Source organism: Gadus morhua, chromosome 5, assembly GCF_902167405.1.
Source record: "Gadus morhua chromosome 5, gadMor3.0, whole genome shotgun sequence".
In the NCBI taxonomy this organism is placed as follows: domain Eukaryota; kingdom Metazoa; phylum Chordata; class Actinopteri; order Gadiformes; family Gadidae; genus Gadus; species Gadus morhua.
In genome coordinates this window covers 6,775,203-6,845,951 of record NC_044052.1, presented here as the reverse complement: position 1 = coordinate 6,845,951, position 70,749 = coordinate 6,775,203, and the positions used below count along the sequence as shown (strand labels likewise).

The 70,749-nt window shown below is 43.8% G+C and overlaps 6 protein-coding genes and 2 long non-coding RNA genes across 9 annotated transcripts; 7 read left to right on the top strand and 1 right to left on the bottom strand.

Annotated features, from left to right (window-relative positions):
• The first annotated feature begins 700 nt into the window (after positions 1-700).
• LOC115544377 (uncharacterized) lies at positions 701-3,212 on the top strand. The gene is made up of 4 exons (XM_030357286.1): positions 701-1,106; positions 1,647-1,922; positions 2,573-2,679; positions 2,755-3,212. The coding sequence occupies exons 1-4, from the start codon at positions 919-921 to the stop codon at positions 3,165-3,167; spliced, it is 984 nt and encodes a 327-aa protein (XP_030213146.1). The 5' UTR covers positions 701-918; the 3' UTR covers positions 3,168-3,212.
• A 17,282-nt stretch (positions 3,213-20,494) lies between these two features.
• LOC115544379 (uncharacterized) lies at positions 20,495-20,818 on the top strand. Its single transcript, XR_003976846.1, has 2 exons — positions 20,495-20,598; positions 20,787-20,818. It is a non-coding gene; the product is annotated as an uncharacterized LOC115544379 (long non-coding RNA).
• A 6,430-nt stretch (positions 20,819-27,248) lies between these two features.
• LOC115544243 (molybdenum cofactor biosynthesis protein 1-like) lies at positions 27,249-29,618 on the top strand. 2 transcript variants are annotated; one of them, XM_030357107.1, is made up of 4 exons: positions 27,249-27,484; positions 28,444-28,564; positions 28,831-28,893; positions 29,545-29,618. In XM_030357107.1, exons 1-3 carry the CDS (start codon positions 27,422-27,424, stop codon positions 28,884-28,886), a joined length of 240 nt encoding a protein of 79 aa, XP_030212967.1. In that variant the 5' UTR covers positions 27,249-27,421; the 3' UTR covers positions 28,887-28,893; positions 29,545-29,618. The 2 variants fall into 2 exon arrangements, 1 of the variants encoding a protein (XP_030212967.1); XR_003976826.1 differs by having other exon boundaries at positions 27,251-27,484; positions 28,831-28,977.
• Positions 29,619-29,956: 338 nt separating this feature from the next.
• LOC115544244 (uncharacterized) lies at positions 29,957-32,094 on the top strand. Its single transcript, XR_003976827.1, has 2 exons — positions 29,957-30,053; positions 31,096-32,094. It is a non-coding gene; the product is annotated as an uncharacterized LOC115544244 (long non-coding RNA).
• Positions 32,095-32,224: 130 nt separating this feature from the next.
• LOC115544241 (uncharacterized) lies at positions 32,225-35,609 on the bottom strand. The gene is made up of 6 exons (XM_030357105.1): positions 35,224-35,609; positions 34,225-34,665; positions 33,585-33,740; positions 33,227-33,438; positions 32,723-33,036; positions 32,225-32,630 (listed from the first exon to the last, which is right to left on the bottom strand). Exons 1-6 carry the CDS (start codon positions 35,229-35,231, stop codon positions 32,412-32,414), a joined length of 1,350 nt encoding a protein of 449 aa, XP_030212965.1. The 5' UTR covers positions 35,232-35,609; the 3' UTR covers positions 32,225-32,411.
• A 13,561-nt stretch (positions 35,610-49,170) lies between these two features.
• Positions 49,171-52,151, top strand: LOC115544242 (G2/M phase-specific E3 ubiquitin-protein ligase-like). The gene is made up of 5 exons (XM_030357106.1): positions 49,171-49,575; positions 49,753-49,931; positions 50,151-50,323; positions 51,213-51,427; positions 51,758-52,151. The coding sequence occupies exons 1-5, from the start codon at positions 49,272-49,274 to the stop codon at positions 52,021-52,023; spliced, it is 1,137 nt and encodes a 378-aa protein (XP_030212966.1). The 5' UTR covers positions 49,171-49,271; the 3' UTR covers positions 52,024-52,151.
• A 612-nt stretch (positions 52,152-52,763) lies between these two features.
• LOC115544251 (molybdenum cofactor biosynthesis protein 1-like) lies at positions 52,764-54,787 on the top strand. Its single transcript, XM_030357114.1, has 2 exons — positions 52,764-52,776; positions 54,297-54,787. Exons 1-2 carry the CDS (start codon positions 52,764-52,766, stop codon positions 54,728-54,730), a joined length of 447 nt encoding a protein of 148 aa, XP_030212974.1. The 3' UTR covers positions 54,731-54,787.
• A 4,711-nt stretch (positions 54,788-59,498) lies between these two features.
• On the top strand, positions 59,499-62,280 carry LOC115543925 (uncharacterized). Its single transcript, XM_030356609.1, has 4 exons — positions 59,499-59,918; positions 60,275-60,550; positions 61,589-61,695; positions 61,771-62,280. Exons 1-4 carry the CDS (start codon positions 59,695-59,697, stop codon positions 62,010-62,012), a joined length of 849 nt encoding a protein of 282 aa, XP_030212469.1. The 5' UTR covers positions 59,499-59,694; the 3' UTR covers positions 62,013-62,280.
• The last annotated feature ends 8,469 nt before the right edge of the window (positions 62,281-70,749 follow it).

The window sequence follows — 70,749 nt, the reverse complement described above, 5'->3', positions numbered from 1 at the left end:
CCACTTAAGGCACATTTAAGTGTCTAAAATGGGGTCTATTCTGTACCCCAAGTCCACAGAAGATTCAAGATGCTTAATTTATCCCGAGGGAAATTACTGTGCAACAGTTACAATACAAAGGTGGGAAAGTAATACAGGGTTAGAGTCAAAAATCATGACTATGAAGGGATGCAGAATACTTATTGCACCCCTGTGGGGGACTATGTAAGGACGTAGACTTGCGTCATATGTTAGAGGGTGCATTCACCTGATGCACATGTTCAAGATGTTTAACAGTGTTCTAAGTGAGCTCGGCTGAGCTAAAGATGTATACGTGGTAATAAGAAAAATAGACCATGCCCAAGGGTTAAAGAGTTAATCGTCTCCCTCCTAACTATTTCTCTCCGAGTCCAACGTATGAGGAAGCTCCATCCTTAACGTCAACTGAACCTTTTTGGTTTGATAAAACAAGTTGTATCAAATGTATGTATATACGTTTCTTCAGTCAGTGGTCAACCAGTTGTTTTGGAAAATAGCCCTCTGAGCTTACCTCTGCTTCTTTTATCTCTTCTTCGACCGCCTTGATACCAAATATTTGCAGGAGGAAGGAACAGAGCGGGTTGCGATAACCCTCCAGTCGGCTCCCCCTCCTCTCTGCATTTACAACAGATGCAGAGGGGAGGGGGGAGCAGGCCTGCTCTGACGATGGCTGTACACAGTCAGTGACTGACTGCTCATATGAACACAGAGCACTCACACACAGAGCCTCTTACAGAGTGGACCTCGTCTTCTCCTGTGTTCTCTGTTATTAGTGCTGAGGAAATACACAAATACCAAAAGCGTATATCTTCAACGAAAGCTTCGGGTTTGTTTCTTTGGTTTTCTTTCATCAAGTGGTAAGCTCTTTGACGCAACGAAAGACCACCACCGACTGACGGGATGGCGTTTTGCAAGGTTATCACGGTCACCAGTTATCTTCTATTGGTATCCTACGGGATAGGGCTGGGTCAGAAGCATACAATACCTGAGTGCAAACGTTCACTTAAAGAACAGCAAGAAGCAGGAGATGTTGATTCATCTGATCTGGAACATTATCTCAAGCTGGCAACCTATGGAATGTATAAATCGTAAGTAATACTATGTAAGTAATACTATTGCATGAACATGCTTGAGGAAATTACCTACTGTAAATCTGAAAAATTTAAATTGTACCCAAAAGGATCAAGATTTAATTAACATAATGCCACAAAAAGTGGATCTTCTTATCCATCGTCAGAAATTATAATGATGGCAAAATCTAAAGTTTAATAACCTTGTCCGATATCATTTTATGGAAACTCCCCATTGATTCTCAATCACTTCTACACTGACTTTCCTCAGATGTGCCCGAGACCTTAATATCTTATTGTAACTTATTTTAGGTTGCTTGGTCGGGAATATCACTTAAGATAAGGGACATATTCCCGACCACGTGAACTAGCAGAACGATCTAATTAGGTCCTTTTGCTAGTTTACCTGGTTGTACAGATTAGGTTGGGAACTGCCACACTGCCACACATCTTGACACGTATCTATCAGGCAGATGTGGGACCCTGGCTGCAATCCACTAACCACAAGAAAACTGTGTCACAATATGTTTTGGTAAACAAGATGTTCTGTGCTTTCAGTGTAATCAAGAACAGGGCCTTCTCCAAGGGCAAAGGGAACCCTGGGCACAAGGGTTACGTTGAAGCGGACCACATCCCACCCCTGGACTCCCTGAATAGGGCTAAGAAAGAGCCTGATTTTCAGGAGCTGGAAAGGATAAATCCGGCCCTTTATGATATGGTGATGAGCCTGGAGAACGATCCGCGGGGGATGAAACTCTTCGCCATCCAGGTCACCAAACACCACCACGGGGCCGCTCTGTCCACCGGCATCAGTAGAGAGTCTCAGGCCGTCAGGTACTCTCTCCCTCCCTGCTTCCTTCCAATAGTTTAAGATCACCCACCGATCCTCTTCAGATCATCATCACCCATTCACAGGCAACACCCAAACCATAAAAAGATAAAACAATCAGGTTATTACACAGCTGTGTTACAAAAAACGTTTATGGCAATTAACAACGAGTCGAGAGGGTGCATATCCCAATGTAGCGCTACTGAGACAGAAGCAGTAAAAAACAAAACAGTATTTTTACATGGAATCGCACGTGTAGAAAAAGACCCCAAAAACAGAACCAAACAAAAGACTGCCCTGCCACTGTCCCTCCTACCAGGCTAAATGTTAAAGATGTTAGTTCCAGATGTTTGTGGCCCAACACATGCAGAAGCCACAAGGGCCGACTCCACAGTACACCCCCAACCAAGCCACACCCATTTCTGCATCCGACCATGACAGCACATTGTCATTGTGGTGTGCTTATAACCCCCTAGCTGCGGCTATTTCCCATTTCTCAATCATATTCAATGCAGAAGTAGTCAACATAGGTCATGCAGGGTCATGCATCTCTATTCACAACCATGGTTGCTGGGGTTTATTTCATCAAAAACCAGGCAGACTGTTGAGAGAATGTTTCCAATGCGCCCTGACCGTGCATGAATTCTGTCCACAGGGGTGTTCTCGCACGTAGAATTGCAAGAGGAGAAGCGGTGCCAATGTTGAAGCAAGCCATGATGATCGCCCACCCATTTGTTTCCCAGAGTATGAGAGACGAAGCAGGTTTGTAGTAACTACTTGGTGACTATCCAATGCTGTATATGTTTTGCCTAATTCATATGTGTGCATTTGTTGCAGAAATATCGAGACGTCCCCCTGAAAACAAATGCTCACTTTCAGAAGCTAGAACGACGAAAATCTACAAAAAGGGCTTTCTGGGATTGATCGATTTTAACTACAATGGACCAAAAGTCATCACTGAGGAAGAGAGGGATGAGCTGAAGGATTATGTCAGTCAACATTATGCCCTAGGTGGAAACTTTGACAAAGATTCCATAGAATACCAAGAGATCCTTGAAACTGTGAAAAGATTCACTCCCGAGACAAATTCACTACCGAGACAAAAAGGGATTAAAAAAATAACAAAAAGGGTTGGAAAACACACCATCAAAAAACAAAACAGGCATGTGTTTCCGCGTTTAGCAAGGGTTTCGCAAGTACGTCCACACCAGAAGCGACCAAAGCGTCAAAGACGCTTTGGTCGCTCATAAAGTTTCGCTGCGAATATTTCTGTTCGCTTTGTTCGCTCATGACGTACAATTCAATTTTGCAGACGCATTTAAAGGAGCCGTATGCTTTTAGTACAGACAGCCATATCAAAGAGTGAACTCCCATATGGAGTTAGAATCATGCCAAAACCCCGCACACACGCAAAACGTGTTTTGCTCACGCATAACGCCTCGTGCCCACTACCTCCGTCCGTTGACTGATCCCCATTGACTTTGAATGGGGACGGACGCGCAATGCAAAAAGTTGAAAAATGTTCAACTTTTTCGACAGCGACGGATCCGTCATCCAATCAGATCGCGTATGCAAATTTAAGCACTGTGACTCGACTCGGGCTCTGACGATACTGGAAAGCGGGAAAGCGGGTCATCTTGCCCGTTGACTGACGGTGCAGTGGGCACGAAGCGTAACGCTACATGCCCACTGCACCGTCAGTCAACGGACGTGGGAAGGCATGGCTGACGGATGGGGGGGTAGTCTTTGCAGAGGCATCCGTCAGCCAATCAAATCGCTTTGCCGGGTTCTTCCCGCTTATTCCTGCTTGTTGCGATGGAAGATGACCCGCTTTCCCGCTTTCCAGTATCGTCAGAGCCCGAGTCGCGTCACAGTGCTTAAATTTGCATGCGCGATCTGATTGGATGACGGATCCGTCGCTGCCGAAAAAGTTGAAAATTGTTCAACTTTTTCACGGAGCCGAAGGCTCCAACGGAACGGACGGATCCACAATGCATTGCACGTCCGTCCCCATTCAAAGTCAATGAGGATCAGTCAACGGACGGAGGTAGTGGGCACGAGGCGTAACGATTCACACGCACACAAAACGTGTTTTACTCACGCACAATGATTCACACACACGCTCAGTGTGGTTTGCAAATACAAAACATCATTCACAAACTAATGCATTTTGCTTCAGAAAAAAATACAGTATGTTTTACAGTGAAGTACAAAAAAAAATCCTTCAAGTAGGCCTACACAAAACAATTCTACAAGTACGGAACACTGAAAGCTGCGCGTGGATCGGAAGGCATTTGCGCACGGATCAGCAAGGCGGAAAATTAGTGCCAAAAGTCACGTGACAAACAAATGTCCTGTGATTCACACTACACAACAACAGGTGGCGCTGTTGAGTCAGTTTAAGGCCGCAAGGACGATCTTTTTTTCTCCCCAAAATTTTTATTTGATGCCGGCCAGTGGTAGATAAAAGTGCTAAACCGTACGGAAACCGTACGGAATCCGTGCGGTCTGGCAGGAACAGCGTCTCATTGAAGCCATTATAGAATCAAAAAAATAGTGCGTCTTTCTCGAATTTAGCTTTGGAACTTATCGGTTGTTGACCAGAAAAGATTGTTAGTTGCCATCAAAGTATATTGATAATTGCTTTTTACCAAACTGAAGATGTGTGTGTGACAATGACAAAGGTGGCCTACTTTAATCTAAAAATGTTAACATTTTTCACCATGAAGTCTAAAAGGAAGCTTGTATGGCCCTTTCCTTTATTGTATCTTTGTGCAATACATGTTCAATTATGTGTTAAATCTACGATGGCATTTCACCGCTTTCAACTACTTGGCAAGTTATAAGCTTTAGCTATATTTATTTAGTATGCTACACGTGAACCTCCTAAGATGGCGCAATTTGATTGGTTTGCTACCTTGGGATATTGGGCAATATCCCATAATTGAGATCTCAAACGTAAGATATTGTTTTCATCGCAAAATGTCTGTCTCGTCACGCTAATAAAAACAAATAAATCCTGGCAAAAAGTGTTATCTTGTTTATTTTTGGGCTATTCAGTATTTGCACTATTCACTTCTCCATCGGCGAATAATTGTTAAATATTCAGAGCGATATTTTACACCAGAATCTGTTCACGGTAGTATTAATAAATACTACCATGAACAGATTCTGGTGTCTGCTATGTTTCTAAATCAAGCCCTCCTGGTGATCAGCGTTGGGTTAATCAACTCTGAGTATGTTCACTCTGGGTTGAGGGCGTGCCTGTTGACTATGAAGAGCCATCATCAATGGATCTCTGATAACATGATCAAACATGGACCAAAAGCGTAGATCCACTTACTTTCCCCCCACGGAATTGGAAATTCTAATGAACGTGTATGCCGAGCAGTTACCCATTTTAAAAAAAAAAGCAATACCGCCGCGTCAGCGAGAGCGCGAGAGAGAGCTTGGCAGGAAATAGCTGAACAAGTCAATGCGTGAGTCAAATAAATTAGTAAAATAAAATAAAATAAGAGGAAAGTTTAATATCTTCCACTTATTCAATATGTAAATTGTGTGTGTGTGTGTGTGTGTGTGTGTGTGTGTGTGTGTGTGTGTGTGTGTGTGTGTGTGTGTGTGTCAATTTACGCAACCCCGAGTTGCCCCACGAGGACTTGGCAGCAAATGAAGTACAAAAATATAGTTTAAACAGGTAAACTAATGTTTAATTGAAATCAAATCAATTGTGCTCTTTTGCCTGCTCTACCTAATTTAACAGCTATGTTCAACATGTATTATATATTTGTATACTATATTTAAGCAGTAAATGTAAGTAGTAGGCCTACATTTCCCAGCCACCCCAACACTGCCAATATTTAATAGGGTTTAGATTAGAACGCTACACCTAGGCAAAATGCATTATAAATATATATGTGTCTTCAAAATAGCGCTTACTGAATATTAGGGTAACATTTTCCTCCATGTTAGCAAATCGAAAAAATGCAGAGGCCCGGCAGACTGGAGGGGGTCCACCACCTGGCTGCAGCCCTCACAGAGGCTGAGGAGATGGCCCTCAGCCAACAGAGTATGCGTCCTGTGGCTGAGGGCATCCCTGGGGGGAGCTCCTCTGATCCCCCCACCCCCCAGGATAGAAGTGCCTTTACAGTATAAGAGGTTGGTTATTCAAAATAATTAAATATGTACACGCAACCCAGCGCGTTGCAAATTAGATGGGGCAATATTCTGGCTCAAGTAATAATTGCACTGTCTAATCATCTTCTTCCAGTTACTGATGGCGTCATCGCCCTACTTGAACCAGATGCCCTCACCAACCTCCATGCAATTGTAACAATTCAAAAGATGCAAAAGGATGCTTTGGAGATCCACATTTTGGAACATAAGTTATAGGTGGGTGAGGTGCAAACTGGGATAGGCTACTGTTCCCTGCTCTAAAAACATACCCAATATAAATGACTTTTTTTTTTTTGTGCTTTCAGGAAATTTTGTTGAACAGTTTACTCAAAGGGTTTTACTTCAGTGAACAATGCAGACGATTATGCTGAGCATGTAGAGAAGAACAGCATCTGGTTAAAAGCAGTACCAGGGTCTTTTCTGCCTTGCATTCTTAAAATTTCTTGAGTTTCTTGACTTGCAGCAGTTATAGGTCCGTGGTTAGTCAGCTACTCTGATCATAGGAAAGCCACAACGTTGAAGTGACTGTAGTACAGAGCGGGTGGGATGCACGGGGCGGATCATTCTGCACATGCGTTAATTGCGACAAAAAATAAAAAAATAAACTTAAAGCATGCCCCCGGTGCGTTTGACAGTTAAAGGCCCACTATGCAACTTCGGGCATTTCTTGGCTGTTTTCTTGGTTTTGGCACGCACATTTCTCTACACAGCGCCCCCTAAAGCTTCGTAGTAGATATTTCACAACACTGTCGTAACAACTCGTTGACGTCCCTTCCCCATGCTCTTCTACGCGAGCCATGTGCATTTGTTTTCAAAGAAGCCGGCGAATGCGCGGAGCCATGTCCGAAATAGATGTTCATAAAGTGTAGGCAAGGTTATACATTTTTAAAATGGTGTATTTGCATTGCAATAAACATAAATCCATCATTTTTTATAGTTGACGGGGAGAATTTATACCCTAGGTTATAATTATTTTATCTTAGGTTGAACAGAACAATCAGTGTAAGAGGTTTGGCCAACATAATAATCGAAATAAACAAGAACCTGGATTCGGGGATTCAGTCTGTATCTGGGGGACGAGACATACGAACAGCAAAACACCCATGGAAACAAAGGTGTTTATATGGTTGCAACCAAGCAAGCTAGAAACAAACAGGGCTCACAACAAAACGGTCGAGAAAACAATTTTTACAGGGCTCAAAAAAATGGTTGAGCAAACACATGTGTACAGAGACTATCAGAATCAAGAATATTACGCAGACAAAGTTCACCCAAGGGTACTTTCAATTTCAAAAGCAACACGGCCGAGTCGGCGTCTGATTTGCAGTCTTCTTTTTCTTTCAGTTCACGCTATTCCTGAAAAGCTTGCCCAACGTTTACTCGTGTCTGGCCTCTCTGTCGGTCTGTCTCCCTTTTCTCTTCTTCTGTTCCTCCGACATTGGGTTTCTCTGTCTCTTTTTAGTCGGCTGATCTATGATGAATATAACAATCCATTAGTTACTTGTGTTTATATCGAGCCGGTTCCGTGTTTGTGGGTCTGTGCCGTAAAGCAATTCGTTACTGTAGTGACCATAGTAGTGACCCTTGCACAGATACGGCCGACATCTTTCTTTTTTCTGGGTGGAAATAGTAACATAGTTACGCCATTAAATGCGTTTATGGAAACATTTTTAGCGAGAAATGTGCATTTTACTTTCAGAATGTTCGCTCGGTGAATGTGAAGGATGTTTGGTTTGATAGTTATGACGAAGAGTGAACGCTCCGTTCACTTGCATGGACAGAGTCTCTGGCTGCTAAGCAACCTCAACGTCTTGGCGGACTATTTCTCTGTTGATCAACACAACGAATGCTGGAAACACACCAGACACACCATGTGAAGTTATTTAACCCGATTATCGTTATTTATGAGTCCTTAGCCCAAGTGAAGGAGTTCAAGTACCTCGGGGTCTTGTTCGCGAGTGAGGGTACTATGGAGCGTGAGATTGGCCGGAGAATCAGAGCATCGGGGGCGGTATTGCGTTCGCTTTACCGCACCGTTGTTACGAAAAGAGAGCTGAGCCGCAAGGCAAAGCTCTCGATCTACCGGTCGATCTTCGTTCCTATCCTCACCTATGGTCATGAGGGTTGGGTGATGACCGAAAGGACGAGATCGCGGGTAAAAGCGGCCGAGATGAGTTTTCTCAGAAGGGTGGCTGGCGTCTCGGGATAGGGTGAGAAGCTCAGTAATCCGTGAGGAACTCGGATTAGAGCCGCTGCTCCTTTACTTAGAAAGGAGTCAGCTGAGGTGGTTCGGGCATCTGGCAAGGATGCCTACTGGGCGCCTCCCTTTGGAGGTGTTTCAGGCACGTCCATTGGGGAGGAGACCTCGGGGAAGACCCAGGACTAGGTGGAGAGATTATATCTCAACACTGGCCTGGGAACGCCTCGGGATCCCCCCGTCAGAGCTGGTCAATGTGGCCCGGGAAAGGGAAGTCTGGAGCCCCCTGCTTGAGCTGCTCCCCCCGCGACCCGACCCCGGATAAATGGATGACGGTGAGATGAGATCGTTATTTATATCCGAGATTATTTAATCTAACCCGATCTAAACTCTATCATGCACCCAAACACGGCGGCGTTTGGGTTTCCTACCTCGGACAACAATTGCCTCGCAACTGGCTGTTTATATCTAGCCGGTGCCATGTTTGGGTGTGTGTCTGTGCCGTAAAGCATTTTCGAAACTACAATCTGACTACATTTTCGAGGATACTTCCGCTGCGTCACATCCGGATTGTGTCGGTCCGAACAGATCAAGTTGCATATGCGCTTTTTCACTGGAGAGGCGACATGGGTAAATGACACACCCACCAATCAACCCAGAAATGGATGCAGAACCATCAGTATAACTCTCAACCTGCATACTTAATGTAATTTTGGCTAAAAAAGTTGCATAGTGGGCCTTTAACATGGGGGCTGAGAAGGTGGTCTAAATAAATGCGCTGAAAAACGATAGCGCTCGTGAAGAAAATTATCAGGAAAATAAAGTATATCCAACCGGGGTCTTAATAATCGTTCCTCACGGAGATTCCTTCTGAGGATCGCAACCTCTACGTCCACAGGCTCTCGTAGAAAAGGACATGCCATTTCTAACACTTCCTTCTGTCGGAGAGCTGCCTTCAGCCAACAAACTCAGAGTAGGTCTAACCACCTCCCGAGCAGGTTAGGTCCACGGCGTATGTTGCCGCAGCAACTAACTCTCGGTTGCGCTGAACCTGCTACCTGAAACGGAAAACCCAGAGTTTCCACTAACTCAGAGCGAACAAACTCGGGGTTGCCTCAAAACCAGCTACCTGAAACAGGGCTCAGGACAGAGTTATCAGGGACACCAACTGGAGGCTGTTCCCTGTTGGACTGGCACTGGAAGCTACTGGTGAGGCTCCGACACAAAACACTGGATGGAGAGGAGCTTTCTCTATGGAATGTGGATACTATACAGTAGTCCATGTAGCTGAGCTGTGTGGCTAATTATCCATTTTCTTCATCAGCATGGTTCACAGTCACACTATGATTGGCCACACTTGTAATCAGTAAGCACCAGTCTGATCTTGTTAAAAATGGGGCTAAAAAATATTTTTTAACGTATTTGTCTTGCCCTCTTATCGGGGAATTTCAATTTGAGATATTAAAAATGATGGTTATGACATTTTTATCATTCAAAATGTAGGGTTTGCATCTTTGCAATTTACATTACAGGTACATCTTTTAATAGGAGTAGATACTCAGAGATTCAGTAATGCAATACTTCACGTTCTTCTTCAGCAGCTGTCAGGAGTCAAAAGGGGATGACGCGTCACTTGAAAAGTATTGATTGATCAGTGGCACAGTTGATCAATAAAGAGGGAGTTCCTAACACATGTCGACACATGCTGATTCTGTAAAGGGGATATAACCAACTAGATTATGTCAATTTTATATCTTGTCCTACATCATTTTATGGTAAATCCCCATTGACTCTCAATCACTTCTACACTGCCTTTCCTCAGATGTGCCCCAGACCTCAATATCTTATTGTAACATATAATAGTACAGAACTCAAGGACGTAATTTTAGGTTGTTTGATCGGGCATACGTCAATTCAGACAAGGGACATATTCCCGACCACATGAACTAGCAGAACGACCTAATTAGGTCGTACAATCAGGTACAACCAGTACAACCAGGCTGGTTGTACAGATTAGGTTGGAAACTGCCACACTTGAATCTTGACACATATCTAATCAGGCAGATGTGGGACCCTGCAATCCACAATGCGCCAGAAGGAAATTGTCACAATATGTTTTGGTAAACCAGATGTTCAGTGCTTTCAGTGTCAGAGACCACAGGGACTTCTCCAAGGGTAAAGATGGGGACAAGGGTTACGTTGAAGCGGACCACATCCCACCGCCTGGACTCCCTGAGGAGGGCTGCACAAGAGCCAAAATGTCATGAACTGGAGGCAATAAATGGTGCCCTTTTTGATATGGTGGATAGCCTGAAGCAAGATCTGCAGGGGAAGAATATCTCCACCCTACAGCTCGCTACGCACCACCACAGGGCCGCTCTGTCCACCGGCAACAGTAGAGAGTCTCAGGCCGTCAGGTACTCTCTCCCTCCCTGCTTCCTTCCAATAGTTTAAGATCACCCACCGATCCTCTTCAGATCATCATCACCCATTCACAGGCAACACCCAAACCTTAAAAAGATAAAACAATCAGGTTATTACACAGCTGTGTTACAAAAAACGTTTGTGGCAATTAACAGGGAGCATATATCCCAATGTAGCGCTAATGAGACAGAGGCAGTAAAAAACTAAACAGTATTTTTACATGGAATCACACGTGTAGAAAAAGACCCCAAAAACAGAACCAAACAAAAGACTGCCCTGCCACTGTCCCTCATACCAGGCTTAATGTTAAAGCTGTTAGTTCCAGATGTTTGTGGCCCAACACATGCAGAAGCCACAAGGGCCGACTCCACAGCACACCCCCAACCAAGCCACACCCATTTCTGCACCTGACCATGACAGCACATTGTGTGGTGTGCTTATAATCCCCTAGCTGCGGCTATTTCCTATTTCTCAATCATATTCAAAGCAGAATAGTCAACATAGGTCATGCAGGGTTTCTTTCATCAATAACCTTTGAACTGTTGAGAGAATGTTTCCAATGCGCCCTCACCCTGCACGTATTCTGTCCACAGGGCTGTTCTTGCAAATAACATTGCCTTAGGTAAAGTGGTGAAAATGTTGAAGCAAGCCATGATGATCGCCCACCCATTTCATTTGTTTCCCAGATTATGAGAAACAAAGCAGGTTTGTATTATCTACTTGATGACTATCTAATGCTGCAACTGTTTTGCCTAATGCATATGTGTGCATTTGTTACAGGAATACGGAGAAGTCCCCCAAAAGAAAGAAGCAAACTTTCATGGGATAGAAGAACGATGAAATACTACAGTTGCGGCTTTCTGGGATTGATCAAGTTAATGTGTGAAAGAGGGGTCATTCCTAGCAAAGAGATGCTTGAGCTGAAGGATTATGTCTTAAACCGTGGCTACTTTGACATTCAATCCATTGAATACTTAGAGATCCTTGATGCCGTGAAAATGAACCCCCCTGTTGTTGGCTAGAATAGATTGTTAGGTGGTGCCATGAAAGTATAATGATACTTGATTAGGTTCTTAACAAACTGAAGATTTGTGTGTGTCAAAGGTAGCCTTCTTTAATCTAAAAATAAAAATATTTTAAGCATAAAGTCTAAAAGGGAGCTTGCATGGCCTTTTCCTGTATTGTTTCGTTGGGAAATCTTTCAAGTTACATTATGTATTCAATCTGCGATGGCATTTCACCGCTTTCAACCTCTTAGCATATTATTGCATTAAGCTATATTCATATATTCAGAGTAATATTCTACATTACAGCTATGGTAAGGCCTAAATAAATACTACCATCAACAGATTCTGGTGTCTGTTGTGTTTCTAAATCAAGCCCTCCTGGTGTAGACCAGGACAGAGTTATCAGGGACACCAACTGGAGGCTGTTCCCAGTTGGACTGGCACTGGAAGCTACTGGTGAGGCTCCGACACAAAACACTTGATGGAGAGGAGCTTTCTCTATGGAATGTGGATACTATACAGTAGTCCATGTAGCTGAGCTTTGTGTGGCTAACTATCCATTTTCTTCATCAGCATGATTCACAGTCACACTATGATTGGCCACACCTGTAATCAGTAAGCACCAGTCTGATCTTGTTAAAAATGGGGCTAAAAAATATTTTTTAACGTATTTGTCTTGCCCTCTTATCTGGGAATTTCAATTTGAGAGATAAAAAATGATGGTTGTGACATTTTTATAATTCAAAATTTAGGGTTTGCATCTTTGCAATTTACATTACAGATACATATAGAGTAGATAGGGATTCAGTAATGCAATACTTGCTGCATCAGCAAACTGCTGATGCTGTTAAGGGGATATAACCAACTAGATTATGTAATTCTTCTACATACTGTTCCAACTCATCCAATGTAGCCTAACCAAGAGTGTGACACTGATGCAGTAAGGTCAATACCATTAGTTACAACATTTGTAAACACTAGTTTGCAAATGTACTTTTTAAACATCTCATTTGCTAGAATTTGACAACGCTAGCGAGCAAGGGTCAATCAGAAAGATCAAAATAGGGCTTTCTAGAATGGAACCTTTTTTGGAACCTGTTAAGAGCAATTTATAAATATGTCCTCAGTTGTTATGTATAGATAGATTGTGTCTATTCTGAACCCAAGTCCACAAAAGGGATACAGTATTTGCAACACTGTGGAACACTATAGGACGCAGACTTGCGTCATATGTAAATGAAGGTGCGTTCACCTGATGCACATGTTCAACATTTTTAACAGTGTTCTAAGTGAGCTCAGCTGAGCTAAAGATGTTTACGTGGTAATGAGAAGAATAAACCATGCCCAAGGGTTTGAGTTAATCGTCTCCCTCCCAACTATTTCTCTTCCAGTGCAACGTATGAGGAAGCTGCCATCCTTAACGTCAGCAGAACATTTTTTGTTTGATAAAAAAGTTGTATCAAATTTGTATCTATACGTTTCTTCACTCAGTGAACAACCAGTTGTTTTTGCTTCTTTTATCTCTTCCTGGACCACCTGGATACCAAATATTTGCAGGAGGAAGGAACAGAGCGGGTTGCGATAATGCTCCCCCCTCCCCTCTGCATTTACAACAAATTCAGAGGGGAGGGGGGAGCAGGCCTGCTCTGATGATGGCTGTACACAGTCAGTGACTGACTGCTCATATGAACACAGAGCACTCACATGCAGACACTCTTATAGAGTGGACCTCGTCTTCTTCTGTGTTCTCTGTTATTTGTGTTGAGGAAATACACAAATACCAAAAGCGTATATTTTCAACGAAAGCTTCGGGATTGTTTCTTTTGTTTTCTATCATCAAGTAGTAAGCTCTTTGACACAACAAAGGACCACCACCGACTGACGGGATGGCGTTTTGCAAGGTTATCACGGTCACTACTACTACGATCGTTCAAAGAAGTATGTCCTCTCCTTCTCAAGAACGAGTGCCCGCATGGTATCTCCGGCAAACAGTGCCAGTCCTACCACCCTCCCTGGTGCTCCAGCTACCAGAGCAACGGCCCCGGGGGGAAACGGGCTGTAACAAAGACAAGAGTAAATGCCGGTACTTCCACCCGAAACTCTGTCAAAACGCCCTTGCAACTGGTGTTTGCGTCAGCAAGGTTTGCAAAGAAGTTCACATCAAGGGGACTATTACAAGTGAAGAAACCCTTAAGAAATCCAAGAACTCCCAGAAGAAGCCCGCCCACAACAACAGCAAACTAACACACCAACAACAACAGGCTGGAGGGGACTCGCAATCCAGGAAACCATCCACCCCTATCTCCAGAAACAGCAACCCTCGTGCTGACAACAGTGCGCCTAGAAGCCGAGCTGATAGTGCATCTATGGATGTTCCTCCAGGCAGTGGATCCAACCGCCAACGATCACTCAGCTTCTCCAAGTCTGAAAAAGACAGCCTGTCCTCCTAGAAAATACGACCGCATAGGTCGTTTGTACCGCCCCAAATTACGACCCACTGGAGCGTATCAAAATCTAGCGCCTTTAGCGGTCATGCAAATAATGACATTCTGAAGTCTCGGGCCCGATCGTGGACGCTCGTGGTTGCTCGGGACGCGCCTAGCTAAAGGCGGCTGCATGCTTCAGCGTTGGTGTTACGTTGTCGCGCAAAATTTGCTCAAAGCAATTCATGCTCCCTTTTAGGTTGCGCGTGTTGCCAAGCAATTTACCGCCAGAACAGTAGGTGGAGTAATATGTGGAGTAACGTTTTTCGTTGAAGACGACCTCGAGAATGACGTCTTTGTCTGTGGGAGTCGTTGGTTTGTTTATGTGCCAGATCGTGTTCTCCCCATACACAGTGAATGATGGCAACAGACAGAGGAACAGGGGTGATGAAGTTGTTGATCATTGGGGTTGTATAAATGTGCATATCTCTCTACATTTTAAAACGACATAATGTGTTGGCAGCAAAGTTAACTTCACTTCACGTTAATGCTTTTGTATATGAGCCTGCCGGGTCGTCCTTTTAAAAATTCTGGCTTTTAAAAATGGCCATTCAGAATGCATTGGTTTACATTTCGTTCTTTGGAGCAGTTATTTTTATTTATTTATTTATTTTCAGTTTTTGTGGAGGTGCTTCAAAGATGCTAATTTTTCTGCAATAATCCAAAATCCAATGGAAAAACCCGTTGGCTTTTTGTCAAGGGAAACCCAGGTCGACGCTCACTTCCGGGTTGGCCAACATACGTCATCCCTCCACCACTCTATACTGCAAAAACACATGTTCAAGTTGAATGATAATGCATGAATCTATTCATGCTATTCATGACAATTATTATTATTCAATGAAAACAGGAAATGTGATATTCCAGACAGGAAGTAGTAACCAGACCAGCAGACCAATCACAGCCTTGAAGGCTGCGCGGCTCGCGTAAAAGCTTACGTAAAAAATGACGCAAGTCTAGAAAATCGCCCGACGCACGCAAGACGTGAGAAGTCGCGCAAGGGGTGCGCAAGTGCCTCTTGCGCTTGCGCTTACGCTTACGTAACTGAGCATAAATCGGCCTTTAAGGCCGATTTTTTTTGTGGGATGGAGGTGTACATTTGTGGCTCAAGGTGTGTAGACACAGCTGGCCTGTGGCCACGTTTTTGAAGTCTGGGGTCAAAAGGTCAAAAGGAGCCGGCAAAGTACAAAGTCAGAGACCTCAAAGTACAGCTTACTTAAATGTTGTCGACCTGCAGTCACCTATTGCATCACTTCCTTTAGGGCTTCTGCCTCCTAATTGATCATTGTAGTATAATTGAATGCCCTCTTTCATATATATGATACCTCCACCACTGGGACGTGGCAACAATTCTCCAAATCCATATGGGGAGGGGGGGGGGTGATGCTTGTGGACAGTAGGGTTGTACACTAGACATAAATAGGAAGCAAACTCAGGAGAAGGAATGACCTCTCACAAATATATATTTAATAAATTGTTTCAAATAACCCTGCCTCGTTAAATCATTGAGCTTGGTGTTTTGCTTTAAAAAAATAGGTTATAGAAGAAGTCTAAACTGCAGAAAATAAAAACATCCAAGCTGCCTTTTAAGGATACCTTGGAATATCTGTCTATTTTTTAACCATCGGACCCTAGTGTGCGACAAAAACAACACAATGGACGGCAGCTCCTTTGCCGCGTGGTTTTTAGAGCCATGTAAGGATTAGAGGGGCTGGTCGATAGCAACCACCATAGCAACCATGACGGTCAAGTGACTGGATGCAACCCCGTTGAAAAAATAGAATACCACCCTACACACTGAGGAGAATAATGATATTTAAATTATTATGACCATGAAGTCTTTATTTGCATGGGTTTACATTTCGTTCTGTGTAGCATGGAAAAATCGGAGAAACACTCCCATTCAGAATGCATTGGTTTACATTTCGTTCTTTGGAGCACAGTTATTTTTATTTATTTATTTATTTTCAGTTTTTGTGGAGGTGCTTCAAAGATGCAAATTTTTCTGCAATAATCCAAAATCCAATGGAAAAACCCGTTGGCTTTTTGTCAAGGGAAACCCAGGTCGACGCTCACTTCCGGGTTGGCCAACATACGTCATCCCTCCACCACTCTATACTGTAAAAACACATGTTCAAGTTGAATGATAATGCATGAATCTATTCATGCTATTCATGACAATTATTTTGGCCATGGTGGATCCAGATCTGTTCCGGAGCATTTCTGCACCTCGGGCAACAGCGCAGGGTTGCCAGGTCCTACCTGCAAAAAACGTCCTGCCCACATACCGTTCAAAATCCACCCAAAATGTCCTAGAAGCAGCCCAAGTTGTTGTTTTAGCAGCAAAATGCATTGTGTGTGTGTGTGTGTGTGTGTGTGTGTGTGTGTGTGTGTGTGTGTGTGTGTGTGTGTGTGTGTGTGTGTGTGTGTGTGTGTGTGTGTGTGTTAGCGTGCGTGCGTGCGTGTGTGCGTGTGTGTGTGTGTGTGTGTGTGTGTATGTGTGCTTAGCACGCTATTTATGTTGAAATGCGACGTAATCCAGTGTTCACGAAAACGTACACTGTCAACGTATGCTTTTGGCGACTGGGTTGGCTCTCAGATAAACGTGTTTATCAAACAAGATAATATTGTTGCGTCACAGGGTTACAGGGTTACAATGTTATTCATGTTACATTGTCATTGTACAAAGTCTGACAGAATTTACACCTTCATCTAAAGCGTCACAGGGTTTGGGAGGAAGGGGCGGGCCTTCTGAGAGGGGGTTCCGGGGGTTTCCTTCCGGGCGGGAGTTTTGGTTGTTGTAGTTTTCCGGTGGAGCTGTGCCTGCCTGTCCGATTGTGGAATCCAATAAACCTGCTATCAAGCTTACTTCGCTCAATACCTCGCCTGTGGTTATTACAATATCATTAAAAGTTACATAAAGTAACGGTTTAATAACACAAACGCAGGAAACACGTGAGCTGCTAGTTTAGCGAAAGCAGCGTCCCTAGCAACCTGACGTCGTTGAAACATGCGAGCGAGCCGATTAAATCTTCCTAATAACTATAAAACTAAAGATCAGACACAATCACTGACTGAAGATTATGCAAGTAAAAAAGTATATTTCTCGCTAGAAATGTTATTAGAAACACGTTTAACGGTGAATCGATCCTACAATATTGCATTTCCCATTCAGATAATAAAGATGAATAAAGATCATACACATTCACTGACTGAAGATTATGCAAGGAAAATGTACATTTCTCGCTAGAAATGTCATTAGAAACACGTTTAATGGTGTATCTGTCCTAAAATATTGCATTTCCCATTCAGATAATAACGATTAATATGGCTACGTAACAAAGTGTATGGGCGTTGTCCTTATACCGGGTTGTATCCTTATAGCCTACTCATCAAATTAATAGATTTAGCAAAAAATCGGAGTTATTTTTTCCAACCGTTGATTTGAGTTTTGATCTTAAATCATTTACACCTGAATAAAATGGCTAAAACCCTAAATGCACAGAGCAAAAACATATATGTGGCATACATACCTCCCGCGACCTGTAGAGGCGCTCGTTTTTGATACGCTCCAGTGGGTCGTAATCCGTGACAGTACAAACGACCTATACGGTCGTAAGATTTTGCGGACTTGTTGGAAAAAGAGCAAGATAAAGAGGATTTTCTGAAGCATCTTTCTCAGATGAAATCCGATTTCTCCAGGGAGCTCTCCTCGATGATGCAGTCTTCTCTACAGAGCCTCCAACTCTTCCACCAACAGCTTGCAGCTTCCCAACATCACCCCTCTCCCCAGATGTTCCCTCAGCTACAATTCCAGCACAGGCAGTACTGTCCTCCAACTCAACAACTGCCTCATCCTCAAATGTGAAGAAACCTCCTCCGATCACCAACACCTTCCTCCTCAACATCCAGGGAATGGACCCTGGAATTCGTAACCAGCGTTGGAAGATCAAAGCCCTTCAGGAGTCGATCGACTCCAACCCCATCCACACTCCGTTCTTCATACTGACGGAAACCCACCTCAAGTCCTACCATCTGGATGCAGAAGTGCACATCTCTGGCTACTCTTGCTACCGGGCAGATAGAGTAAACCGTGTGAGAGGTGGGGCTGCCATCTACCTACACAATTCGATCACGGTTGAGAAAAGTAGGGTTTTCTCCAACTCCTATTGTGAAATTGCTTGCGTTTACAGTAAGGAACTCGACATGATCATCGCTGGGATTTATCGTCCACCCCTGTCACCTTTCGACAAATTCGATGAATGTCTGGTTATCCTCCATCGCTTCATTGATGAAGTGGGATCTACCCCTGAACTCCACATAGCGGGTGATTTCAACCTCCCTTTTGTCAACTGGAGAACTTCCTCGGTTGATCCCGGGTGCAGCATCCTGCTGTCAGACAGGCAGACTGCACTCTCCCTCATCGCCTTCATGGAAGAACACTTCCTACTTCAGTTGATAGACGAGCCAACTCGCAACAGCAACATACTGGACCTTGTTTTCTCCAACAACTGTGATTCTGTCCACGGCACAACCGTAGCGAAGACAGAACTGTCCGATCACGACTTCGTCAACTGTGTCCTCCTCCATCCTGACCTCCTCCCTCCATCGCAGACTCCTGAACGACCCGTCTTCACTCCCTCATGCCCCCTGGACGACATTAACTTCAATTCGGCAGACTGGGGAGCCACCAATTCCGAATTCCAGAGCATGGACTGGTCTAACGTCACTGATACAAGAAACGACCAGGACACCGCCTGGAAACTCTTTGAAGACACAGTAGCTAACATCTGCTGCAAACATGCCCCCTCCCATACGCGGGGTATGGAAGCTTCTGCGAAATCCTCCATCCCAAGACCTAGAAGGGAACTCCTCCGTAAAAAAAACCGCCTAAATGGCCACATCAACGCCATAAAGTATTGTTCTAGAACTCCAAGGAACAACACTAAGCTCGAGCAGCTCAACAAAGACTGCGCAACCATCAAACTTCTTCTGAAGGATAACATCAAGAGCAAAATAAAAAAGAACCCTAAAGCCTTCTTTACCTTTGCTAAGAAATCGGCTAAGTTCAGATCTTCTGTTGGTCCCCTCGTTGATGGCGACAACAAGCTTGAATCCGATCCAGCCCGAATGGGCCACATCCTCCAACAACAGTACAAACAAGCTTTTAGCAACCCAAACAATGTGGAAGCTAACAACATCAAGCTACATCAGCAGACGGCCGAGTCTTTGACAGACATTACTCTAACTCAAGATGATGTTCTGGAGGCAATCAAAGATATCGGGATCCACTCAGCCCCGGGTCCGGACAAGTTCCCTGCTGTACTTCTCCACGAGTGCAAAGACGCACTATCCCTCCCCATCCTCCACCTCTGGAGACGATCCCTCGACACTGCAGATGTTGCAGGCGTGTTCCGGACACAGAGTATTGTGCCTATATTCAAAAAAGGTAGTAAGGCTATAGCAGCAAACTATAGACCGGTCTCTCTTACCTCACACCTGATCAAACTTTTTGAGCGCATCGCCCGCAAAAAGATGGTCAGCTTCATTGAGACGAACAACCTCATTAACCCTAATCAGCACGGGTTCCAGAAGGGTAAGAACTGCCTCACGCAACTACTCTACCACATAGAAGATATCATGTGCGATCTTTGCGCTGATAAAAATGCAGACGTGATGTACCTCGACTTCAGCAAGGCTTTTGACAAAGTGGACCACAAAATCCTGCTGAAAAAGCTGAAATCTTTCGGTATCCAGGGTAAGCTCTACAACTGGATTGCTAGCTTCCTGACGGGCAGGAAACAGTACGTCACAGTTGACGAAGTCATGACATCCATCATTGACGTCGTCAGCGGAGTTCCTCAGGGTACAGTTCTTGGTCCCTTACTATTCCTCATATACATCAACGATATATTTGGCGCTGTCAAACACAGTAAAATCTAAGTGTTTGCAGACGACTCAAAGCTCCACAAAGATATATCCTCTCATGTCGACAGACTTCTTCTCCAAGAGGACCTCCTTTCAGTTGTCGAGTGGGCCGATATCAACAACATGGAACTAAATCAAGAAAAGTTCCAGCTTCTCCATCACGGCAAAATCGTTGACCTGAAACTGCCGTATACCCTACCATCAGGCCAGCCACTCCAAGGGTCTGACGACGTCAAAGACCTGGGTGTCTACGTCGATACCAACCTCACTTGGCGAACTCACATCGCCACGAAAGCAACTAAGGCCAACAGCATGGCTGGCTGGATCTTGCGGACCTTTATCACCAGGGATGTTAGCACGATGATGCTCCTCTACAAAAACTCGGTTGTCTCGCATAGAAGAGTACGTCAAGGGAGGCAGAAACCTTGGGAGCTGGACTGTGTGGGTGGCCTTGGAAACATACCTACAGGTGAGAGATTTAAAAATAGTTAACAATTGTTATTTTACACAAAACTCAAGCTTTTGATTAGTTTATTTCATATCCATTTCCAAAAAAATAACAGATCGCTGGCTTCACCGGGCATCCAAATTAGGACTGACTCACCCCTACATATGGTCTTCCCACACCCTATATGTCACTTGCTCTCACTACCTCAGCTCCAGGAGGCGTTCGGCTGGGCAGCCTTTAAGAAAGTGTTCGCCGCCTACCACGACATGAGCGATGTGCCCGGGGACAACAAGGGCAAGATGAACCTGTACACCAAGACCTTCTCCGTGGCCGTGGAGCACAACCTGTGTGCCTTCTTCAAGGCCTGGGGCTGGCCCATAGAGGGTGCCACTGAGGAGGAGCTGTCCAGGCTGCCTCCGTGGACCAACCACCCCATGGCTCGCTATCAGTGAACCTTCCTATTGCTCCTGAAGAGACCCTCCTCAAGGGTAGAAAGCTCTGTGGCGGGTCTCAAAGGACTCATTTCCTTTTTAAATGCTATTGCACTAGTGGTGGTTGGTTGGATTGCACTATTTATATTTTACACTGATTTATTGAGCTAAGCTGTACAGGGCTCCAGAGTGCGCCTAATTTGGGCGCACATGCGCCTAGAATTCGGGGTAGTGCGACCAAATATTTTATTTGGGCGCACCGGTGCGACTGAAAATGTATCTGGTATAATTATTATTATTAATTTTTTTACAGAGCAGTCTATTCATAATATTGTAATAACCACGGAAGAGGCAGTGAATGAAGTATTGATTAGACAGCGATTTATTAGACACCTAATAAACCGTTGGGACACGCAAGAACGGTAACAATAGCAACGCCGGTAAACAAACCCGCGAAGCCCAATCCAGGGGCCTGTACTACGAAGCTCGATTAGAGGGTTAGCGAGGTATGTTGAGCTGAAAGCCTGGGTTAGCTGTACCATGAAAGTCGATCTCTTTAAGCGTCGCTGTATCACCATGGTGACTTACGCTCGCAACCAAACCTGGTCGGGAGCAGCTTTTCAGCGAGTCTACCCGGAGATCGGCTGCTTATATCGGCGTGCGCAGCTTCCTAGCCCCTCCTCCGATAATGGCGTCACCATTTGTGGGTGTTCCCATGGACCTCGGCGCAGTTATCGTACAGGCGTCTCTCCGGAGACAGAGGGTTTTTCGGGACAGAACCGATCCCTTGGCATTGTCTGATGATATTCTTTATGAGAGATACAGATTCGGCATTTATTGAAGGCATTTATTTAATGGTCAAGATATTATTAATCAATGGCGTAATTATCGACGGTGCAACCAGTGCAGCTGCCCGGGTTGGCACGGTCCAACCCCCCCACCCCCCCCCCCCCTCTACAACTCAAAACTTGGGTGCACCATAAATACGTGCTGGTGCACCCAAATTAAAAATTTAGGCGCACCAGTGCACCCAAGGAAAAAGTTCGTCTGGAGCCCTGCTGTAGATGTTTTACTCATAATGTACTTAGGCTCAGGTGTATCCAAAAAAATCTAATTTTGTTATTTTTCATTGGCGAAATACAGTGGCCATTGTGTCTTTGGAAATATGTTATTAGCAATTTTAAAACCATTTGTTATTTCCTTAACTTTTCTTTCCAATGAATATACATCAAATATTGTAATGATAAAAGGTAATAACATTTGTTGAACATGTGTTATGATTGTGCTCTCACACCTCTTATAGTCTTAGACGTTATAATACAAAACAATTTACATTAAAAAAAACATTAAATTGAGAAAAGCATGTTGTATAAAACCTGGGCTGGGGGTATGAGCAGTCGAGGAGCTAGTAGAAAGGACAAGCTGGACAGCTATAGCAGAGGGATACATTTGGATCAGGGATTGAAATTAACACCCGCCACACGCCATTTGCGGGTGGATTTGTATGGTGGCGGGCATACCTGCCTACATTTGACTAGCAAAAATCGGGAGATTTCGGCGGCGGGGGGCGGGGCCGGTGGTGGGGAGCATGGATGACAGAGGTGGTTACAAATGTTGGTTTTAAGGGATGTTGTGCATATAAGTAGCTATTTATAGACAACATATTCATCATGTAGTCTTCAGTATATAAATAAATACACAATAACTGTATTCATTAACAAAAAACGTATTTTTTATGTATCATTATGTATGTATTCACAATGAATTCATTGACAATCACTTATTTATTAACTAACTATTACAATAACTTATCAATTCATGACACAACAAAATCATTCTCATGTTTTTTTTTTAGCTCTGCGCTCTTGAGAAGTGACCATAGACGTGATCTGATTGGCTACAGCCTGTGCTGTCGTATTTGCTGCAAATGCATTTGATTGGCTGACGCTTGCGTTGCCTCTCATTTGATACATGATCTGGCAACTTTAGAACATTCGACACACATTTTGATTTGATTATAAATAAAATAAGTTTGGACATTGTGAAATACGGGAGTTAACCGGGAGAAATGACAAAACGGGAGGGCGGCGGGAGATGGATCAGAAAACGGGAGAAACCCGGGAAAAACGGGAGAGTTGGCAGCTATGGTGGCGGGTGAATTGTGTCACTTCACCCGCCACTGTGTCGGGTAGACTTTCCAATCAGGTCCGATCAAATTTGCATATTTAATACATTCGTTATAGAGTGGCGAAGTCACGCCCCTTCCGGTAGAGCTCACGGGACCTATGAGATCGAAAAATATGAATGGGTGGCAATTGAGAGAAAATAATTATTTCTGGTCCCGGTCTTTATATGCCCTGGATTACACATATGTTGTTTGTGGATTTAAATGATTATTTTTCATGCAAAGAGTTCAACCGTTTATTGTGCAATTGTTCAGATAAAGGCTGTAGAGAAAACACAACGAGAAAGACTACACGGCTCGTATGTGACGTCACGCTCCCTGCGACTGGCGTGGAGAAGACCGACAATCTTCCCATCGGCATAACTGAAACTCTGCACGTGCCCCGACTTATGATGGTTTTCACCTCTTTCGATGCTTTTATCCTCCCCTTGGAAACAGCGGTGAAGTGGGGCAGAGAGATCGCCATCTCTGTGCCGAGTTCCAAGTGCGGGTGTTGTGACGTATATCATATGCGTCGAGAGCAGCGAAGAGCTGTAGTTCACAAAGCGGCCTCACATAAAACCTAAAATTATCAATCTTCTTCACGAAATGTTTTAGTTTTCTTTGCATGAAACATTATCATTCAAATCCACAAACAACATATGTGTAATCCAGGGCATATAAAGACTGGGACCAGAAAATAATTATTTTCTCTCCATTGACACCCATTCATATTTTTCGATCTCATAGGTCCCATGAGCTCTACGGGAAGGGGCGTGACTTCGCCACTCTATACGGCGCTGCACAGTTCCACAACCATTACCGTCAACATCCGGCCCCCTTCTTCTTCTACGCCTCTTTTGCTGAATTGCGACTGTCAGAATCCGGGATAATGTATCGGTAACAGGGCTCTCAAGTCTCACGCATTCGGCGTGAGACACACAAAATTCAACCCATGCACACGCCACACTTCGCATTTCTCAAGCAGAGAAATTACCAATTTGGGCCGCTATTTAACAGTGTTACAGGTAGGGATCAAATCGGTTTCCCATACGTAGGGTAACCAGACGTCCTCTTTTGCCCGGACATGCCCTCTTTTTGAGACACTTTTAAAAAATGTGTTGCAGAATTTCAAAATCGTCCGGGATTTTATTAAAGCCTCATACATGTTGAATTGAATTTGCGTTGCGTTTCTCTGGGTCGTTCACAAACTAGTTAGGCTACTCAGTTCTGTTCGCTTTGCATTGGTGGAAGTGAGTAGGGGGAGTGGTTAGGTAGAGCCTTCGGATTGGACGGCTTGACTTACACAGTTACCGTCGTGTTTTGTATTTATTATTTTACCATTATTGTTTTATAGGGACAAACATTAACAAATGTCTCCTACAGGGGATTGATAAAGTTATATCTATTGAACAGAAAGAAACACTTGGTCATACTTTACACACTTTACCACAGCATTGGCCTGCTGAATGCCACAGATATATTTTCAGCATTGGACTGAATGCCACATAAATATAGTTTGTACGTTTGCAACGTTTAAAAGTTCAGAGTATAAAGTTCAAGTATATGCCTCTACTTGTATTGCTTAAGCCAATACAACACTGCCTTTTGAGGCAGTGTTTTTTTCTGAATATTAGTGTTAAGGGCCAATTATGCTTACTATCATACGTTAGTTACCATGTCTGTGGACACATTTGTATGCAGTCACATTATAAAAAAACAAATGATCCTTCCGACTTATGATGGTGATGCCATGCATAAAAAAGATGAATGGCTGGTAGATTTTTAAATCTACCTGCCACAGTGGCTGGTGGGCAAAAAAATTAATTTCCATCTCTGATTTGGATGTGCCTCAAAATCCCTGAGCAGTCATATTTAATTTCCTGATGCTCTTCTGACATCTTTGGTGGCTTATCCTTTGGTAACAGATGAATTGTACGCCCTAAGACCATGCTTTTAGCTAAGCAAACTTCAGAACTCCCCGTCCACATCTCTGGGAGCCTTTCAATGAAAGATCGCATCTGTCCCCCATTCAGTTAAACTGCCTTGAGGGAAAAGGGTTTTGTTACAAAGCATCCAGTGAGAAATTGATGTTCAATGAGTCATCTAGCTTCCATCGTCCTGTTATCCAAAGAGTACAAGGCATTGACATTTGAATCAGGGTCTTTAGCTTGTAGCCCATCACTTCGCCATAGACAAGGGGTTCCAAACCTTTTAGTTCCAAGGACCGGCATATCTATCATTTTTTTCTGGAGGATCGGTAGTCAATTTGAATGCCATGTGTATTCACAAATATTAGTAAAACCCTAATTTTAAGATGCATCCTTTTTTTAAACAAAGGATGTGGCTGTTTTTCAGGATGGTTTATTCATCTTGAAAGTCATATTCACAACAATTTAAGCAACAGCAATGAAATGCTTGAGTCTCAGGGTCCAACAATGCAATATATAAAATAATAAAAGAGACAATATATAAAAGAGAAACACAAGAAAAGTCACCTGAGATTATTATCTCAAAAGTAGTGCAAAGACACAGTGCATTTACAGTGCTTAATTTAGATGGTTTAGTTGCATATTGATACATTTTATGTCTATTAGTCCATGAGCCAGGGCCCCAAATTTGGGTGGAAAAAAAAGTTTGGCGAGCATTTTGTGCCGAAGAGAAATGTAATACACCAAAGGGCATGCTTCAAAGGCCAAAGTTCAAAGGCCTGGTGAGCCTGTGGAAGCTTTTATCAGAAGCCTGTTTGAGTTAGCGCAGTACTGTGAGTTCGGAGGGACCAAAAACGAGCAAATCAGGGATAAGATTGTGATTGGCATCTCCGACCTAGAAGGTTCAGAGAAGTTACAGTTGGAGCCGGAACTGTCGCTTGAGAAAGCAATTCAAATAATTCGTCAAAGTGAACAAATAAAACAGCAAAACGTAAGCTTGCGTGCTTACAGTGACTGTGCAGTGGATGCTATGTGCCAGGGAAGATGGCAATCCAATGGAATAAATGGCGCCAAGGATAGAACGCAGTGGCAGAGAAGGGACGACAGGGGTGAGTCAAGGCAGTTTGCCTGTTCACGTTGCAACGGTCGGCATGGGAACGCACGCCGCTGCCCAACTAAAAAGGGCACTAAAAGGCCATCTCTCAAAGTAAATCACTAAAAGAAGTCAACGTCACGTCTGACTGTATGGAGAAGTATGGTGAAGATGCATCTCCGTTGGTGCTGTAACGGAGGCGACACCAGACATCATTGAGCAGCCTGACTCCGAAAATGAGTGGTTTGTGTAGTTGCATGTAAATGGCAGTCCTGTTGAGTTCAATGTAGACACTAGTGCAGACATCACAGTAATGTCATAGACCGCTTTAAATAGGCTAGCGCGGTTCATGACTGGGCCAAAACCACTCGTTACCAGCCCAGGAGGTGAAGTGCGATGTGTGGGCAGATTCCTTGCCACAAGTCCATACAAGGGAAAGCGTTACGAGTACTGGGTGACTGTTATAAAGGGGCCGTACTCTCATAATCTACTGGGCCTGGTGGTGAGAGTCAATGCCGTCGCAACAGATCTGCTAGAGGGTGTCTTTGGGGACGTCGGCCTGTTCAAGTGTGACCCTTAAAGCTCTGTTTGAGTCTGAGAACTGAAGTCAAATATCTGGGAGTTACATTTGGTTTCATCAACTGTAGCAAAGGGGGGGAGACACACACACAACCTTTTTCAATTTTTATCTAAGATGAAAGCTTTTGAACCTAAGTGAAAGTAATAAAGTTTCAATGAGATCACTGCAACCAGGGCGAATGTGTTAAAACGCCACAGGTCCGGGGTTCAGGCTTTTTCCGGCGTTCTGCGAAGTTCCTCCGGTCCGAAATTACTTATGTTAGTATTCCTGCTTGATACACATACATTAGAAAATAATAACAGCTCAGAACACTGCACAATAAAGCATCCAAATTGAAACTCATGCACAATAAAACATCTTAATATTCATCAAAATGCTCAAGCACAATAAAACGTCTACATTTAAACGTATTCGCAGTAGTAGGCTACTTGCACAGCATAGTACTCATTATTGTAAGTACTTTCATCATTCCGTAGTTGTGTTGTCTATAGGTCACAGGTCATTGACCGTCCCAAACCTGCCAGGTCATTCATGCAATCACGCAGACCCTCGCATTAGTCTTGAGTCTGTCCCCCCCTCTCTCCACTCACACGTCAGGGGTATAAAGTGCCAGGCTTCGCGGGCAAGGTGGGCTTCATCTCCTCCATGTCGTACCACTTCTGTGGCTCCTGCAACCGCTTGCGGCTCACCGCAGACGGCAACCTCAAGGTGAGACCTCAGCCCTTGACCGGTGTCAGCGCCCGTGTGCACGTGTGTGGCCAAGCGTGTGCACGTGTGTAGGCGCGCGTGTGCACGTGTGTGGGCGCGCGTGTGCACGTGTTGTGGTAACCCGGCTGAAGGAACAAGAGTCTTGGATGCTCAAACTGCCAACAAGGTACGTTTATTAAGTCCAAACAACGGAAAAAAGGGGAATCACCCGTCAATGCAAACTATATATACTAAGAGTCTGGGCTCCGGGAGCCACTGGGGATGCTGTGGTCGTGTCTCACGCGCTGTCCCGGTATCCAGGTGAGGAGTTCCTTCCGTGGTCTCCTGTGGTCTTCTCTAGACCGGGTCCCGGGGCAAAGGTCCGTCCGGGTAGGGAATCTCGCTCCGCTCTCTGCTCCCATATGGGTCACATACCTCCTCTGTTTAGACTGAATCTCAGCTTCTCTTTATAGCCCTCACCTGCGTCTGATTGGCCTGGTACACAGGTGTCTCCCGTTGGCGTTGAGTGGAACCTTTCCAATGCGTACCTTGGCGCCCTCTGGGGGAAAAGGGTGGTAGACCGCTCGTATTACCTGCCCTCTGGGCTTCCAGGCCCGCCGTGTCGGGGCCGGGTTGCCACAGTGTGTGTAACGATACACAGTCACAACTCAAAACTCATCTGTTCAAACTCGCACACAACGTCTAACTGATCACTGTTTTGATTGTTTGTTTTGTCTTTTTTTTTTTTTTTTTTTTTTTTTTTTATGTTTATTTATTTTTTCCACAATGTCTTGTTTTTTTAAACGATTTATGATGACTATATGCTCTGTAAGGTGACCTTGGGTGTCTTGAAAGGCGCCTCTAAATTAAATGTATTATTATTATGATTACAGTAAGATTTTGTGCGTTGCTTTTGGTGTGGTTTTTGCCCAGGAAGCGTCCTGCTCACTCCTCTCTCACTCTAATATGTTGTGCACCAGGTTTGCCTGTTTGGCAACTCTGAGGTGTCCCTCAGGGATGAGCTGCGCTCGGGGGCGACGGAGACGCAGCTGCTGGACATCATCGGTGCGGCGGTGGGACGGAAGAAGAAACAGCATGCAGGTCTGACTAATATATCACAACACTGTGCAGCATGTTAAAGATATCACAGAGATGGTACACTGTGTGGGACTTAACCCTCATCCTATTGTGTTTCACGTGTTCCAGGGCAAAGGGGATTGGTTGGTTATATTCACGGTACAACGATTCCATGAATATAATCAATTAATCCCCTTTACATCGCCTGAATAAATCTTATTATTATTATTGTTATCTAATATGACAGGAGTTCTTGAAAATAAGACCTACTCTCCTCTGTTTCCCTTCAGGCATGTTGAACCTCTCTAAGATGAAGAATAGGCCCATGATCCTGATCGGTGGGTGACGTTGCTGTACGTACAAACACCCATGGACACATAGAGACAGCAGCCTAAGCACACCGGCGTATGATCTAGGCCACTGTTTCTCAACCTGTGGTATGTGTACCACTGGTGGTTTCACAAAGGTTTTGCAGGCGGCACATGGGATTTTATAAATGAAACCATAATAGACATAACACTATCAATAATTTAAAATAAAAATATTATAAATATTGTTCATAAAATTTAGCATTATGGCTTCTAATGATTTAAAAAATAGTCTTGCTGTGTGTGTTCCTTGAAATGTTATAATATATCATATATATATATATATGATATAACGTTCAAATTATAATGTTTCCCATTTCTGTTTTGTGTTGATTTGTGTTAAATAAACACACAGAGCTCAAGCAGCCTTGCTCTCCTTTTCTTCCGACTGTCTCCCACTGGCTCTCCTACTGCCTTCTTGCAGTATTAGTTGTGTATAAAGGGGGCGCTGGTACTCTTTGCTCCGCCACTGCATCTGTATTTATCAATTATTTGACCGCTTGCATGTACGGTGCTCTGCACCAGGGCTTGATGACAATTCAGTGGTTCACCTGACGCCAAAGGTTGGGAACCACTGATCTAGGCCACTCCACTGCCTGGGAGTTGACAGTGATGAACTGTGCCATGTATTCACAGGGTCGGCTACCCAGAGGTCTCTCTTTCTGCGCAAAGTCCCCCCGGCCGTGAAGAGAGCTTCCCTTCGCCCATCGCACGTCCCCTCCGGACGGCCGCGCCGCGATGGTGGACGTGGGGGGGAAGGCGCCCACGCGCCGCACGGCGAGTGGATAGTGCCAGGATTCCCTGGAGTATGGCGAGTGGATAGTGCCAAACCTTAGGATTCCCTGGAAGTATGGCGAGTGGATAGTGCCAAACCTAAGGATTCCCTGGAAAAGGCGAAGGAGCAGCCTACCCTACGTCGCCGTGGGAACGTGTGAAATTTTGAATGGGATTGATTGGGACTGCAGACGAGAGACCAGCAGCGACGTCACGGCGACGGCATGGAAGATCCGCCCACCGGCGGCGGTGTCACGGCGACGTACAGAAGGAAATTCAGACAAAATGTACGTCTACTCTCGACGTGTGGATAAGTTCGTCGCCACTCAGACGCCTGCTACCCTACGTCGCCGTGGGAACGCCTGAACTTGGTATGTGCCCACAAAGCGCTTCAGTGTGATTTTATGACGTAGTTTACGATTAACTAGTGTTTTATACAACCAGCACATTTATATCACTTGGAACAGCAATGTATAATGTAGGACAGATAAACTGTTGTTTAAATGTAGGCCATTTTGATGGTGCCTGTTTTGATACGGTTATTCACTCTCAAAGTAGACCTATTACTGTTTTAGTTGAGATAATGAATTGCTCATTTGTTTGGGTAAAGCGCTTCCGTGTGATTTTATGACTTAGTTTAGGATTTACTAGTGTTTTATACAACCAGCACATTTATATCACTTGGAACAGCAATGTATAATGTTGTAGGACGGATAAAGTGTTGTTTAAATGTAGGCTATTTTGATGGTGCCTGTTTTGATACGGTTATTCACTCTCAAAGTAGACCTATTATTGTTTTAGTTGAGATAATGAATTGCTAATTTGTTTGGGTAATTTACTGTAATTAAAATGGGTAGGTCTACAGACTTGGCATTAAACACCACTGAAAGTGTTATCTTTTACTACAGTATATCTGTTAAGAGTCACATTTATACTTAATATTTATATTAATGTAATTAGATAAATGAATTTGATTTGAAGGTTTATTTTGGTTATTGGTTATTGGGTTTATTTAATCAGAGTCATACAGAAGAAATTGTGTAGATTATTCATTGATTGAGATAACAATGCTAAGAATATCTGATGTGGTGTAAAATAAAGGAGATGACAATGGCAGCCAACATAACCAGCGTTAAATCTCCTCTCTTGCCTGTTTTCATATTTCCTTGTACACACAGGAGACTATAGATCTACCAACACAACAATTTATTATCCGTACAATACCAAGAATAAACAGATTTTCACGAGTATATGATTACAATCATGAATACAATTTGAATTAAGCTCACATTCACAAACAAATATATTCTAAATGAATACTCTGAGCAAGCATGACAATACTGCAAGGCAAGCCATTACATCATGTCTTGTACTACACTAATGCTACTCAATACCTTTGCAAATACTTTGCAGGAGGGAGAAGCCCAGCACAGTGACCTGACTGCAATCGTGTGTTTGAGGCACTTTTCATCCAACTCTACGAGCAGTACTGTGGATCAAGGCGCGTATGTGGAGTCAGGCACCATTGTTTGAGCCATACCCCCACATCCGGCAAGTCATTATTATTAATATCATGGTGATGGAGAAAAGCACCACCCGGCTCCAAGTGATAAATACTGCGACAATCACAAGATGTTGAGTTTATAAACACTTTACCCAGCCAGTAATAACCTAGTATCTGTGCCATTTCCTGTGTAGCCATGTTGTCATCTGATATTATGCTTTGTTATACAAAAAAGGTAATACTTTTAGGCACTGCACAGGGAGAACTGTCGCGAGCCCATAGAGGCTCCATCTTCTGTTCTGAGGCCTGCTCCTGAGCTTCCTCTCCAGTCAACCAAACCAGCTCTTCAACCACTTGCCCACACCTCCACTTCTCCTGCCTGCCTCCCAGATTCTGGTTCCTGTGGTTCCGGTTCTAAACCTGCAGAAGCGTCTCTGATGTCCCTTACACCACCCAGCGCTACCACAAAAATGAAAGACAGGAGGCAAGGAGAAGACTGGCAAAATAGAGAGGAATTACTCTAGGGGCCAGAGTGTATAAGTGCATAATTAATTCTGAATGTTGAGCATATTCATGTGAGAAGTGTATTTTAGACAAGTACACCCCTACAGAAACTTACATAATTGTATTGTCTAGTCATTATTTTTGCCATTAATTGTTTAAGTCATTTTTTCTTGTTGTTTGATTTCATTGTGCAGTATACATTGTGCTCCACTTATTTTTACACAGGCATAGTATTGATTTGTGTAGTACCACAGGGTGGATTTGACCTTTCTGTCCTCTGAAACCTTAACACTTTGTAGTTCAGTACTGACATGAATGTTTATCAAAAAAGTGTCGTTATTAATGTGTCGTCTTTGTCCGTGTATATTTGCAGAAATGTAAGTAAAGAGAAACTCTTCAAAGCACTCTGACTTTCATTATTCAAGTGTGATACATTCACAGTGTTTCGGTGGCATATATGAACGACACGAGGGCTGAGAATATTAATGTAATTATTTTCTAGTTTCTATTATTTAAAAATGAAGAACTTGAACAGTTATTTGATGTCATTTATTTTTCACAAATACCAAACAATAATAAGACAATGCATTTATAAAACTGGAAATATAAAAAAGGCTTCTTTTTTTTTTGCAAATGCATAAATGAGCCAACCCCAAATTGGATGCATCAACCCAAACTGTCACATAAATAGTTTGCTCACTTATGGCACAAAATAGCAGAACTAGTCCGGTAAGTGAAGCTGTGCAACAAGTGACAAAGCTTGCCAGTAAAGGTCCATGCCGAAGACGTCACTGGTCATGTATGGATCAATCGTACCCCTTAAATGCTCCTCAATTGTCTGCTGCAGGTCTGAATGGACTGGTAAAACCTGAACCACAGCCACTGGGTCAGGTTCTGCAACAGGTCCTTCCCAGTCAATGCCCCAGTTTGTAGCATCAGCCTGTGGAAATATGGACCACATGTTGTAAGAATCGTAATATTGGATATGTTTGTTTTTTATGATCAGGTGTTTTACAATGAAATCAGTGTTACCAGATGAAGATCCTGTTGTGGCTCCAAAAGCAAGCCAGCCACCCATAGTTGTTGTGGGGACCTGTTTCCCTCTGTTGAAAGGGGATGCCTGTCCCACATCCTGATGAACTCCCTCAGATGCCAGTTCAGTCTTGGTAGGAAGATGTAGTGGAGACAGATGATGTGGCTATCTTCATCGGGATTCAACAATCCAACCTCTTCCAGGTACCTGAAGGTGTGGTAGTAGTTTGACACCACCATGACCCACACATCACGCCACAGCCTTTCAATCCTCTGATTGTGGACACTCTTCCCTGTGATGTGGCTACGTCTGTCTGATTTATATCAGTTGGACGGATGGGCAAGAAAGAGAAAAATACTTTTTGGGGTTTGTTTTGTCACGGTAAAGTTTCATCATTTGTTTGTCCCTGCATTATTGATTAAACAGCTTTATATAAATGTTTCAACGAAATCAACCAGTATGTAGTATACAAAGTATACAACCAGTATGAAATAAATTCCTACCAGGGCCCCGTTCTGGATGTTCAAGCATGAACCTGGCCACCTCAACATTTTCTCCTCCCTTGTCACTTCGTACGCGTTGTGGCAAACCATGTTCAGCGACAGCAGTCAGAAAACACTGGAGTACAGTGGAAGCCCTGTTGTTGGTATTGGCACTGAGAAACATAATCCGCCGGCTGTATCCATCAATACCTCCATGTATTACAATTTTCCACCTGTGAAGAGTTACGAAAACACTTATCTGATGTGGGAATATGGGTAATACAATGTTGGCACTACATTCTTGCAAAACCACAATAATAAATTAATAATAAATAAATTAATAAATAATATTTGTAAAATGCCTCATTAAAGGTCATACCGTATCAGTTTATGATTCCCATCAATGTGCCACAGGGAGAGAGGACCCGGAACGCTGTATGGAACCCTTGGAACCGTGTTTAACTGAAGCCCACGGAGAAAATTACCAACCGGATCAACAGCTTTCAGACCCTGACGAACCCTGTGCTGTGTGACTCTTGAGGAGGACAGATACTTGTTTACATAGCAGTTTACGAAGTGTACTTTATTATATAATTTGCAAATCAATAACAGTCAAGAGATGACCAATGCCTCTTCTATTGGTTGCAGGGGGAACTAACTCTCAATGTAGTGTAAATGAATCAAATGTATTACAACACACCTGCTGCTGCTGTAAGTAGGCTATAGCATTAATGCTATTCATTATGCTACATCCATGGCAGCAATGCATTTCACGAAACACTATTGCTTGATAAAAAATTTTTTTGGCCGATGACGATTATTCTGAGATAAACTAAAATCGGCCGGCATATTAATGGATCGGGCTCTACAAGGTAGTAGCCTATTGTGTTTACCTTCCAATCAATTGTCCTGTAATAGTCTCTTTTTCAATGAGGTTGCATCAATTATTTGATTTGTGAGCACATTTACATAAGCATGTCGGATGAATGTTGAATGAGTTCAACAATACGTGTCCTCACCTTATTCCCAGAGAATTCAGATGTCCAGTCACAGTCCTTATACCTGCATTTGGGCAATTTGAGATGAACTGGAATATAACTCTGCAGAGTTCTTCATCTGTAATGTTTGAATATGTCTGTCTCACAGACAGACCATATTCAGTCATCCTCCTTCGAATGGTCCGCTTGCTTACTCCAAGCTGTTTCGCAATGTCTCCAACTTTGAAGTGGCTCTCCAGGAGATAAAGCAGCTGCTCCCTTGACATGGCTTGCATACGTGCTCCATCGAGCTCATGAATGGCCATGGATAAAAGCTGACAGACCCGTTGCTCATCGGGCAAATCCCCTTCGGCTGCTTCAATTGTCAGCACATGGCTAATGTTTTCGAGAAATAGGAGAAGGTGATCGGTCCCAACTTCAGTCCTCAGGATTTCATCTATAGCATCTGCGATGTGGGCCAGGCTGAAAAAATAAATCATGACATTAGCCAGCATTACTTTATTATTTTTATTCTTTCTACTGATTTGCAAGAGTTGAAAATGTCTGTGCATCCCATTCCATAGAAATGTAAAGGACGCCATGTTTCAATCCGGTGTCCTTTTAATAGGTCCATGTACCAATGCAACCGTGCGCCAATGAGCAGCTTTTCAATGGATATCTTTGGGACATTTCCCCGGTGTCCTTATAATAGGCTACGCCTATGATATGAACCCACCCTTACAATAATAGGCTAAATAGCCTATAATAGATAGATGCTAACTAGCTGCAGTAGCCTACCAAAGCCAGCAGTTGTAGCACCTCCAGTTCTAGGACACACTGAATTGAATAGGCCAACCAAGTGCAAACAAGACAGTAGATCATCCATCCATCCAGTTTTAAGATACGTCTTCCACCTACTAGGGTGACATCAGCAGCTGATGTCATATTTGCCAACCCTCCCGATTTTCCCGGGACACTCCCGATATTGCCGGGAGACTACCGTTTTCGTCCCGCGGCTAACAAACTCGGTCTGAAACTCACCCGGCCATTTTGTCGATGCCTTCCAATGCTTCCAAGTCTGTTCCAAGTAGGCTAGTCACACCGCCACGCAACGTAGGCAACAGCAAATTTAGTTGTTTATTTTAAAGGGCCTTTATTACTGCATAATAAAGGCCCGTCAAACACACTGTTTTAGAAGCATTCGCTTCATGTGCTCCGTGGAAGTAAGGGTATTCCCATTTGTGCAGTCGTTATTACGGGGTCATCCCTATGTTCCCCGCCGGGTCCTATGTTCCCCGGGTTCTATGTTAGGACCCTTTTTTTAAAAAAAATAGGTCCTATGTTCGCCGTTTTTCCCAAGAAGGGTCCTATTTTTCCCTGTAGCCATACATACCGGGGAGCATAGGACCCTTTTCGGAAAAGCAGGGAACATAGGACCCTTTTCTGGGAAAAATGGGTCCTATTTTCCCCGCAATCTATCAATCTTTAAAAATATTTAAATTTTGACGCGATATTCGCGTGATGACAGCCAATCGGCGTTCAACAGCGTGGCCACTGAGTGACATGTGTAACGTAACAGCCAATCAGCGTTCAACCGGCCAACTCAGTGCAGTAATAATAATAATAATAATAATAATAATACATTTAATTTAGAGGCGCCTTTCAAGACACCCAAGGTCACCTTACAGAGCATATAGTCATCATAAATCGTTTAAAAAACAAGACATTCTGGAAATAAATAAACATAAAAAATAAAAAATAAATAAAACAAAAACAAGACAAAACAAATCAGTTAGATATCCGGGGTGAACTGCAGCATGGAAGAGAAAGTGATTGTTGCCGTTTACGACTCCCGTAGCTCTTTATATGATACAGTGGAGGACTCAGCCTGTTTGAAGGGCAGGGGCGAAAAAATAAAAAGGGCACATTCTGGACAACAAGGGGCCCCACCAGCGGACACAGTGGCTTTTCTAACTTGATGGTATTTGGTTCCCCCAATGGAGCCTTAAAGACAGCGCTGCCTGGAAGGTCCTATCCCCTAACCTTAGCAAGCGCTGCCTTGAAGGTCCCATTCGGGGCACTTGTTACATCTCCATGTAGCACTTAAAAGAATAGTTGGGCTCATAATTTAAACGGGAGGTCTGGGGGATCTCAGAAAAAAAATAGCTTCAAAGACACTGTTTTCCCTTATTCTAGCGACTTTATAAACACCAAAATTAGTTGTTCACATCATTGTGCACTTTCCATTTTGGCCAAAGAAAGGAGGATGCCTTACTGATTTCATCTTTACTAACATTTAAATTTGACCGGAGAAAATTCAATGTGCCGCTACCATACAGTCTTTGACCGCTGAAAGCCAGCTACGGAAACATTTAAGGAAGTTTTCCTTCAGGTTGAGGTGATAGCTGACCATTATCGTCTCTCTTGCATGAAAAAACCTACACTTGAATGATCTTGAACGCTCAAAAAATGTATATACATTTTGAACGGATTATGCAAACTGAAAATATTGCGTTTTTCTAACTTGGCATCTAATTGCGCTTTTCCACTATGGGTACTGACTCTTATCCGCTTTTTGCTCCGTTATCCAGTGGAGATTTAAGTACCACTCGATGTAGCTGTTTGTCATGGCGACGCCACATGAAAGCAACGCCTCGCATTCCCCGTTCGTCAGCTACCAAAGAGAGGAACGTCTGCACCTCAATGGATAACCACAAAATGTTTTTTTCGGTTTGCCATATTCTTGCTCCAGAGGGCACATCATCATCAGGGGCAACCTAGGGCACTCCTTAATTTTTGGTCACGTGTAAAGGGCAGCCAATAAGGCACTTTCTCTAATTTTCACCACCATAGAGGGCACTTTAGCACACTTTTTCAAACATGGGGGCACCATACTGGCAGAAGGGCACTAGAAGGGCATCGGACGGCAGAAGAGCACTATCAGGGCACAAGAAGGGCACTATTTTTATTTTTTATTTATTTATTTATTTATTTATTTATTTATTTATTTATTTATTTATTTATTTATTTTAACTTAAATGTATTATTTGTTCTATCTATCTTGTAAAACAAATCTTGGCATTCAGTCTGTGGAAACAAAGGAAGAATTTCACTGCACAACTGAGAACGTCTCATTTATGCATATGACAATAAACACTTTGAATTGAATTGAATTGAATAAGGACCAGACGAGTAGAAGGGCACTATCAGGGCACTAGAAAGGCACTAGAAGGGCATTGGTAGGGCACTGGAAGGGCAATAGAAAGACCAGACGGCTGAAGGGTACTATTAGGGTACTAGAAAGGCACTAGAAGGGGACTAGAAGGACCAGACAGGCAGAAGGGCATTATCAGGGTTCTAGAAGGGAACTATCAGGGTTCTAGAAGGGCACTATCAGGGTTCTAGAAGGGCACTATCAGGTTACTAGAAGGGCACTATCAGGGTACTAGAAAGGCACCAGATGGGCAGAGGGGCACTTGAAGGACCAGAGGGGCAGAAGGGGACTAACAGGGCACTAGAAGGACACCAGATGGGCAGAAGGGCACTATCAGGGTACTAAAGGGGGCACTAAAAGGGCACCAGACGGGCAGAAGGGGACTATAAGGGCACTCATTAAGGCGGATGTGGTGGAAAAACAGTTTTTGAGATAGGAAGGTCCTACCGCCCTGAAATTTGAATACCTTATTCTAGGGCCTAACTGGGACCCCCGCACCGAAACTTGGCCCGGTCGGACCCCGAGAGCAGGAAGGGGGGGCCCTTCCTTCCCGAAACTTGGCCCAGTCGGACCCCGAGTGCAGGAAGGGGGGGCCTGGACTTTCATAATCTTCGCTCGGTGAATGTAAAGGATGTTTGGTCGGATGTTATGACAAAGAATCATAATGTGAATGGGAATATTCTATAAATGTCTTTATATCACCTTTCGTCTCAACACTTCTGCTGCAGCCGCTTAAAGTCTCACTCCGAGAACCTTAAAATATGAATCAATCCATTAGAAGTATGAAAATATCTTCCCGGAGGCGTAACGGGGCAAACAAGGTGTCCTTTGACATCTACGTTTCGAGGCGATTGCAACAGTGCCACCTATGATCATATTTGAATACGTTTCGGGGTAGTAATTAGCTGTCGATTTTGGAGGCCTTTATCAATAATGACCATTTATAGATTTGCTTCCCGATGGAGATTTTTGACAAATTACATGTTATTTAGCATCTACACGTTGAGCTGACTCCAATGAGATCAAGCTCGCCCTCTTGCCACACCGAGATCATGTCCTAGAGACCTAGACCATAGGTGTACCATGTAAAATACATGTTACAATTTGCCCACAGAGTGTCATGCTTGGTGTCATTGGACTCAGCTCAATGTGTAGATGCTAAATAACATGTCATTTGTCACAAATTTATATCGGGAAGCAAATCAATAGCTGCTCCTTATTGATTAAGGCCTCCAATTTCGACAGCTAATTACTACCATTAAACATGTTCGAATATGCTCATGTGTGGCACCGTTGCAATCGCCTGGAAGCGTAGATGTTGAAGGACACCTTGTTCATCCTCTTACACCACCGGGAAGATATTTACATGCTTCTGATTGACTAATGAATTGATTCAGCTATTCCCCCAGAAGTCTGGGGTCAAAAGGTCAAAAGGAGACGGCACCACCCCGCTTATGAGACAAAAGTTAATGTGTATTTCTCTGATAACTTTTAGTCATTATTAAAGAGAGGCCTGATGCAAACAACGTTTTCACCGGAGAAAGAGGTTAAAGCTTAGAAATAAACACTAGGGGTTCACAGGTGGGACTGTCAAGCTAGCCCATATTTAGAAGAAATAGAACGCATAATATGCCTTCTATTTCTAGATCGACATAATCAACATAATCACTGTCTCATCCCCGTCAGACGCCATAGTGCTAGTGCTAGTATGCGTCTACCTCATGTGCAGTGGTGTATAAAGTACTCAAAAGCCATACTTAAGTAAAAGTACAGATACCTTACTGGAAAATTACTTAAGTAAAAGTAAAAGTCACCTTTTAGAATAGTACTTAAGTAAAAGTATTAAAGTATCTGATCTTTACTGTACTTAAGTATCAAAAGTACTTTTCTGATATTAAATGTACTTAAGTACTGAAAGTAAAAGTACAAGTAACCGCTGTTAATAAAAAAGCAAAGGGTCAGAATTTTGAGAATAAGTAAGGAATAATCACCGAGAGGCCGGGCAATAAACAGTTTGATATGCCCGGCTCGTGGACGGCTTACCGCCCGAGACGAAGTCGAGGGCGGTAACCTTCCGCGAGCCGGGCATATCAAACTGTTTATTGCCCTGCCTTGAGGTGATTATTCCGTTTATTCTACTTCGCGCCGGCCAACATAATAAAACAATTCAAATACTTTAATAATTAGCCTTTTTGTTATTCGTATTGCATGCTTATTAAATGTATGCTCTGCTTAAGTTCATCTCCCTCGAAAAGTAGTTCCCTTTAGAACTTCGGTGAATAACGTTAGCTCAACTGTAGGTAACGCGTTTCTATAGCAACCAAACAAGGCTGGATCTGATCTCACTAGTTTAACAACGTTGTTACATTCGTATCAAGTCAGCTTTAATGACGATCGATCAAACATGCACTCCTTGGTTTATTTTTACAACGGACCTCATGTTTGAAATGTATGTGATAGAAAACGATACAAGCGGCGTATTGATCTACTGTGCTCAGTCAGCAGCAAGTAGAGTGTGAAGTGTATAAGATAGTGTTGTAATACTGCGTGTACAAACCAGCCTGATACAAATAGTAGAATTTTGATAGCCCTTGCCCTCGTCCTAGCCATGCATTTGTGTGTTGACAGTCGTAGGAGTTTTGATCGACGTAGCAACAGTAACTAAGCAAGGGGGCTTTGCGAACGTGCGCTGGGACAGCTGATTCGCCAAACAGGCTCGCAGTCTGTGTTCTACCACAGTCCCCGACGTTATTCTCATATCTCTCATGATTCTTTTTTTTTTTTCTAAAGATGAGTTGATTTTGTAACGAGTAACGAAGGTTTCAAGCGAAATGTAGCGGAGTAAAAGTATCCGTTTTCTTCGCAAAATGTAGCGAAGTAAAAGTAAAAGTACAGAGAAATATAAGTAGTAAAGTAAAGTACAAATATCCAAAAAAACTACTTAAGTACAGTAACGAAGTATTTCTACTTCGCTACTATACAACACTGCTCATGTGACATCATCGCCGAATTGCGTAAAAAATAACCGTTACTAACCAAAAACGACAAAAACTGGACTTTAACACCATTTTGGAGACATTTCTAACTTTATATACATATTTTGAGTGCTTTATGTACCCATTAATTGAAACTTCCGGTTAACCTGCACCATGGGCTTTAAGATGTGTAGACACAGCTGGCCTGTGGCCAAGTTTTTGAAGTCTGGGGTCAAAAGGTCCAAAGGAGCCGGCACCACGCTGCTTATGAGACAACAAAAAGTGAATGTTCATTTCTCTCCTAAATTGTTGTCATTATTAAAGAGACGCCTGATTCTCAGATATGCATGTTGGATGGCTAGGGTATAGGTCTGGGAAGAACTTCAGGCCAAAATCTTGCAAGCGAGCCGCTGGGTGCAGGTGCAACGAGATGGAGCACTTGCTGAGTCATTTCCTGTAGGGCTGGAGCCACAGGTTGAAGCGTATGCGTCCTTTGAGACCCCCTTTGATGTATAATAGACCTCAAGGTTCAGCTTACTTAAATGTTGTCGACCCAGTCACCTATTGCATCACTTCCTTTAGGGCTTCGGCCTCCTAATTGATCATTGTAGTATAATTGAATGCCGTCTTTCATATATATGATACCTCCACCACTGGGACGTGGCAACAATTCTCCAAATCCATATGGGGAGGGGGGGGTGATGCTTGTGGACAGTAGGGTTGTACACTAGACATAAATAGGAAGCAAACTCAGGAGAAGGAATGACCTCTCACAAATATTTATTGAATAAATTGTTTCAAATAACCCTGCCTCGTTTAATCAATGAGCTTGGTGTTTTGCTTTAGAAAATAGGTTATAGAAGAAGACTAAACTGCAGAAAAAAAAACCATCCAAGCTGCCTTTTAAGGATACCTTGGAATATCTGTCTCTTTTTTAACCATCGGACCCTAGTTTACGACAAAAAACACACAATTGAGGGCAGCTCCTTTGCTGCGTGATTTTTAGAGCCATGTAAAGATTAGAGGGGGCGATCGATAGCAACCACCATAGCAACCATAACGGTCAAGTGACTGGATGCAGCCCCGTTGAAAAAAATAGAATACCACCCTACACACTGAGGAGAATAATGATATTTAAATTATTATGACCATGAAGTCTTTTTTTGCATGGGTTTACATTTTGTTCTGTGTAGCATGGAAAAATCGGAGAAACACTCCCATTCAGAATGCATTGGTTTACATTTCGTTCTTTGGAGCACGGTCATTTTTATTTATTTTCAGTTTTTGAGGAGGTGCTTCAAAGATGCAAATTTTTCTGCAATAATCCAAAATCCAATGGAAAAACCCGTTGGCTTTTTGTCAAGGGAACCCAGGGCGACGCTCACTTCCGGGTTGGCCAACATACGTCATCCCTCCACCACTCTATACTGTAATAACACATGTTCAAGTTGAATGATGATGAATGAATTTATTCTTTATTCTGCCTTAGTATTTATTTATTTATTTAGCAGCGAAATGCATTGTGTGTGTGTGTGTGTGTGTGTGTGTGTGTGTGTGTGTGTGTGTGTGTGTGTGTGTGTGTGTGTGTGTGTGTGTGTGTGTGTGTGTGTGTGTGTGTGTATAAAACGCTATTTTATGTTGAAATGCGACGTAATCCAGTGTTCACGAAAACGTACACCGTCAACGTATGCTTTTGGCAACTGGGTTGGCTCTCTCAGATATACGTGTTTCTAACAAGATGATATCATTAAAAGTTACATAAAGTAACGGTTTAATAACACAAACGCAGGAAACACGTGAGCTGATAGTTTAGCGAAAGCAGCGTCCCTAACAACCTGACGTCGTTGAAACATGCGAGCCGATAAAATCTTCCTAATAACTATAAAACTAAAGATCAGACACAATCACTGACTGAAGATTATGCAAGTAAAAAGTAGATTTCTCGCTAGAAATGTTATTGGAAACACGTTTAACGGTGAATCGGTCCTAAAATATTGCATTTCCCATTCAGATAATAAAGATTAATAAAGATCATACACATTCACTGACTGAAGATTATTCAAGGAAAAAGTATATTTCTCGCTAGAAATGTCATTAGAAACACGTTTAATGGTGAATCTGTCCTAAAATATTGCATTTCCCATTCAGTTAATGCTGGGTTTTGCGTATGCACGCGAAAAGGTCATTTGGCGTATGTACTGTACGCATTTTGAAAGTGTCAAACCGTGCGATCTGTACGCATATTGGTGAGACTGGGTTGACTGATGTCTTTTTGAATATTTATTTTCTTTTAAACTCTCTCTGAAAAACAGTAAACTTTAATAAACAGAAAAAACGCTGTGACAACGTTAGCGCCATAAACCTAATACAGAGTCCATCTTCTTCTGAAACCCATGAGTCCGTGACTGGTTTTATATCTCTGATGGCGCGTTTTCCCATAATTCCCTGGGATAGATATTTAAACAAACTTAACACAAAGCAATGACACAATATCTATTTTTAACAGTACAACTTCAATCATTTTTAACCAAATAATAAAATCATGAATTCAACAAATAACAAAATCATGAATTAAACAATTAAGTTAAATACATATTTAAATCTCTGTAATGTCCAGACTGTCTCTGAGACAGTTACATCGGGGAACATAGGACCCTTTTTGGGAAAAGCGGGGAACATAGGACCCTTTTTTAAAAAAAAGGGTCCTATGTTCCCCAGTCTCATACAAAGAGGGGAACATAGGACCCGGGGAACATAGGACCCGGGGAAGACACGCTCCCGTTATTACGACTTGTCGCATTCAAGTGCTCTGGTCGTAAATAAAAAAACCTCAATGGACGATACAAAGTTTTTTCTCCATTTAGGATTTGTATCGTATCTACTGCAGAGCTCATTTTTGTTACAGCAGCAATTTCCAATTCACAATTAAAAATGTTGTGCTCGTAATCGGAGATAGGCTACTGTAAATACATCTATGCAGATGAGTAGGCCTGCAGGAAGGAAGCATCCCCCCCCTCCCCCCACATGACCGTTCACATCATAGACATCTTATAGGTTCACATTGACTGTTGCACTGCACGCAATTGACGGCAATGGCGGATTCACAAGATTCAGATCAGCGGTAAGTTTGTCCTATATATTATAAAATTGACTTTGAATGGTGAGTCAGCATTTACTACGACGGAGTATTAAAGAAAAAAATATTTTTGACACATCGACTAGTAAATTAACACGTCTGTTCAGGGCCCCCTGCTGAACAGACGCATTTTTCCGCACAACTTTTTCAGCTTTTCAACACTAATCACCACACTGGCTCTGCCCTAAAACAGCGAGGATCTCTTTATTGTTAAACCCGATTCTGAAATACAATTTTACCAAGTTATCCACACATCCATTGGATTCAGTGCAGGCCCTGTGGAGCGGGACCTGCACAGGGCCTCAACTATCCTCAACATTTCGAGTTTACTTTAAAATCGACCAATCGAGATTAAAGTCGACATAATATTTCAACTTTATTCTCGACATTTCGAGTTTAATCTCGAAATGTCGAGATTATGGTCGACATGACATTACAATTTTATTCTCGACATTTCGAGTTTAAAGTCGACGTGTCGACTTTAATCTCGTCACGGCAAAAATATTTATTTTCTTCATGTGTGGCCCTACTACTCCGTCGTAATTTACACTATTGCAATTCATATCATTATTCAAGTTTTTCATCTTATTCCGTAACTTTTTGGCTCAATAACTTCAGAAGTTTTAACCATTTTACATTTAGATGAATAGGCCTATGTTATGGCTAGGAAGGGCTGAAGTAAAAAAAAAAATTGAGTGTGACTTTTTAAAGAATGCACTGGTTAAATGTAAATATATATATATCAATATATATTATTGATATAAATATAAAGGTTAAATATGCCAATAAAGATGTCAGGCTACTAGCTGCTATCATGAGATCATGTATTTATTTAGAAAAGATATTACCAGTTAAAAAGCATACCCCATGATGCAAAAGTATTTTGCGTGCACATTAGGGCTGCCACCTGAAAGTCGATGATTCGATCAGTCGGGAACCCCCACAGTCTTTTTTTTTTTTTCTTTGTCAGTGGTGTGCATTAATAAAACCTATTAATATATAACTAAAAAATTAACTACAAATATTTAATGTGGGTCCCGCCGTTTTATTTTCTTCAAAACAGGGCGAGAACATTGATGGCGGAGCTGAGCCAGCTCCTGCAGCAGTATGGACCACCTCCTGCCCCCTCCCTGCCTCAGGCCACCCCACCTGCCTTCCCCTCCCTGCCTCAAGCCACCCCACCTGCCTTCCCCTCACTGCCTCAAGCCACCCCACCTGCCTTCCCCTCACTGCCTCAAGCCACCCCACCTGCCTTCCCCTCACTGCCTCAAGCCACCCCACCTGCCTTCCCCTCCCTGCCTCAAGCCACCCCACCTGCCTTCCCCTCCCTGCCTCAAGCCACCCCACCTGCCTTCCCCTCCCTGCCTCAAGCCTACCCACCTGCCTTCCCCTCCCTGCCTCAAGCCACCCCACCTGCCTTCCCCTCCCTGCCTCAAGCCTACCCACCTGCCTTCCCCTCCCTGCCTCAAGCCACCCCACCTGCCTTCCCCTCCCTGCCTCAAGCCTACCCACCTGCCTTCCCCTCCCTGCCTCAAGCCACCCCACCTGCCTTCCCCTCATTCCCCTCCCTTCATCAACTCAACCGCCCTGACACTGTTAGGGCGGGTCTTGGAAGGCTTTTTCAGCCCTACAAAAAAAAGAAAAAAGATTTTGCACAACCATGGGGGCATAGGTTTTTTTGTTGTGCCTCTACAGTCCAAATTCAAATTCCAACGGTAGAGGAGACCTCCAGCCTCCAGGCAGCTGGCCTTGGAACAAAACAAGTCATCTTCCCAGATGTGCGATGCACATCTGGGCAATTCATTGCAGTCTTAGAAGATGTTTTTCCACCCCTAAAACTAGCGGGAGGATTCAAGATCATGAGGAGCTGCCGCAGCAGGGATCTGATTGACATTCCTATGCCTGCAGGGGGCTATACAGTGAGCTTTCTGAAAAACAACAGCAGCCTAAATAAGGCAGTGGCCTATATAGTCCCCATGCAGCATAACATCACTTTAAAGGAGGTTGAAAATGTAAGAAATACCTTATAATCTCTCTTTTGTTTACATGTTAAATTTAGCTGTGATACACCATCATTTCTGTACATTACATTTAAGGAGGACGACGTGGGGCATCTCTACCCTCAGGAGATGTGCTGCAGGTGTAACTCTGCAGTTCCGTTGCATCTTTTGCAGAGCCACCTGCAGAACTGCACCAGCAGGTAAGCAAATGTCACTATTCCGTTACTTTTTCAGTTCCAGTACAGATTTTTTTTAGTGAGCATATGTGAGCCAAAGCTAAACTTTTCCTACGTATAGTTGATTAAATGACTATCAATCATCTTGGTTGGTGGTTCTTATTATTATGCACTCTGATAGTGTTGACTGCTGTGACCAAGAAAATCTAATGTTGTTAATACACAGCCAAGGCTCTGTAAACTTGTATGTAGACAAAGGGTATGTAAACAAAGGGGCCCACCATAGCTGGCAACATGCCTGTTAACATGCAAGTTTACAGAGCCAAGGTGTCGTAATAACAATGTTGTTTTGTTTAGCACACACACAGTAAGGACAGGTAGCGGCTCATGAGGAGATATTCACAGATTCTGACAAAGTGATCTTCACAAGAAACGTTCTCCACAATAGCTGACTCCACCCTTAAGAAGAATACAAAAATAAAATGTTTTGCTTGATAACATTTACACAGCCATGTATATTTATACAGTACATCTCTTTTAACACAACTTTTCATACATAACCTGTCATATTTATGTTAATCTACATCTTTGTTATGTTCTGTAGCATTGGAACAATGGGGACCGACTCCAGCAGGACGTGAGTAAAAATGTGATCTACATATTATTTTTTGCTCAAGATAGATTACAACGTCACAGAAAACATAAGAGAGGTCATTAGGGATGAGAATCGAGCGCCGGTTCCTATTCAGAACCGGTGCCCAGTGAACCAATTCTTTGGAATTGTCAGCAAACATTCATTTTTTTGATAAGATAAGATATTCCTTTATTAATCCCCCTTAGGAGAAATTCGCAGTGACCAGCAGTACAGTGGGAAAAGAGAGTGCTACAAGAGTATGCATACAATAAATGTACCAATTTGAAATAAAATATAATTAAACTATTAGAATAAAGATAACATACTATACTACATGTAACTCTCCGTTTTTTAGTGACTTGTCTATTAAAAAAAAAATATGACTTTGAGTATAAATGTAAATGTGCCAATGTGCAGAGGTTCCTGAGGTAATGCAAATGAAATAGCTAACAAGGTTTAACTAACAAGGTTATCAAGGCTACTCTTACACCTCACCTCCACAAAAAACAACAACAATATTTCTCTTTCCCCTTGTGTCTATCCGCCAACCATCTCAGTACCACACTAGAACATGTGTAGGTTTCACAGGACAGAAAGTCCAACAACAGGTCAAATCATTATTAATCTAAATTAACACATTAATTTGACAGCCCTAATTATTATAATACAGTGAAGAATCAAAGGACTGATTATGATTAATATCACATGAAATGTGTTCTTTTTAAAAACAAGATTTGAACTGTACTATGTTGTGTGCTTGTTCTCTTTTTTGTGTCATTAAGGACTATTCAGCAGCAGAGCACATGGTCCATGAGGATTTGCCTGTTGCAGAATCATCAGTTGCTTTTCAACTGCCGGCAAGGTAATAAACAAATTAGTCTTTCATGTTCTATTAGATGAAGGCTCATTGTATTATTAAACCAGAATCCATTTGACTTTGTTGTTGTTTTTCATGTGTTTTTCAGCTGAACCTGTTAAAACATGGCAGGTTCCAAAGGGCCTGACTGCTGCTGGCTTTGTCGCCTACTTAAAGTCAGTTTACCCCCAAATGGAGAGGAGAAACTTTCAGTTCTGCAAAGTTAACCGCCACAGGGTCCTGATCTCCCTTGAGGAGAAAACCCCTGAACAATTACGTTCCAGTGGAGTGTTGGGTCGTTCGGCTCTATATATTCGCCCTGAGGTTAAGTATTGTTCTTTATTGAATTTTTCTGTTGTTGTACAAAATAGATTAGATAGATAGAGAGTGAGTTCCAAGAGAAAATAATTAATGGTGTTTTCCCTTTCTCTGCACAAAAGCATACATGAGAAATTGTCATGCACTTAGTGATGTATTTGAAGTGCACAATACAAATAAATTATAACTATTGTTTTGTGTGTAATCTCACCCTTTATGCATCTGGAACATCAAATCAGACAAGTGATGAGGATGAAGGAATGCTGGTAAGTTTACTTAACTAAGCTGTTATTATCCGTGACATACAGTAAATGAAATAGTACAATAAACTGGCAAATAGTAAATTAGATACCACCTTATAGTAAGGATGACAAATTTATCCAGTAAATCAAAATTATTTTCTCTCCATAGCCAACATACATCATTTATGATTAGAAGGCATATGTATTTAATTCACTAAAACTTCTGAAGGGTTAACAGATTGGAAAGTATACTTAACTGTGTGCACCCCAGTTAACAAGGTCCAGCATTTTTTTAACTCTAGATATGTTTACAGGACTTGTCTGATGGAGAAGTAGACCTGACCCAGGATGAAGAGCAAACGGTAAAGCAAGCGAGATCTAAGAGTTATTCAAATTAAATCTAATGCATAGGAATGGTAGTTAAAGTGCTACAAGAAGAAAGCCATAGTAATTACAACCATACTGACCTTGAGCAACAGGAGGAGAAACATTGTCTGCTTTGTTTGATTTTCGGCAGTGATCGTAGCACAAATACAACACACAAATCAAAAAAAGAAAGAAAAATTGCAATGACAAATGAGAAAAATGACTGTCAATCTCTGGCCAGGTATATACTGAAGGGCCAATCAAGGTCTTTCCTTGATTTATAGATAGAGTGATATATCCACCCCCTTTTATTCTGTTTTCGGTTCCTACACCAATGTATAGAGAAAATTTGAATGTTTTGGGCATACAGCTCTGTTAAACATTAAGAGACCAGTCTGGATTTTTCTTAAATCTTCATCTCTACATTACTTAATGGAAATGCTCTTAATGATTATATTCTTAATGCGAATTTGGTAGACATGTTTTCGGTAGTTTATAGTATAAAACCAAAATGTTCATTCTACTCAAACATATGCCGATAAATAGCAAAACGAGACACTGAACATTTGAGTGGTCAGGGAGTGGTCAGTGGTCTCAATTTTTTCCAGAGCTGTATATTGAATGGTGATTAATCATTATGAATCATGATTAATCCACAGCTACCCTGTGATTAATCAGATTAATTAATTATTAATTGTTTGACAGCCGTAATATACAGCATATACAGTATATATACCTAAAAATACAACGCTGCATGTGTCTGTAGTTGGTTTGTTTGTTCAAATATATGTGACTGATTTTGCTGACCACACACTATTATTTTATGTTTATAGCATTCACCCATTGCAGTAACGAGGGTGGCTGCATCCCCTTCTCCACCCGGCTCCTCTCCACAACCCAGATCCCCTTCTCCACCCGGCTCCTCTCCACAACCCAGATCCCCTTCTCCACCCAGCTCCTCTCCACAACCCAGATCCCCTTCTCCACCCAGATCCCCTTCTCCACCCGGCTCCTCTCCACAACCCAGATCCCCTTCTCCACCCAGATCCCCTTCTCCACCCGGCTCCTCTCCACAACCCAGATCCCCTTCTCCACCCAGATCCCCTTCTCCACCGAGATCCCCTTCCCCACCCAGATCCCCTTCTCCACCCAGATCAGATTCCCTGCAAGGCATGAAAAATATCTTGCAGGCACTACGTGCAAATGTAGCCGAGCTGACCCCAACTGCAAACTGTTTTAACGTAGTTAGGTCAGACATTTTGCAGAGTGCAATTAGAACAGTACAGAGGAGGGCATTTAACCCGACATGTAAAATAGATGTGGTGTTCATGGACACACTAGACGGGTCCAGAGAAGGTTCCGTCGACACTGGGGGACCAACAAGGGAGTTCCTAACCCTTCTTATGAGGGCAATTCTGGCATCCAGATTCTTCGTTGGACCAGAAGACAGCAAGCACCTAAGCCTGGATTCCATTGGTATGTTGATGACAGGACATTGCAGACACACAAACGTATATAAAAAAAATGGCCCAAACATGTACAAGGTAATAAGATATCCTAGCAAAGTTATATTGGTTTTCAACCTCAGGTACCAGTACATTAAAAAACTTTGAAACTTTCCTACAATATTTAAAATGTTGTTTGTACTTTCAGGACTTAACCGGGGGACCTATGTCACCATTGGCAAGATGATCTCCATTTGTATTGTCCATGGAGGAGTGGGGCCCCATGTCTTTTCAGCGAGACTGCTCTGCCAGCTCACAGGGGAACCAGCTCCCCCTGTTGATGTGATGGAGATCGATGACGAGGAACTGAGGAGTCAGATCCTGAGGGCAAGTTACAAATGAATGAAAGAAATATTCCTCCTTTTGAAGACCATATAATAATTTGCTTGCACAGTTCAGATCATTAATGGATCCACCTTCAAAAATATGTCAAGTTATTTGAACATACTGGTTGTCTAATATATTTTAACACATTTGATGGAACTTAATGGTCATAGAGTTGTGTCATTATTTCTTAAGGACTCAATAACTATCTTTTCCTTACAGATCAAACAGGCATCATCCATACTGGAGGTCCATGCTGCTATAGCCAGTGCAGCCTCAAATCTGGCGCTATTGGGATCCCTGACGGTTATCAGAACGATGACAGACAGGGATGAGGTTGTGGAGTCTGCGCTAAAGTTCTATTTGGACAACCGACTACATGTCCCTCTCCAACAGTAAGTGTTTATCATTTTAGCCCAATATGTAGATTCATTTAATATGAAAAGTGTCTGCTTAATGCACTGCATAAACCAGGTCAAGCAGGTAGGCAGGGTGTTACGCCCCATTCTAGGGGCCTAGGACGCAACATGAAAAACCCCCACCTTCCCCAACTCCCAAGTAGCCACGAGCACACACGTTATTCAGTTTTAACCGAAAACAGGATTTTTTCACACAATATTATCAACGTAAGTAAGGTAGGCTTCAGAGTGGGGCCAGTCCAAAATAACAAACCAAACTTCCCTATCTGAAACAAAATGGACAATCAACAATCAACTCAGCTCCCTTTCTAATAATAACAAGAGAAAACAATACACACCGATATAGCAGCCCAACCCTACTATTTCACAGAGAAACTTCTAAACTGAAATACAGGACTTAGTAAACATGTGGCTTGTTGGAGGAGGATGGAAGTGTTGGCTGCCACGGTGGCCATCTTGACTCCTTTTATTCCTGTTGGGGTTTCCTGCCTCGGCCAATCACCGTCCCCGGCCGAAATGAGTGGCCCAATCCCCACCCAGGAATGGCACACTCCTATTTACATAGGAGATCGACAAGAAACACAAAGCCACACACACAAACGCAACAGAATGCAAAAACTACGGCCACAGTCTTAACAGTGTTATACAGGAGATCACTTACCAGATCGCTCCCCTACTGCTGACATTAATTTTTCCTTTGTTACTTTGAGTAAGGTAGGTTTTCATGGGATTTGTTAAAACAATGCCAAATGTAATTATTCCACGACCCTAATCTTTTAAAATAATGTTTTAAACCTAAAAAGGCACTGTTTTCCTATTCAAGTAGTAATGTCACTAATACAATCTTTTGGAATTTCTTTCAAAGATTGCGGCAAGGTTTGGAGTGCTTGGGGGTGCTGCAGGCGGCAGTAGGGAGCACTGCTTTTAGAAGGCTGTTTTCAGGTGGACCCCCTGCCCCACTGACAGCAGAGCAGGTGATGCATATGTTTGCAGTCAACTACTCGGTTCGAGGGAGCTCACGCAGGTCAGAGGAGGAGCGGGCAGTTGGCTACTGGAGGGACTGGCTCATCGATGTTGAAGGTATGCATACTTTGGTAACTTGAAATGAAAAATGGGAATTGATGAAATAGGGCATGGCAACCAACTGTGCCTGAGGACGTTTAAGTTTCATCAAACGTTGCGCCCACTGCAACGAACACCGGAGCCAATATGGTACGCGCTCTATCCACTACGCCCGATAGATTGCCTTCTTAACTGAGTTGTTCATAGGGAGCCTAGCGGTGTACAGACTTCTGTCTTTCTTTTATCCCGTCAGACATTTTGGTCCACAATAAAAAATGTAGGTCACAGAAATCCCAACATTTGCCTTGAGTAATTATATTGACTGAAGTCTTATCTTTTACATTGCAGCTGGAGATGCTGTTTTGGTGGTGGAGGACACGGAGAACAGAGTGACGCTGAACCAGCTCCTCATGTTCGTCACTGGGGCAGACAGAGTTCCTCCCCTGGGATTCCCAGGAGAGCCAACTATAAACTTTTTGCACACTGTCACGGTCTTCCCGGAAGCAAACACCTGTGCTATGATTCTAAAGTTGCCGCTACACAACACATTTGAATCCTTCTCTGATTCGATGATATCAGGAATCATCCAGTCCCCCTGTTTTGGTTATGCCTAATTTTTTGCTGCTATTTAAACTTTTTTATTGCATGTTTTGCATCTTTAAATATGTTGTTATGCATGTTCTGCATCTTTAAATAAACAATGTTCCAGTTCCACGTTTTTATGCTTTGCCAGACCCTTATTGGATGACTACAATCAAAGCTTTTGTTTGGCCGTCTGCCAAAATAATACATGTTGGCTTACAACTAGTGACTACAATTAAGTCTTCTATCTGCCCGATAATGTTTTTCTTCTTTCTTGCCTTCTCAAATTCAACATTTGTATGGTTGATGCTTAAAATTTACTTTGAAACACAGATAAATGCGGTTGTTAATTCACAAATGTTTTCTGTTTCATCAAAGAAATTCCATTGTGATCATTTACATTGTTACATTGATTTATATATTAACTACAACTTTTGAAAAAGGGTAAGTGAATAATATAGCCTAGGGGGTATAGGCCTGGGGGGTATTCCACGAACGGACGTTTAACAAACAGAGTTAACGCTGAACTCTAGGTTGAGTGAGCCTGTGCCAACTAAACCAGAGCTGTCGGTTCCACGGCACCGGTTATGCATTAGTTCAATCAACACAGGGTTGGTTAACACAGGGTTGTGCGCGTCCACGCCAAACCTATAAAGAAGTGATTTATGGATCATGGAAACCCTGATCGAAATGGGGAAACGGGCCGCTTGAAAGTGAAAATGTCATGTTGTCCTGGGAACCGGATTTTCAGTTCTAAACAACCGAACGAGAGATGGCGTTGAGATGTGCGAGAGATGTGTCGTTTCTTTCAAAATGAAAATAAATCAATATCAAGAGGTGAAAATCACTACCAATCGAAACATGTCGAGGCGTTAATGTATTCACTGCACGCTACTGTGGAGAAGGCTATTTAAATATATTAAAGATTTGCGTGAGAATCCATCTCTCCAGCAAAAAGTCATCCGGATATAGCCGTGGTCTTATAAATCTCTCCCGGTGGATTGCACGAATAATTGGCGAGATCTGTTTTAAAACAGTTTGTCTTTTTAACACATAAAAACGAACGTTTTTTATAAAAATGTCATCAACTTATTCATCAACAAGTCATTAGATATATTAATACCAGAAAATAATGAAGAAAAAAATTATATATATATGGGAATCGAACCCCAGTCCCAACGGCGGCGGCGTGCATATCCTCTCCACACGGCGGCGGCGTAGCAGCTCCACACGTTCATTTCACACGTTGTTATCCTTCTCCAGGGAATCCTGGCACTATCCACTCGCCATATATGGCGAGTGGATAGTGCCAGGATTCCCTGGAGAAGGATAACAACGTGTGAAATGAACGTGTGGAGAAGCTACGCCGCCGCCGTGTGGAGAGGATATGCACGCCGCCGCCGTTGGGACTGGGGATCGATTCCCAGTCTCTATATATAATTTTTTCTTCATTATTTTCTGATATTAATATATCCAATGACTTGTTGATGAATAAGTTGATTACATTTTATAAAAAACGTTAGTTTTTATGTGTCAAAAAGACAAACTGTTTTAAAACAGATCTCAAAAATGTTTTGATGATTGATGCAGAGGGGTATTCCACAAAGCCGGTTTTATCACATAACCGGGCAAATTAACCCAGGGTTTGCGGTAACCCTAGGGTTTCCGTTCCAAAATGAACACGGTATGTTAGTTACTATAGCAACATATGCTCTGAATCAAACCTGGTCGGACCAGGTTTTGTGCAGGTTAAGTTTGGAACATAACGGTTTTGGTGATTTAAAGCTGCGTTCACCGCAGAGTCCATGTGTTCACAATGGCATGCCCTGTTGATACCGGAGCGCCAATTATTCGTGCAATCCACCGGGAGAGATTTGTAAGACCACGGCTATATTCGGATGACTTTTTGCTGGAGAGATACCGATTCTCACGCAAATCTTTAATATATTTAAATAGCCTTCTCTCTAGTTCAGGCGTTCTCACGGCGACGTAGGGTAGCAGGCGTCTTAGTGGCGACGAACTTATCCACACGTCGAGAGTAGACGTATATTTTGTCACAATTTCCTTATGTACGTCGCCGTGACACCGCCGCCGGTGGGCGGATCTTCCATGCCGTCGCCGTGACGTCGCTGCTGGTCTCTCGTCTGCAGTCCCAATCAATCCCATTCAAAATTTCACACGTTCCCACGGCGACGTAGGGTAGGCTGCTCCTTCGCCTCTTCCAGGGAATCCTAAGGTTTGGCACTATCCACTCGCCATACTGGGAATCCTGGCACTATCCACTCGCCATATCCACTCGCCATAGGCACTATCCACTCGCCATACCGCACCGCCTCGGCCCGCGCCACCGTTCTCCTGGGCGCCGCCGCCTTCCGCCTGCTGCGGGACAACCAGCTGGCCAAGGGCGACGCGCTGGCCGTGGCGCAGCTGGCCGGCGTCATGGCCTCCAAGCGCACGGCGGAGCTCGTCCCCCTCTGCCACCCGCTGCCCCTGGACCACGCCGCGGTGGGCCTGGAGCTGGACCCGGCGCGCCACGCCGTGTTGGTCACCGCCAGCTGCCGCACAACGGGCCGCACCGGCGTGGAGATGGAGGCGCTGACGGCGGCGGCCGTGGCGGCGCTGACCCTGTACGACATGTGCAAGGCGGTGAGCCACGACATCGTCATCAGGGTGCAGCTGGTCCACAAGACGGGCGGGAAGCGGGACTTCCAAAATATTTACATTTTTAGATTAAAGTAGGCTACCTTTGTCATTGTCACACACAAATCTTCAGTTTGTTAAAAAGCAATTATCATTATACTTGCACATTATAGTTGCACATAGCCTACTGGCAACTAACTATCTTCTCTAGTCAACAACCGATAAGTTCCAAAGCTAAATTCGAGAAAGACCCACTATTTTTTTGATTCTATAATGGCTTCAATGAGAAGATCGTATTCAAGGGAATGTCTGTCAAAGTCGCCCTCTACGGCATAATGATCTGATAGTCCCACAGCTCAAACAGCTCTTTGATATCGATGATGTTTCTATCGAAGAAAAAAAATTGATCAAATCCAGAAAGCCATCTCTGTAGATTCTCATCGTTCTATCCCTTTCAAATATTTCTTCCTGCGGATCTCTCTGTATTCCTGTAACAAATGCACACATATGAATTAGGCAAAACAGCTGCAGAGCTGTAGATAGTCACCAAGTAGTTAATACAAACCTGCTTGTTCTCTTATTTCCATGGAAGAAATTGGGTGGCTGACCAAAAATGTTTGCCTCAGCGCTGCTTTCCCCCCACTGCTTGAAACTAGCCAAAAACACTGTTATGCGCTCATTCTATCATTTTGGTCGCCTGATGTGTCCCCTTTCACTGGATGTAAGCAAAGCAGCGACTTCGGAAATGAATGCGTTTACATGGGACAGCTAGATCGGATTAAGCAATGCAATTGCTTAATCTTAATTGCATTAAGCAACGCAATGTGACGCAAGGCGGTATCACTTTGAGACACAACGTTTATTCAGATCAACAAAGCATACTTACAGATCGTCCAAGGGATTATAAGCCTAACGCCCCTGACTAGTTATTTCAGTAGCCTGAGCAGAAAAGTGGCACGGTTAAAATAAGAATATGACACAATCACTCACAAGGATTCATTAATAAAACGACATGGGAATGACTCATATGCACATTTTCAGATATAGAAGCAGAGATCGTCCGAATACATTGATAAATTACAAATCTCAACAAACAGAGAAAGACTATGCTTTTGGAACAAACGACTTATTGCATTTATATAGCACTTTTATGAGTGGGTACTACAGGGCGTTTAGCAGACGGTTTTATCCAAAGCGACTTCCAATAAGTACATTTGTCAGAAGAAAGAGAAACAAGAATATATCGCTGTCAGTAGCCTACAGTAAGGATGTTGAAGGCACCTCTGAGATGCTGCTTTCCCCAGTTTCCCTTTCCCCACAGAAACGAGTTCTGTCAGGTCATCTGTTAAAGGATTTAGGGAAGTCAAGTATAGGGAAATGTTTTGGTAAGGTCGGTATTACCAGAACAGTCTCATGGCCATTTCTATCCATTGCCAATTCGCTCGTATACTTTACTGAAATAACTAGTCAGGGGCGATAGACCTATCATCCCTTGGACGATCTGTAGGTATGCTTTGTTGATCTGATAAACGTTGTGTCTCAGAGTGATACTGCCTTGCGTCACATTGATTCTCGAGCTCGCTGCTTTGCTAAGAGACGATCCAGAGCAAGGGACTACGTCACATCAGGCGACCGAAATGGTAGCGAAAGAGCGCATAACAGTGTTTTTGGCTGGGTTGTAGGCAGTGGAGGGAAACACAAAATTAGGTTTTGAATAACTGGTGTAATGGCCTCTTCTTTTTGTAAACGAGACAAATACCATGGTCTATAATAGCATGGACAGTCGGGTCACAAGTTGATCTGGCTGCCTCCTGCTCTTAGGAAGAAGACTAGTTGTGTTTTTTTAGTACTGCAGCTGATCAAGTCTCTGGCTCAACGGCACAATGGAATGGAATCTCATATTGAAATATTTTTCCCCAAAATTGTATGAGTTTGAATCCGTATTTATTATTAAAATACAAACACCAATTTTCCATTTATTTCAGCTTAAAATGGTTCTACGTGACAAGTTTCCTCCAATTAGACTCCATGAGATGGATATGTTTTGGACATTTTATTGAAAACAAATCAAAGAGGCATTCGCAAGGACAGCTACGAATCTTTTCCAGATTTCCAACAGCTGGCGTAGCCACGACAACAAGCGACGCATTCGGCTGATGGTCACCAGTTAACACGGTTACGACTTGAACTGAAACACCGGCCCTGGGCTATTCCAATGTCTAATTTTGGCTTCTGGTGTGCAATTTCCTGTCCTTAACGTAAACATTAACCTACTCAGTAGGCCTTCCCCGACGTGAGTCAGACATGACAATCCTTTCCTTTCCTTCTCAAACTATGTTACAATTGCATGTTCATCAGACAGATTGTCTGAATTTTCTCCCCGAACCCCCGTCTTAAAAGGACTCTAACTTCTGGGCTACAGCCCTGAATGTTTTCAATTGCTAGCGACCCCCCTAGTTTTACGACTTAAATCACCTACGTTGTGGTAGAAAATAACCGAATTCTATCACTTCAACTAAACTAAGATAGCTTGAGGAATCGAGGAGTCCGGATCAAGTATGACAGAAGTCTTCATTGCTACCCGCAAACAAGCAACAACGAAGCCGAGTGAGGTTTGCAAAGATACTGCCGAATGATTCTAGTCCTGCTCCTTATATCTTACATAATACAAAGTCAGACTTACATAAAATGTTGATTTACATAACACGTTTTTCCAGGTCACAGCTTTACCTTGAACTTACATTGATCCCTATGCACACTGAGCGATGGTGTATATGTGTACTGTGCATGTCAGCATATTTTTCAAAAAGCAGCCTAAGTTTGACGTCTGTGCATCCTGACACTTGGACCCTGCATGTGGCAGCACACAAGATAAGAACAGAGTGGCCCGTCGACGGCTGGGACGAAGGTGGGTGGCACGCCCCGTCCACCCGCAGTCCTCGATCAGCCCCAGCGACACTGTGGCGGTTCAAGGTCCCGTGGTTGCTACAATACGTTTCTTCAATTTACACTGGTCAACCAGTTGTTTTTGAATATCACTCTCAGCATACCTCTGCATCTTTTATCTCTTCCTGGACCGCCGCCCTGGATAACAAATATTTGCAAAGGAACAGAGCAGGTGTCCATAATACTCCAGTCCACTCCCCCTCCCCTCTGCATTTACAATAAATGCAGCGGGGAGGGGGAAGTAGGCCTGCTGAGCTCTGACGATGGCTGTACAGTGACTGACTCATATAAACACAGCACTCACACGCAGGCACTCTTACACCTGAACCTTGTCTTCGGCTATGTTCTCTGTTATTTGTGTTGAGGAAATACACAAATACCAAAAAGTGTATATTTTTATTGAAAGCTGCAGGTTGTTTATTTGGTTTTCTTTCATCAAGCAGTAAGCTCTTTGATACAACGCAAGACCACCAATTACTCTGTATTTACAATAAATACAGAGGGGAGGGAGGAGCAGACCTGCTCCCCCCTCCCCTCTGTATTTACAATAAATACAGAGAGGGGCGGGGAGCAGGGGCCTGTACGAAGCTCGATTAGAGGGTTAGCGAGGTATGTTGAGCTGAAAGCCTGGGTTAGCTGTACCACGAAAGTCGATCTCTTTAAGCGTCGCTGTATCACCATGGTGACTTATGCTCGCAAACAAACCTGGTCGGGAGCAGCTTTTCAGTTATGCTGCGTTTTAATATCCAACCGTCTCGGAGGTCCGAGGACGTTGCCTAGCGACACGCACAAACACCCCCCTTTTCCTCGGACGGCGAACTCGCCATCTCGGTTGAACTCAGTGGTGACCGAGCAAAATTCTGAGACAGAATTCAAGATGGCCCTGGGCTATTCCAATGTCTAATTTTGGCTGCTGGTGTGCAATTTCCTGTCCTTAACGTAAACATTAACCTACTCAGTAGGCCTTCCCCGACGTGAGTCAGACATAACAATCCTTTCCTTTCCTTCTCAAACTACGTTACAATTGCATGTTCATCAGCCAGATTGTCTGAATTTTCTCCCCGAACCCCCGTCTTAAAAGGACTCCAACTTCTGGGCTACAGCCCTGAATGTTTTCAATTGCTAGCGACCCCCCTAGTTTTACGACTTAAATCACCTACGTTGTGGTAGAAAATAACCGAATTCTATCACTTCAACTAAACTAAGATAGCTTGAGGAATCGAGGAGTCCGGATCAAGTATGACAGAAGTCTTCATTGCTACCCGCGAACAAGCAACAACGAAGCCGAGTGAGGTTTGCAAAGACACTGCCGAATGAGTCTAGTCCTGCTCCTTATATCTTACATAATACAAAGTCAGACTTACATAAAATGTTGATTTACATAACACGTTTTTCCAGGTCACAGCTTTACCTTGAACTTACATTGATCCCTATGCACACTGAGCGATGGTGTATATGTGTACTGTGCATGTCAGCATATTTTTCAAAAAGCAGCCTAAGTTTGACGTCTGTGCATCCTGACACTTGGACCCTGCATGTGGCAGCACACAAGATAAGAACAGAGTGGCCCGTCGACGGCTGGGACGAAGGTGGGTGGCACGCCCCGTCCACCCGCAGTCCTCGATCAGCCCCAGCGACACTGTGGCGGTTCAAGGTCCCGTGGTTGCTACAATACGTTTCTTCAATTTACACTGGTCAACCAGTTGTTTTTGAATATCACTCTCAGCATACCTCTGCATCTTTTATCTCTTCCTAGACCGCCGCCCTGGATAACAAATATTTGCAAAGGAACAGAGCAGGTGTCCATAATACTCCAGTCCACTCCCCCTCCCCTCTGCATTTACAAGAAATGCAGCGGGGAGGGGGAAGTAGGCCTGCTGAGCTCTGACGATGGCTGTACAGTGACTGACTCATATAAACACAGAGCACTCACACGCAGGCACTCTTACACCTGAACCTTGTCTTCGGCTATGTTCTCTGTTATTTGTGTTGAGGAAATACACAAATACCAAAAAGTGTATATTTTTATTGAAAGCTGCAGGTTGTTTATTTGGTTTTCTTTCATCAAGCAGTAAGCTCTTTGATACAACGCAAGACCACCAATTACTGACGCCGGGATGTTAGGTCTAATTGGCAAATCTGCGGGGGGTGGCCCCCTTGTCCTCGCGGTCACCGTAGGATTGGCAGTATTGGCCGTGCTGTGGGAGCTTAAGAGGAAAATAAGTGTCTGCGCTACAGATTTACCCAAACGTGAATTTGTTGAACAGCATGAAGACGGACAATTAGATTCGTCTTTTATGGAAAAATATTTTTACCTGGGAAGCAATGGACCCTATAGAATGTAAGTTATTATGTTGCTCACATCCAATGATGAAACATCAGGGGTCTCATTTATAAAACTGTGCGTAGGATCGTTACTAAAAATGTGCGTAACTGATGGACGTAATTAAAGGTAGTTTGGTCGGGAATATGTCACTTAAGATAAGGGACATATTCCCGACCACGTAAACTAGCAGAACAACCTAATTAGGTCATTTTGCTAGTTTACCTGGTTCTACAGATTAGGTTGGAAACTGCCACACTTGAATCTTGACACGCTATCAATCTAATCAGGCAGATGTGGGACCCTGCAATCCACTAACCGCCATAAAAACGTGTCACAATATGTTTGGTAAACCAGATGTTCTGTGCTTTCAGTATCATCAAAAAAAGGAAGTTTTCCAGGGGCAAAGACAACCCTGGGCACACGGGTTTTGTTGAAGCGGACCACATCCCACCCCTGAACTCCCTGAAGAGGGCTGCGCTAGAGCCTGAGTTTGAGGCGCTGGAGGAAATAAATCCGGTCCTTTATGGTATGGTGAAGAGCCTGGAGAACGATCCGCGGGGGAAAAATCTCTTCACCGTCCAGGTCCTCAAGCAAAATCACATGGCCGCTCTGTCCAGCGGCAATAGTAGAGAGTCTGTTGATGTCAGGTACTCTCTCCTTTCCTGCTCCCTTCCAAATAGTTTAAATCACCCACCAATCCTCTTCTCACACACACACACACACACACACACACACCCAAACCATACAAAGATAAAACAATCAGGGTGTATGCAAAAAATTGATTCATGATAAATATTTAGTTAAAAATGATTAAAAACTGCTAACAAATGTGTTAAACTGTTACAATGCATAATTGAGCGTTCTAAAAAAGATAAATAAGTAACTTTCTGTTTTCGGATCTTACATTATGTCATCACTGTGCAGGTTTTACGGTAACGGATGTAACGTAATTATGTTTGAAGCCTGACATTGATGGAAGCGACACCGTTTTTTGACCGTGCGCAAGACCGTGGATTTTGATTTGTATTTAACTTTAAGTAAACCTTTTAAAATGATGGATCATTGTCTCGTCTTTTCGCTCGCGTTGCAAATACTGTTGACTATTGTTGACTCCAACAAGTGGTACAGAGGATGAACATTGAGATGGTGCCACTACACAGGGTATTATACAGCTGTGTTACAAAAAAACATCTTTGGCAATTAACAACGAGAGGGGGCATTTCCCGATGTAGTACTAATGACACAGAGGCAGTAAAAACCAAAACAGTACTTTTCCATGGAATCACACATGAAGAAAAAGAGCCCAAAACCAAACAAAAGTCTGCCCTGCCACTGTCCCTCCTACCAGGCTTAATGATAAGCTGTTTGTTCCAGATGTTTGTGGCCCCACACAAGCACAAGGGCAGACTCCACCAGTAAACCCCAAACCAATGCCTCCTAATGACCCATGACAGCACATTGTGTGGTGTGCTTATGACCCCTAGTTGATTAGCGAATTCTTGCAAATAGACGGCTATTTCCTATTTCTCAATCATATTCAAAGCAGAAGTAGTCAACATAGGTCAAGCAGGGCCATACATTTCCAGTCACAACCATGGTTGCTGGGGTTTCTTTCATCAAAAACCTTTGGACTGTTGAGAGAATGTTTCCAATGTGCCCTGACCCTGCATGTATTGTGTCCATAGGGGTCTTCTCGCACGTAGAATTGCAAGAGGAGAAGTGATGTCAATGTTGAAGCAAGCCATGTTGGCCGCCCACCCATTTGCTTCCCGGCAAATAAGAGACCAAACAGGTTTGTACTAAGTACTTGGAGACTAACCAATCCTGCATATGTTTTGCCTAATTCCTATGTGTGCATTTGTTACAGGAATACGGAGAACACCCCCAAAAGGCCAAATAACAATTTCAAGGCAAAGAACGATGAAGATCTACCAAGAGGCCTTCCGGGGATTGATCGACTTTAACTTCGCCAGAGGGGTCATCACTGAAGAAGAGTGTGATGTGCTAAAGAAATATGTCGAAAAACATTATGGCGTAAATGGGGACTTTGACATAGTTTCCGATGAATACCAAGAGGTCCTTGCAACCGTGAATAACTCAAAAAGATGAAAAATATGTAGCTTCCTCATATGTTTACATATTAAATATTTTCACCATAAAGTCTAAAAGGAAGCTTGTATGGCCCTGCATGTATTGTATCTTTGTGCGATCTTTCAAGTAACGTTATGCGTTAAATTTGCGATGGCGTTTTACCGCTTTCAACTACTTGGCATGTTATTACATTTAGCTGTATTCATATATTCAGAGCAATATTTTACATGACAGCTATAGTTAAATATATATATAGTTGCCTAAATAAATACTACCATGAATAGATTCTGGTGTCTGTCGTGTTTCTAATTCAAGCCCTCCTGGTGTAGACCAGGACAGAGTTATCAGCAATAGTATCTGTCTGCGTCCTGCAAGACGGAGGCGTAACTTGTAGTAGGAGGCGTAACTTGTAGTCGGAGGAGGCGTAACTTGTAGTCGGAGGAGGCGTAACTTGTAGTCGGAGGAGGCGTAACTTGTAGTAGGAGGCGTAACTTGTAGTAGGAGGCGTAACTTGTAGTCGGAGGAGGCGTAACTTGTAGTAGGAGGCGTAACTTGTAGTCGGAGGAGGTGTAACTTGTAGTAGGAGGCGTAACTTGTAGTCGGAGGAGGCGTAACTTGTAGTCGGAGGAGGCGCAACTTGTAGTAGGAGGCGTAACTTGTAGTAGGAGGCGTAACTTGTAGTAGGAGGCGTAACTTGTAGTCGGAGGAGGCGTAACTTGTAGTCGGAGGAGGCGTAACTTGTAGTAGGAGGCGTAACTTGTAGTAGGAGGCGTAACTTGTAGTAGGAGGCGTAACTTGTAGTCGGAGGAGGCGTAACTTGTAGTCGGAGGAGGCGTAACTTGTAGTAGGAGGCGTAACTTGTAGTAGGAGGCGTAACTTGTAGTAGGAGGCGTAACTTGTAGTCGGAGGAGGCGTAACTTGTAGTCGGAGGAGGCGTAACTTGTAGTAGGAGGCGTAACTTGTAGTAGGAGGCGTAACTTGCAGTCGGAGGCGTGTCTAGTACTTTTCTAATTCGCGGAAGTGAATTACTTAAAACTGACATCCCTGAGTCATATGCATTTAAGAAAGAAGCCTATTACAATTTTACAATGACATGTAATGCATATAGCAGTTTAACGTGGGGAACCTGCTTAAGTTTAGCCTACTTAATCCTACAAAAATACTGCAGATTAATAATTCAAAGAATTAAAGACAGCAGATTAATAATTCAAATGATTGTATTGAATACGTAAGGGATAATGCCCGACGAGGTGTCCATTATCAGGAATTAATGGACGACGTGGAGGCGTGAACCGTCCGACGCGAAGCGGAGGACGGTTGCCTCCGCGAAGTCCATTAATTCCTGATAATGGACACCTCGAAGGGCATTATCCCGCTTATACCACGGTCACTTACCAACGGTGACCAAATTAAGACCATTCATTTATATTTTCATGCGTTTTACAATCCGAATATAAAGTTTTCCACAAAACATACATTTGTTTGCCTGGTTACGCCTGAGGGTCCGACTAATACCCGGAACTGTTGGGCAAAATAACCTGCTGAGTACATCACATGTACATTATAAATATAGCTAACTCCTACCCTAGCTTAATGAGCACATCACATGGCAGTCAACTTACAATATAGTCAACTTTTAACACATAACACATACATGAGAATATAGTCAGGTCAAGGCCGGAGCCGAAGGCCCCATTTCCCAGGCTGGCAGCATCTTCAAGAACGGGAGAGCCGCACACAGGAGACACTTTGAAGCTCTCCCCCGTTATCTGCCCATACCAAGGGCCTGAGAGACACGAGGAGCTCTCCCCCGTTAGGAGGCATACACAGCAGGGCCTGGGAGCCAAGGTCAAGTAAAACACACAGAACCACACACATCTCAAACGCACACACCTCATCAGGAGGAAGATACAGTATAAGACTGTATCACACAGAGACTCTTCACCTTCTTCTGAAGCAGACCTTCCACGGAGGCGAAGCTCCGGACGAACCATCAGCGCTGATTAGGGACTTAGACATATTCGATTTCTCACGCTTATGACTCTGTATAACCGTTGCCACTTTACTTAATAAATCCAAGGTCCTCGTGCCGACAGACTTTATTACCTCTCCGTCTCATTTCATCTGGTCCAGTAACTAGACAGACCGTTTTTCCCTTCAATTTGGTGACCCACGACGTGATTTTTTCTGAATTGGACCGCAACTGGGAAACGAGAGACGGAGAGCGGCACGGCCTCGGGACCCCGGAGCACCGGACCGATTCCTGCAGTCTCACCTCGCGGCCGCCCAACAAAAGGTAGGCAGAGCCTGTTGATAAAATCCAAACTCTGCATAGTTATATAGGAACCACATTAGGAGGTGAGACTGTGAGAACGGTTCGCTACGGGATATCTCGTGGGGACGAATAGGACTGCACCCCAGCATTTCCCCATAAAACCCGATTGACCCTGAATGCGTGACACATCGAATATCGGCTCGTTGCATGGTGAAAGAATACCCTCGAGACCATAGGGCCTATAAGAATCGGTCATAGTGATACAAGACTACCGATGGCCAAAGTAATAAATGCCTGGGCCATAGAGTGGACTCAGAGGGATGCCTGGGCCGCGGGTGGAACCCAGAGGGAAAGAGAAGGGCCTATAAGAATCGGTTATAGTGATACAAGACTACCGATGGCCAAAGTAATAAATGCCTGGGCCATAGAGTGGACTCAGAGGGATGCCTGGGCCGCGGGTGGAACCCAGAGGGAAAGAGAAGGGCCTATAAGAATCGGTCATAGTGATACAAGACTACCGATGGCCAAAATAATAAATGCCTGGGCCACAGAGTGGACTCAGAGGGATGCCTGGGCCGCGGGTGGAACCCAGAGGGAAAGAGAAGGGCCTATAAGAATCGGTCATAGTGATACAAGACTACCGATGGCCGAGTATTGGATGTGTATTAAATAATTCTATGTGGTGAGAAGGTTGGAGTCCTTTATCAGGGTTAAAGTCCCTTTGCAAAGAGAAACAGTGTGTGTATGCGCGTGAGAGAGAGAGAAAGGCTGTGAGCGACTCTGTGTGTGCGCGGGTACGCAAGAGGCGATGTTTTTGTGTGTGCGTTTGGAGGAGACAGAATGAGAAAGGTCTGTTTAGGTGTGTGTGTGAGAGGGAGCAGAGACCTCTCACCCCCACCTTCACGACCAGAGAGACAGTGTGTGTGTGCGGGTGAAAGAGAGAAACAGAGAAACAGTGTGTGTATGCGCGAGTGAAAGAGAGACAGCGTGTGTATGCGCGAGTGAGAGAGAGACGGAGTGGCTGTGTGTGTGTGTGTGTGTAAGAGGCCCAGAGAGAGAGAAAGAAAGAGAGCGAGCGTATTTTTGGGCCGGCTGAAATATGGAAATAAATCAATCAGTGATAACCCGGCTATGTGTGCAACGCTTGCCTGCTTTGCTATGCTTAACGCTATTTTGCTGTGTCTGATGATTGTGGGTGCGGGACACAGAATGAGAAGTCTGTCGATATGTTTCCGTGTGCGTCTGCGAGAAAGAGGGAATCTGTGAGTGAATCAGTGGGTGTGTATGCGAGATCCGCTCTATCTTTGTCCGTTAAAACGGGTAAATGTAGGAATAGATAGATTGATAATAATGAATAAATGTCTCTCTGGCGTATTGCGTTGCTCTATGGCGTAACCTGCGGAAATAGATAAATTGACAATGATAAATAACCTTTTTTACTGTGTCGCTTCAATTTACTGTTTGAACCATTGAAACTAGACCTAGACAAGTTGACAAGGATAAATGATATCTCTTTTTTCTCTGTGTTTCTTTGAATTACTGCCGGACCTGTCGCATTGATAAACTATGATACTAAACAACATCTCTTTGCCGTGTTGGTTGACGGTTTAGTCTGTTGAAGCAGATTAATCAATAAAGATAGATAACGATTATTGGCTATAAAGAATATCTGGATGTATTGAATAACGTCTTTAGGCCCTGTTGTTGTTTTTTGCTTCCCTCCCCCCTGTTTTTTCCTCCTTTTTCTCGTTCTCCTCCTCCAAGAGTGACAAGAGTTACCCCCTAGTCTCTCATCCGCTCTCGTGTGTTAGACAGGCCACACAGAGTTATAGCATCACGGCCGCCATTTTTTGAGTTCTCTCACTCAGTCCCAAGCCACACCTCCCCCTCCGCCAAAGTTGGACCACTCCAACTCTACCCTTCCCCAACTACAGCGCCCCCCACTGGACCACTCCAACTCTACCCTTCCCCAACTACAGCGCCCCCTGCTGGACCACTCCAACCTTACCCTTCCCCAACTAGACTGCCCCCTACTGGACCACTCCAACCTTACCCTTCCCCAACTAGACTGCCCCCTGCTGGACCACTCCAACCTTACCCTTCCCCAACTAGACTGCCCCCTACTGGACCACTCCAACCCTACCCTTCCCCAACTAGACTGCCCCCTGCTGGACCACTCCAACTCTACCCTTCCCCAACTACAGCGCCCCCCACTGGACCACTCCAACCCTACCCTTCCCCAACTAGACTGCCCCCTGCTGGACCACTCCAACCTTACCCTTCCCCAACTAGACTGCCCCCTGCTGGACCACTCCAACTCTACCCTTCCCCAACTACAGCGCCCCCTGCTGGACCACTCCAACCTTACCCTTCCCCAACTAGACTGCCCCCTGCTGGACCACTCCAACTCTACCCTTCCCCAACTACAGCGCCCCCCACTGGACCACTCCAACCCTACCCTTCCCCAACTAGACTGCCCCCTGCTGGACCACTCCAACTCTACCCTTCCCCAACTACAGCGCCCCCTGCTGGACCACTCCAACCTTACCCTTCCCCAACTAGACTGCCCCCTGCTGGACCACTCCAACCTTACCCTTCCCCAACTAGACTGCCCCCTGCTGGACCACTCCAACTCTACCCTTCCCCAACTACAGCGCCCCCCCACTGGACCACTCCAACCCTACCCTTCCCCAACTAGACTGCCCCCTGCTGGACCACTCCAACCTTACCCTTCCCCAACTAGACTGCCCCCTGCTGGACCACTCCAACCCTACCCTTCCCCAACTAGACTGCCCCCTGCTGGACCACTCCAACTCTACCCTTCCACAACTACAGCGCCCCCTGCTGGACCACTCCAACCTTACCCTTCCCCAACTAGACTGCCCCCTGCTGGACCACTCCAACCTTACCCTTCCCCAAATAGACCTGGCCTACTGGACCACCCCAACCTTACCCTTCCCCAACCACAGCGCCCCCCACTGGACAACTCCAACCTTACCCTTCCCCAACCACAGCGCCCCCCACTGGACAACTCCAACTCTACCCTTCACCAACTACAGCGCCCCCCACTGGACAACTCCAACCCTACCCTTCCTCAACTACAGCGCCCCCCACTGGACAACTCCAACCTTACCCTTCCCCAACCACAGCGCCCCCCACTGGACAACTCCAACCTTACCCTTCCACCGCGCCCCCCACTGGACAACTCCAACCTTACCCTTCCCCAACTACAGCGCCCCCCACTGGACAACTCCAACTCTACCCTTCCCCAACTACAGCGCCCCCCACTGGACAACTCCAACTCTACCCTTCCCCAACTACAGCGCCCCCCACTGGACAACTCCAACTCTACCCTTCCCCAACCACAGCGCCCCCCACTGGATAACTCCAACCCTACCCTTCCCCAACCACCGTGCCCCCTGCTGGACCACATCAACCTTACCCTTCCCCAACTACAGCGCCCCCTGCTGGACAACTCCAACCTTACCCTTCCCCAACTACACCGCCCCCTACTGGACAGCATCAATACCAATCCAACCCCGACTCTTGATCACCCCCTGCTAGAAGAATTATCCCAGTTACTAAAAAAGTTAAGAAGACAAACCTCCCCGCACCCGGCCTTCAGTGCACGGGCGTCCACAACCCCGACCACCCCCATTTGTCGACCTACACCATTAAGGCAGTACAGAGAGACACACTAACACACAGTACAGAGAAAGGAAATAGAGAGTGTGTTCAACTGAAAGCGTGTGGTGGCCATACGCCATAAAATACCACATATCCAAGGAATACAGGTAGAGCTCTGTTGAGTTTTCAGGCTTTGATAAATTTGTAGTTCCCCGTCTGCCATGTTTGAAGTTCTTTGTAGTCTCTGTCCATAGGTTTCACCTGAACAACCCCTCTGCTGGCCGAGAAAAGGAACTACCACTGGTTTCTCCCACACCCAGCCCCCGGAGCCCGCTCGCTTCAAGGCGTTATGCCCGCACCCAAAGTGGGAGGGAGACACTTAGGGAGAGACAGCGTGTTCTCCTGAAGGAGGGAGAGAGTCACAGGGAGACACGCAGTGGATTTTCACATTATGGCTAATTTGTTTTTCTTTAAGTTTAGTTTTTATTTTGTTTTTTGTCTTCCTAGGACCACAGTAATGATAATCTAATGCAATTGGACTAAAGAAGGTGTTGCTATTAACTAAGTGATTATTATTATTTTCACACAGGAAAGAATAATTGAATAAATATGGGATGATAAAGATGAGGATAATAATTAAAAATATATACATAAAGTAAAAACGTAATCTTGATAAACTGTACAAGTAGGACTACACCAATTAAAATATAGGGTAAATCTCTTTGGTCAAGGATGACGGGGATTAGCGCTACATCTGCTGGGAAGGGATCCTACATGCTATGTTGTCAATTTGGATTCGGAAGTAGTGGGTTTACCTTTCAAATGCAACTACTGCTGCTGCAACACTTTAATCATTTTAACTCTGATAAATGACTTTTTGTTTTATAGTTTCCCTGAGGTGTATCTTTTACGCACACACACGCTGCATAGGGCAGAAGCGGCTGAAGACTCTGTCTCCATCCCTCCACCTTGCGATCTATACCACCATATAGGTGGGGATTGATCGTATCCCAGGTACGGCATCCTGCAGCGAGCCAGTATGGAAGGCTGGTTAGCCAACGACGGGTAAGATCCCACCTTGACACCCGGGACGACCTAAGGCAGGCACAGTCACGATTACTTGGCAAAGTCGCTGTGGGCACTTACTGGATCATGAAGTCACAAGCTGCAACAATCATAGGAAGTGCCGGGTGGGGTGTAGGGTGGAGGAGGAACAGGAGTCAGATATGTCAGCTCTTGCATCAGAGGTGGTCTTGGAACGGGGCATGTCGCGTTTTATTTTATTTTATTTTACCTTTGTGGTATAGAAGGCCACTAACGCATGTAAGTTTTTTCGGTTTAGTGCATGACTTTGGAACAGCGTGGTTTCAGGCGGCTGATGGTAAACCCACCCATATTGGGCTTTGGATTTGGACATACTGGTTTCGATTTCCCTTCCCAAAAGATTGGCTTAAATTTGCTGATGGTTAAGGTTAGACGTTTCGACGTTGGTTGCACCAACGGCGTTCTTAGATTTGCTTATCATTTAATGCGCATGGTGTTGACCATTGCGCAAGGGGTGAGGTATTGAGGAGAATTAAAAAAAAATAATAATAATAATAATAATAATAATTAGAAAGCAAGGTTTTTCTTCACCATACTTGCAAACAATGATTGACATCCAGCTAAATGAGTGTGAAATACAGTGTTCAACAGATGGGTAAAAGCAGTCCCATCAAAAGACCAAAGTGCGACTACAGTAATCAAGTTTCTGACTGGAGAAGTCAAGACACGGTTTGGAATTCCGTCAGAAATAAGCTCAGACAAAACGTTTATTCAGAGAACACTAAAACATGTGATTCAACATTTGCATGTCAAATAAAGACTAGATTACGCCCCAATCCTCAACCACAAGGTATGGTGGAGAGAGGAATGGGACGCTTAAGACAAAGATTAACAAAATTAAATTAGAGTACTAAATTAAAGGACTAATGCACTACGACTGACACTAATGAGTTATCGCATGAAAACTAACAGAACGACGCATCTAACCCCGCATGAAATGCTTAAGGGTCGACCCATGCCTTCACTTAACATTCAAGGGTCCCAAAAGGGACTTCCATTAGGGTAATTAGAAATAGAATTAAGGAAAATATGTTTGAACATCTAACATAAGTTTGTAATTCCAGCAAGAGAAACACAAAGTTCCAGGGCCAGAGGAGGAGCCAGATGCAGACACGCCCGGAGCCGACCAACTACCCAAGGATGATGCAATCAAATTTCAGCTGGGTTACAGTCCCTCAGATTAGAGTTGGCAGAGAGCTCCGGCATTAATGACCCCTTCACAGGATGGATGGAGAGCCCAATGAGCGATGGGCGCTACAGGTGCAGCAGGTGCCATCCAAGCTTACCTGGGGATCGAGTATACACCGGAGAGTTTGGACGAGGGACCACCAGAGGGGCCCGACCTGATCTGGCTGGAGATCATAGAATAGACCCCCTGCACCATTGTCCAAGAGCCCCCACGCCATGCAGCGCACCAATACATGAAGATCCCCTGATAATTTTTGTGGTGTTGACTTTCAATGCATGCTGAAAGTGTAGGACTTTGCGTCACATATATTTAGAGTTATTTGTTGTGATTTTGATTCTTATTTTGTTTATGGTTACACCTATTTGTATGCCCTCTTGGATTTACTTATTGATTTACTATTTGATTTATTATTGCTTTACTATTTCATTATTCATTTACCAATCATTAATTGTTGACAGTGGTCTGTATTTCCTGTGCAAACTTTGACTGTGAGTATGGCCTCCCTCACCCTGCAACCCCTGACTTTGAGGACGAGCTCCCCTACACACTCCCAACCTACG

Excerpts from the sequence above, each read along its gene's own strand:
- LOC115544377 (XM_030357286.1), top strand. The coding sequence starts at position 919 with ATGGCGTTTTGCAAGGTTATCACGGTCACCAGTTATCTTCTATTGGTA. Across the intron at positions 1,107-1,646 it reads ACCTATGGAATGTATAAATC|TGTAATCAAGAACAGGGCCT; the intron begins GTAAGTAATACT and ends CTGTGCTTTCAG. Across the intron at positions 2,680-2,754 it reads GAGTATGAGAGACGAAGCAG|AAATATCGAGACGTCCCCCT; the intron begins GTTTGTAGTAAC and ends CATTTGTTGCAG.
- LOC115544243 (XM_030357107.1), top strand. The coding sequence starts at position 27,422 with ATGTCGTACCACTTCTGTGGCTCCTGCAACCGCTTGCGGCTCACCGCA. Across the intron at positions 27,485-28,443 it reads CCGCAGACGGCAACCTCAAG|GTTTGCCTGTTTGGCAACTC; the intron begins GTGAGACCTCAG and ends GTTGTGCACCAG. Across the intron at positions 28,565-28,830 it reads GAAGAAGAAACAGCATGCAG|GCATGTTGAACCTCTCTAAG; the intron begins GTCTGACTAATA and ends GTTTCCCTTCAG.
- LOC115544241 (XM_030357105.1), bottom strand. Across the intron at positions 33,741-34,224 it reads CTGAATTCTCTGGGAATAAG|AGTCACACAGCACAGGGTTC; the intron begins GTGAGGACACGT and ends GTCCTCCTCAAG. Across the intron at positions 33,037-33,226 it reads ACATCCAGAACGGGGCCCTG|ACAGACGTAGCCACATCACA; the intron begins GTAGGAATTTAT and ends GATATAAATCAG.
- LOC115544242 (XM_030357106.1), top strand. The coding sequence starts at position 49,272 with ATGAAAAATATCTTGCAGGCACTACGTGCAAATGTAGCCGAGCTGACC. Across the intron at positions 49,932-50,150 it reads TGAGGAGTCAGATCCTGAGG|ATCAAACAGGCATCATCCAT; the intron begins GCAAGTTACAAA and ends TTTTCCTTACAG. Across the intron at positions 51,428-51,757 it reads CTGGCTCATCGATGTTGAAG|CTGGAGATGCTGTTTTGGTG; the intron begins GTATGCATACTT and ends TTTACATTGCAG.
- LOC115543925 (XM_030356609.1), top strand. The coding sequence starts at position 59,695 with ATGTTAGGTCTAATTGGCAAATCTGCGGGGGGTGGCCCCCTTGTCCTC. Across the intron at positions 60,551-61,588 it reads AGAGAGTCTGTTGATGTCAG|GGGTCTTCTCGCACGTAGAA; the intron begins GTACTCTCTCCT and ends TTGTGTCCATAG. Across the intron at positions 61,696-61,770 it reads GCAAATAAGAGACCAAACAG|GAATACGGAGAACACCCCCA; the intron begins GTTTGTACTAAG and ends CATTTGTTACAG.